The 70567-nt window shown below is 41.5% G+C and overlaps 5 protein-coding genes across 5 annotated transcripts; 2 read left to right on the top strand and 3 right to left on the bottom strand.

Annotated features, from left to right (window-relative positions):
• The first annotated feature begins 7687 nt into the window (after positions 1-7687).
• On the top strand, positions 7688-16453 carry LOC143859156 (transcription elongation factor SPT4 homolog 1-like). The gene is made up of 5 exons (XM_077369836.1): positions 7688-7868; positions 8125-8216; positions 8603-8658; positions 12136-12197; positions 16193-16453. Exons 1-5 carry the CDS (start codon positions 7782-7784, stop codon positions 16241-16243), a joined length of 348 nt encoding a protein of 115 aa, XP_077225951.1. The 5' UTR covers positions 7688-7781; the 3' UTR covers positions 16244-16453.
• An 8144-nt stretch (positions 16454-24597) lies between these two features.
• Positions 24598-29200, bottom strand: LOC143859297 (uncharacterized). The gene is made up of 4 exons (XM_077370019.1): positions 28897-29200; positions 27327-27430; positions 26720-26838; positions 24598-24843 (listed from the first exon to the last, which is right to left on the bottom strand). The coding sequence occupies exons 1-4, from the start codon at positions 29171-29173 to the stop codon at positions 24765-24767; spliced, it is 579 nt and encodes a 192-aa protein (XP_077226134.1). The 5' UTR covers positions 29174-29200; the 3' UTR covers positions 24598-24764.
• Positions 29201-34142: 4942 nt separating this feature from the next.
• On the top strand, positions 34143-48809 carry LOC143859398 (uncharacterized). Its single transcript, XM_077370115.1, has 5 exons — positions 34143-34325; positions 47067-47133; positions 47400-47605; positions 47682-47719; positions 48611-48809. Exons 1-5 carry the CDS (start codon positions 34143-34145, stop codon positions 48630-48632), a joined length of 516 nt encoding a protein of 171 aa, XP_077226230.1. The 3' UTR covers positions 48633-48809.
• A 188-nt stretch (positions 48810-48997) lies between these two features.
• Positions 48998-53807, bottom strand: LOC143859342 (uncharacterized). The gene is made up of 4 exons (XM_077370063.1): positions 53493-53807; positions 52035-52138; positions 51496-51614; positions 48998-49238 (listed from the first exon to the last, which is right to left on the bottom strand). The coding sequence occupies exons 1-4, from the start codon at positions 53767-53769 to the stop codon at positions 49160-49162; spliced, it is 579 nt and encodes a 192-aa protein (XP_077226178.1). The 5' UTR covers positions 53770-53807; the 3' UTR covers positions 48998-49159.
• A 5622-nt stretch (positions 53808-59429) lies between these two features.
• LOC143859269 (uncharacterized) lies at positions 59430-64231 on the bottom strand. The gene is made up of 4 exons (XM_077369978.1): positions 63925-64231; positions 62469-62572; positions 61930-62048; positions 59430-59675 (listed from the first exon to the last, which is right to left on the bottom strand). The coding sequence occupies exons 1-4, from the start codon at positions 64199-64201 to the stop codon at positions 59597-59599; spliced, it is 579 nt and encodes a 192-aa protein (XP_077226093.1). The 5' UTR covers positions 64202-64231; the 3' UTR covers positions 59430-59596.
• Between the last annotated feature and the right edge of the window lie 6336 nt (positions 64232-70567).

The following is a 70567-nucleotide window of genomic DNA, read 5'->3' on the forward strand; positions in this document are numbered from 1 at the left end:
ATTTTGGAGTCGGATCGATGATTAAATGGCACTGAAACGTTGCTTGTGTTCCCATGAATCCAACGCAACAAACGGTTCGTCGATCCGATGTCTGGATTGCGTTTGGCGGCGATTTAAAGATGAAAATTTTAACTTTTGGGGAAGTTTTGGACCTTGCCGGAAAACCGTATGCTGCCGGCGACCGGCTTGTCCGACCGGAGATTTTCTGGCGTGGTTGTGAAGTTCGTCGAGAGAAGAGTCCAACGGCGTATTGTGAGCCTCAATCGGACTTCAAACGAAGCCGCAATAATAAATCGAACTTTGAGTGTTTTTCAGATTTTGCTGGAATTTTCTCTATTTTAATGAAGAAGACGATGAATAGTGTCGGGCTTGGCGGGCCGAACCGGGCCGCGCGGGCCCATCAAGGATCCGCGACGGGCTTTTCAATTTAAAAGGGCCCAGTAGACCCTCTAAGCCCACCAGACCGCATGGCCCAACCTGACCTGAACCGGCCATAGGCCTAAACGGCCCAAATCTGTGTTTGACTCGGTTTGGCCCATTTTTGTGAGATTTTTGGCCATATTATAATGGTTCTGGAGGTTTTGTACCATTTTGAATCCATTTTTTGGGTCAGTTTTGGCATTTGGCATCTGTATCATATAGGTATAGTGTAAATTCAAAAACTTTTGATTTTTCAAGTTGGTTTTTGAGTCAAATATTTTAGGGTTTTAGCCCAAGTAAAACTGGTTCCGAACATTTTGCAACCCTTTGAAACCATTTTTGCTATCCATTTTGCCATTTGACCACTGTATAATACACTTATAGTGTATTTTTAACACTTTTGACTTTATAAATTTGGTTTTGAGTCAAAAGTTTTGGAGTTTTGGGCTCGGATTAGATTGGTTCCTAAGGTTACAGACCGTTCTGGACCTATTTTTGAGGTCATTTTTTGTATTTAAGCACTGTATGATATAGTTATAGTGTAAAATCAAGACTTTTGGTTTTGTAAGTTTGATTTTAAGTCAAATATTTTGGGGTTTTGGACTTGGGTTAGACCATTCCTATGGTTTTAGACCATTATGAACCCGTTTCCAAGGTCTGTTTTGGTGTTCGGAGTCTGGATTTTAAAATTCCAGTGTAATTTTATAACTTTTGGGTTTTTTAAAGTGGGCCTTGAGTTTAATTTTGATTTCAAACTCTTGAAGAATTAACTAAATGCCATGGAGACCCAGTTATGTAAAGTTTTGATGTTGTTTAATGATTAAAACTCAGTCAATGAACACCTTTGGTTTCTAATTCTTAACTTAAGCACCCCTATATGTTGTTTATATGCTTTATGTTTTGCATATAACTTAAGGGTTAAAATGATTAGTTGAAATCATATATGGGACTAAACTTTTAACTTGAATGCACATTAGTTCATGCCAGATATGCTTAAAACCCAAGCTTATGGTTATAATAAACTGATAGTGTGTATTTTCGAATCCTAAAACATTGAATTATGTTTGATCATGGAACTTGAAAGTTGGTTTTGTATACACAAGTTTATTACGTTTTTCATTATTTTTAGTTGAAATTGAACTATATCTTGTTATGATTGGTCACTAAATGAATGAACAAAGAACTTCGATTCCAACTGGGAAACGAAATCGCTTAAGGTTACGTGGTTAATTTTGAGAACAGTGTCGCATACAATGACACATTTATGGACTATGAACCACTTTCAATTGCGACTATTTGTCCAAGAGCAACACTTAGCCCAACGGATGACTGTTGTTTTGCACAAATAGGCGGTGTGAGAGGACTAGGCCTGGGTAACCTGGTTTGGGGTTATACTTCTGCCCAACGGTGATGTGCACCTCAAGTATAGGGTTATCAGGCCCTAGTTGGTCTCATGGGAGAGCCAATTGTGTGCTGTGGCACGGCCCAACGGACGGCCCACGGTGACACGCCTGGTGTCTCGCCAGAATCACAGTATTGTGATTTCCTGAATTGAAAATCGTTTGTGTGTTGTGGCACGGCCCAACGGATGACCCACAATGACACGTCTGATGTTTCGTCGGGGTCACATTTTTGTGTTTTTTTTGTGATTCTGGGCAATCTAACTAATTTTCCCTTAAGATAGATTGATTGAGTATTGTATGTGAGAACCAATTGTGTGCCGTGGCACGGCCCAACGGACGACCACGGTGATACACCGGTGTCTCTTCATAATCATGGTATTGTGTTTTCTAAACTAGAAACCAATTCTGCATCATGGCACGGTCCAATGGACGACCCACGATGGCACATATGGTATCTAATTAGAAGCACACTTATGTATCATCATGATTTTATACATTTTAGTCATTCTTTTCAGTTGGATTGATTAAAATCGTAGATTGAGTTAATTAAACTCCATTTCTGGACTGAATATGTGTTATAAGAAGTGAGCATGTTTGGAACTGCAAGTCTGTGTCTGTGACATTGAAGTTATTGGTATCTTAGTGTCTTTTCTAGATACCGATTATGTTGAGTACTTTAGTGGGTCAGAAACCTTAGCAAGTGATGGAATAGATCTGCATAATTCAAGACTACAAAAGGCTAGACTATGTCTCATTGAATGACAGGCTCACTAAACCCACATCTAAAAGATGCTTATGAATAGTGGGAGTTCAATGTTAGTATCACTCTAGTAGTAATGGTAGACCTCCATTTTTTATGCAATTCGAGATATTTTTAAGACTCGAAAATGCAAAGGAGTTCTTGAATGTAGTTAGTGAATATTTTAGAGGATCATTGGAAGCACTTGTAAATACCCTTATGATGTGTTTTGATAACCTTAAAGTATATTCACCAAAGTTGTAGTTTTGAGCACACTTTGAAAGGCTTTAGATTCAGAACCTTGGTTGTGCTCACTTTCGACACACCTCTTGGTTATTTTAAATGGTAGCATTAGAGTCATGAAGATATAGACTAGTCTTAGCATTATCAATTAAAGAGAGTGAACTTTGTATCAAGTGCCATTATCTTGAATAATAAATGACACATACTTAACGTATGGATCCCTTAAGTTTGATATGGCCTAGAATTAATACCATATCTTTGTATATTATGATTTCTATTTCGTAAGTACTCCGGAAAAAGATTTGTACATTTAGAATTCTATGTGAGGTCTTGGTGCGAGTTAGGTGCTTAGTAGAGGAGAGTATACCATTATATCGGGAAATAGAATAAAGGTGGCTGTTGAATCAATTATTACTCGCCACTCTTTTCTGAAATTTTGGTTTCATATGAACTAGAAATCTTATTCTAGAAAAACTTGATTCCTTTGGCTATGAATCAAGGTTTGGAAGTATAATGGATTCTCTCTAGTTTTCCATTTCCCATTTAGTAATTTTGGTTATCTTCAGGGCAATCCTTATTGACTTGGATTGCACTTCTCTCAAGGTCAGACTTGGCCTACCTTGCATTAGAATAAGATAATCAGTATTGTTAGAAATAAATGAAATCGCGTGAACAAGAATTTATCCAATCAGTAGGTTAAGTTTTTAACCACATATCTGAGGATAGTTGGGTAAAAGAAGAATTCTAGATTCACCTGATTTTATCGATTTAAACAATGATACGAGGTACATTGAAGGAGAAATATACAAAGATTAATCGGTTTAGGGTGTTACCAAGAGTATTGATCTACTAAAGGTCATTCACAATGACATCTTGGATCTTTGGACTCTGACAGTTGGTGGCGGAAGGTGTTACCCTTTTGGTTAAATTTTCTAGCCATATTTAAATGTGTCTCTCTAATCAGAAGTAGAGGCCCTATCTTTGTTTGTGATCTATAAGGTAAGAGTCGAGAATTAACTTGACATAAACGATCAAAATAATAAGGGTCATTTATGCAACTCTCTGTTGCCTAAGATTGTGGGTTAAAACTCTTAAAACACCCATGTATTTTGTGATCCAAGTAAGGCTGTGCCTAAGACCCTTTAAGATTTATAGGTCATAAGAAAGCTGAAATTGGGAAACATGCAACTTTGGGTTGTTTACATGAGGCAAAAGTTTATAACCCACGAATATAGTAATTAAGCTCTATGACCATAAGTTGCAATTTCATAGATTATCTTAAAATATTTAAGGGTTTTAGGTTCTGTTGATTGACCCATAGTACGTATATTGTCGGGATTAAATGTGCCAAGACTTCTAAAGGATGGTGACCTTAGTGGGAGTGTAGTGTCTTTAGTAAAATCACCTTTAAGGAGAACCAGATTGTAGTACCGGTACTGGTGATCCAAGATAAGGTGGTACCAATGCTCATTGGAACATTAAAAGACACATATAAGTTAACAACCCACATTATAGATGTTTTGGTGGTGACAACTACCGAACAATCCTTGAGGCTAAGGAAAGAGGCACATAGTCTGTAGACTTAGAGATTCTGCTTAAGGTTTAGAGCAGACTTCTCGACAATTGTACATAAAGTTTCACCAAATATTCTCTATGTTAAGTTTTAAGGAATTGTCACAGGATAATGGATATATCTTAAGGTCGGAGGAGTAATATTATTTTCCTCGTGTTATGTGTTGATGGTATACTACTTGCTAGTAGTACTTAGCCATGTTCAATGATATTCATACAAAAGAATTCAGGTGAAGCATCCTACATAATAGGAGTTTAGATTCACCTAGTTGGGACTCGAGGATTGCTGAGATTGCAGAAAGTCTATCTTGGTAAAGTCCTAAGTATTGAACATGGATAAATTACTCAATTTGTAGTGTTCCTATAGTTAAGGGTGATATATTCAGTCAGTTCCAAGGTCCCAGGATCGATTCATTATAGGAGTAGATAAAGAGGTTCCCTAATAGTTCCGCAATTGGGGTCTATTGAATATTTAAATCTGCACCTATCTGTGTATAACCTATATGGTGGGCAAATTTAGAAAGTACCAATGTTATTTATGTATGGATCATTGGAAATTTGCCAAAATGTTATATATTGTCTGTAAGGGACTAAAGGTTTAATGCTCACATAAAGTAAATGAGATAACCCTAGTGTGATTGGTTAATCTAATTCCGACTGTTGTCGGAACACCTAGAGTTCTGCTCTAATATATTTTGCAGAAAGTCCTAAATCGTGGAAGAATGTCAAATTGACACTCAGTTGCTTCCACCTTGGGTACGAAGTTTATTGTGTACTTCAAGGCCTTGTACTATGCCTTGAAGTCGCGGAATTTTATCTCAGGATTTTATCTTGTTGATAGTCGACAAGTTACTGGGAATGTATTGTGATAATTCCGCTGCGGTTTTACAATTCCAAGAACGACAAATCAAGTAATGTGGTCAATGTACTGACATATTGTCGTGAGGAAGTTCAGAATCAGTGTGTATCTGAAGATTACATAAGCACCGCACTTATGTTGGCAGATCCTTTGACTGAGGGCTTGTCACCAAAGCTCTTCAGAGAGCATGTAGCGTGCATAAGGTTGGTTGACACTTTTGATAGCCTATGACAGTGGGAGTCTGCATTAGGTATTGAGATACACTGTTGTGATCACATTTTATTTTATGATTCTGATATATATTATTTTCTACCGCTCCATTTTGTGCACATTACGTAAATGGATTGTGAGTAAGAGGTAGAATGTCTGTAGACTATTTTGGACCATGTTTACATCTTATGCATGTATGCTTTTACATTCATGTTAGTAAGAATTACTAATAATATAATCATGGGGTAGGCTATTGGGTAGAGTTGGTGACCCAATGGTTACATGGTTTATTGTTGGTAGTTTTTGCTAAACGGAATGTTGGGTTTATTATCTAACTAATTTAAAGTTATGATCCTTATGTTTGGCTCAAAGATCTTGCTAGCAAAGTGGGAGAATGTTAGGAAATAATTCTAACGGTGGATGTGGCTTTTGCAAGATCGACGGTCAAGATCATTTGGTTAGTTAATTACTTTTGTGAAAAGTCATTAATGAAAAGACTTTATGTGAAAAGGTATAAACGTAAAGAGACGTTTGGGGAGAGGGATCGGCGCGATGAGGAGTCACATCTCTTCCCACAAACGCTTATAAAAAGTACTCTTGGGTCCTATTTGCACACAACGAATTTGTTTCCAAACTTTGAGAATCCACGCTTGAAGAGAAAGGAAAACGATCCCCATCACCGACTATTGTGTAGCAAAGAGAAACCTTAAGAGAAAGAAAAATAAGATTCATGGCTTCCGGTATGTCTTTTTCTCATTTCAATTTTTTTCATATTGTTACATGTGATTTTTCTCAATGTTGAATTGCTAAGATCCGTTGCCGGTGTTCATATTGTATCGAACACTTACAGACTCGACCCAACCCGATCCGATATAGTTTCTCGGGTAGGGTGCGTGGGTTTATGGAAAGCCTGACCCGAGTTTGCAACCCCAATGAAAGGCTAGTTTTGCTATTTTAAGAAATAGCAATGCTAGTGTTTACTCCCATTTAAAATATGAATTCAGACGCAATGACATGATCACTGGATGATTACTTATTTAGAACAAGTCAAAAAGGGTTACTATTTGCACCTGCTTCTGAGTTTAACTAGTTGAGAGAGACCGAGTTACTAAATAATGACCCAGCTGGACTAAGTCAAAGGAGTGACACGTCATATGTCACTTGAGGGAAGGTGGGGTGACAACAACCCGGAAGAAAGGATTACATGCAAACAATGAAGCCTCTGATAGGCAATTACCAGAAGTTCTCCATTGAGAATGTGGGGTGATGGGAAGCGGTTAGCCAAATGAACCATGAAAGGAGACGCTTGTCTCCAAAGAAGAGGTTCCAACCCACAATCAAAATGCTATGGCATTTATCTTTTATTATTTACTTTCATGTGCCGTCTTTTACTTTTCATAGATGTAAAAACCCGATTAAGGAAGCAGTGAATTCGTCTTCCCAAGTGAGCCTTTCTCTTTAATTCCCTACCCGTTGCACTGGCATTCGCTTTCGTTGTTTTGTTGGTTAGCTAGATCGAACAGTCTGTCGACCCCTAAAAGTCATTTGCACAATGCAATCATCAGCGGCAACACTTTGTGTTCTGCGTGCATTGACATTTTACCCAATGAGTAGTTTATATTATACGGTGTTGACGTGTCTTCCTGTGTCGACTTCCCCACATCCGGCCATCCCTTCCCATCCGTGTAAAGGCAGAGAAGGCCAAGGAAGAAGTTTTCTTCTCCTTTTCTTCTTGATCACCTGCAATCCAATCTTAGGGGACAGAACGGTCGTCGCCCCCTCAAATTGAGTTTCTGATCTTGTCTCCAAATAGGCCGGCAAACCCGCGCATTCACCACACACTCACACACCCACACTGGGTGCACTTACCAACAACAAACCATTTTCGATCGAATAATTATGGATGCCAATTTTTCAACTGAAGAGGAAATCAAACAAATCAATTGTTGCCGCACCGGTTTTACTCTCGTTTACGGTTACCATATCATTTTCTACATGTTTTATGCTGGAGAGTGAACATAGAAGCCACACATTCATTTCCCCACGAGAGCTGCTAGTAAAACGTGATTCCGTTTTGTTAAAAAAGACGGGGATCAATTATTGATGCCACGTTAGCAAAAAACAATAAACAAAGCTCGAATCCCCACGAAACATAACTAATAGTAATGCAGGGTGAAAATGACTAGATCGACGGCCATTTCCACCGTTGTCTTTACTTTTTAGACGGGATTCCGTTTTCAAAGGGTTCCTTTTTCCCCCTTTATTTACCCCTCGTCGTCTCAAGGAGGTAAAAGCTCTTTTCCAAAAATCTAGGGTTTCTCAGAAAAAGAGAAAAATGGGTTCCGTGGCGCAGATTCCGACTAGCTTCGGTCACGAGCTGAGAGCTTGCCTTCGTTGCAGGCTCGTCAAAACCTATGACCAGGTCTTTCCCTTTCCACCTTTTTTTTTTCGAGGTTTTTAATCCTAAGGTTAGGGTTTTTGTAATTTTGGCTTCTTTCTTTCATTATCCAATGATTTTCAACTACTCATTCCTTTGTTACTAATTCAGTAGGTTTTAATTACGTACATTTACAGCCCGAATTGTGTTATGCTATCATCTTCCACTTGATTTTTTTTTTTTTTTTGAAAGTTATCTTCCACTTGAATCTTGATTATTTGTTTTTGTGGCCGAAGCTCAGTTTAGAGAATCGGGTTGCGAAAATTGCCCTTTTTTCAACATGGACAAAGATCACGAGCGTGTGGTGGATTGCACCACACCCAATTTTACTGGGTAGGTTTTATTGTCATTCCTCTCCCCCCTTACTGTAACCATAGCTATTGTTGTTCTTGCTGTTTTTTCAGTTAATGTTTTTGGGGGATAATCTCATATGAACCAATGGGTGGAATTTCTGTGTTTTCATCCTTAAAGAGTGAAAAGACTTTGGAAGGACAAAAAAGTTAAACCAAGTCATGGTTATTTTCTTTTTCTATCTCAATTGAGATTACTATGAGCAAATTCAGGTTGTCGAGGGTCTCTGCTGATTGTATCTTATATTTTGCTTATACTTCTTTTGGACTTGATTTGTTGGGGCATGATTGCCTTTACTTTCTCAAAGTTCCAGTGGAAAGGAGGATGTGATTGGAAATTTGAGACGATTTCTTGTTTTCATTCTACAGGATAATTTCAGTCATGGATCCAAGCAGAAGTTGGGCAGCTAGGTGGTTAAGAATTGGTATGTCTAACTTTTTGCATCACAGAAATGATAACTTTTAAAAAAAATAGAAATAAATTGTGATTCTTTATATGCTTTCTCATCTCCTTGCACTTCACACATTCATGATTTTAGTAGTGAATTTTCTTTATTTGATTTTCCTTTTCCGTTCTTTTTTGGGATTGCACTTCACATTATAGGTCTATAAGGTGTCTTATATCCCAAAATCCAAAATGATGTTGAGTGATTTAGAAATGTCACAACTAGGGGTATGTTTGATATTTCCACATAAACTGAGCAAAATTTCTATGTTAAGAGATAATTCTTATTATTCTTTCAGAGGAAACTTGTCCATTGCTTAAACAACACATAAAACGCAGGTCAGAACTCAGAGTTTTGGAGAGACTACCAAGAGGGACATTTCTCCACTTTGAGAACATGACTCATGGTGACAATACTCTGTTAAGTTTTAGATTTATTAGAGCTCAGTTAGTTGATGGTTCATGCTAAGATAACTAATGGATGTCAGTGTACAATATCTTTTGAATCTTACGAGCGAGAGGCTGCTCAAGTGTTCTTTATTGGCAATTTAGGGATTTGCCTTTTCTTGTGCGGTGTTGTTTGCATTTATTTAATAAATGTCTTAGAATCACTGGCAACTTACAAATTATGAATTTAAGCATTCAGCTATGCAATAATCATTAATTAAAAAAAGAGAGAAGTATTTAACAATTAACCTTTATAGTGCTAGAAATAAAATAAATAACCTTTATAGTGCTAGAAATCAAATAAATACCAAATTGTTTCTAGGGTAAAGTCAGTGCAAAATCAGTCTATCATTCATTGATGAATTGTGTATATAGGCCTGCATATCTCCATAATGCATTCAAAGTTCTTGCCTAAAACTGAAAGGTAAAAAACTAAAAGCCATTTTTTTGAATGGTGAAGATGATTTAATAAAAAGCGTAGTGAGACTGAGGAGGTCCCAACAATGCAAGAGCACAACAAGCACATAAAAGGCATGGAGAAAATAAGAAATACAATACTCAAGAAAAGTCAGGGAGGAAGAAAATCAAAGAGCTTCAAACTATCCATAAAGACTTCCTCTCTAGCTGATCTGTCCGCCGCATCATTAGCGGAATGTCTAATATTGTGAAAGGATATAGATGCAACCCCAATCCTATATTGGATTTCATCAGAAAAGGGGGCCATGGTATGGGATGTGAGCCTCTAAGACACCTAATGACATTGGGCAAATCACTTTCAACCATTATGGTATTTAAGTTTTCGTTGTCAAGCAACTTTATTCCTCGGTGTGTGGCTCGAACTTCTGCTTTAGTTGCATTTGCCGGACCAATAGGGCTCGCAGACTCCCATTTTACCGCACCATATTCATCCCTTGAGATACCTCCAATAACAGATGGACCAGGATCGCCCATGCTAGATCTGTCAAAATTAAATTTAAGGAAACCCTGGCGGGAGGCATCCAATTTTGAACTACATTGGGAGCACTACTAGATCCGTTACAACTCTCTTTCCAACCATGCCATAAATCATAAGCAGAGACAAATCTAAAGCATGGCAAAATTTTCACCCAAGAGATTGTAATGGTATCACGTTATTAAATAGGAATTGGGCTCCCTTTGTGAATCCATTAAATATCCTTGAATTTCGTTCTTTCCATAATACCCATATTGTAGCTAGGAAAGAGAGTTGCCAAAGTATTATACTGTTTTTCCTCGAAGGAGCCATTGCCCAACTTTCCAATAAGTCCAAGATTTTTGCTAGGAACACCCATGCAATCTCAAATCTAGCTAATAATTTGCCCCACACCTATCTAGCCACCTTACAATGTAAAAGAAGATGGTCCACAATTTTTCCATCCTCGATACATAGAGCACAATGATCCATGATCATAAATTTTCAATGTCTTAGAAAATCAGTAGTCCGAATTCTTTCCGAAACCGCCGCCCATCCAAACTCACAAACCCTTGTTGGAGCTTGAATGTTCCACACTCTGGCTACTTAAGATGTAACGGGGCAAGGTAGTAGATGATGATAGAACGATTTAACCGAGAAGTCCCCACCTTAGTTCCAGACCCATATTCTTTTGTCCTCCCCATCTAACTTAATGTAGCATCTTTCCAAAATCTGTAGAAGCCTTCTCACTATTTCCAGTTCCTGTCAAAATAGTTGCATGGATTCTTTGCCCCCTATGCCGAATCCATGTCGACACCTCTCCACACGCGAATCGGACATGGATTCACGTGGGACACATCCGGATTCTTGTCTTAGCCTTGTCCCACACGAATCCTATTTTTTTCGGGCGAATCCGACTCATTGTTCTCTCTTTTAAAATGCAAATCCTGTATATTTTCTCTTTAACGCGTTGTCTTCTTAACTTCTTTTTATACGGAAGCATAACCCTTACTCTTTTAATAAAAACTCCAGCGCCTTGATCGTCACCCCACCCACCCCCCCTCTTGCACTTTCCTCTTCGATTCTCTTAATAAAATCTCTGACCCCTCCACCCTCCACCCTCAAAATTTTCATGAATACACACACACATATTATATATATGAGAAAAGTGTTTCTAAGCACGTGATTAGAAATATATATATATAAATATATAAATTTTTATTTTTTAAAATTTATTTTATTAAAAATTACCGAATCCACGAATCCTACTTTTGGGGGTTTGCCGAATACGACACCTCGAATCTGTGTCGGGATCCGACACGCGAATCCGAATCCATGCAACACATTCCTTCTAAAGGATGGAGACCATACCGCCCTCTTCTCTGTCCGGCTGAAGCAGTCTTTTACGAACACCTCCTTTACTGTGGCTATGGCAAACAACTGAGGAAAAATCTCCTTAAGTGGGAGGGAGGTACACCATTTTTCACCTCAGATCTGACACGATCCCCCGCATATATTTTTAATCGTACCCCTCCATAAAATTTGCTTTAAAACTCAACACATCCCGTCGTATGGTTTTCCCCATCTTCCTAAATCCGTCCTCCGACTCCCAATGCGCTTTGCATGAACTGTACTTGGAGTCGATCACTTTGGCCCACAATTTTGACCCCTCCCCATATCCCCACAGCCGCTTACCTAGCATTTCTTGCTTATTGCATCTGAAATTCTGAATTTCTCTATGTTTGGATGTTTTCACAAATTGTCATTGTAGAGGGAGTTGACTTTCAAAAGCCATGTCTTTTGGTTCCTTTCCTCACATTTCATCTACTAAAGATTTCATTTTTTTTTTATCTTGTCTTGTCCATGGCTCTTTTAAATCCATATGCCTGACCATGTTGACTGTTTTGCTTGTTTTATGCTTCTTATGGGACTAACTTATCAATTTCAGCAAATATCACCCTAGCTTTGGCTTTCTGTTTCATTGGTTTAATCTGTTTCTTCTTAGTTTAAATCGGAACTTTAAGTTGATATTACTTGATCTGAAATGGTTATCATGGAAGTTTATGGCATCTTTTACAGGAAGATTTGTTCCTGGTTGTTATACACTTGCTGTCTCAGAGGCGCTTCCAGAAGAATATCAGGTTTGTTTTTACATACTTTCTTTAGTAAACCATCAGATTTTTTGGAACTGGATGAGTGTGTTTCAAGCATATCTTTTACATTTTTTCTTTCAACAAATGGTTGAATACAATATAATAGATCTCAGTTTATCAGAGGATCGATCAGAAGCAGGTTCGACAGATTCTTAATTTCGGGAGAATGGTTGGCAATAATTCCGGAGGTCTCTCAGAAAGTTCTAGCTCATTCAGTTTCTGATCACTGCCCTATTCTTTTAGATCCTAAAATGGAATCGTGGGGTCCGGCTCCTTTTAGATTTGAGTTAGCATGGTTGGAAGATTCCCTTATGGAGGCTCGATTAGTAAGATGGTGGTCTGATTGCGCCTTTGAAGGTCCAGCTGATGTAATCATTGGCAAAAAATTAAGATTCCTCAAGTCAAATTTAAAAAGTGGGCAAAGGAGAAAAAAGAGCTTGACCACGGCAGGAAGCGGATCCTGGAAGATAGAATGCTGGGGCTAAATGCCCTAGAAGAGTGTGGTCTGGCGTCGGAAGAAGACTATGAGGAACGAGGAAGGTTAAGCCAAGAGCATAAAGGGCTGCTGCTGCTCGAAGAAATATCTTGGCGTCAAAAATCCCGCGTCAAGTGGCTGTCTGAGGGCGATAAAAATACAGCCTACTTCCATGCCATGGCTAGCGTCCGCAGGAGAAGAAACATAATTGAATCTTTAGAAGTGGAGGGGGTATGTGTGTCGGACAAGGAGAAGATTATAGCGGAAATTATTGATTTTTACCGGTCTTTGTACACAGCTGATGGGATGCTTCGCCCTATTCCTCAAGAGATTCCGTTTGATAGTTTAAGTTTGGAGGAATCTGCTTGGCTGGAATCTCCTTTCTCTGAGGAGGAAATTAGGAAAGCTTTGTTCTCTCTAGCGAAAGATAAAGCTCCTGGTCCAAATGGTTTCTGTTTGGCCTTTTTCCAACTATGTTAGGAAGCTGTTAAATCTGACTTACTAAAATTCTTCCATGAATTCTTTGTGGGAGTAGTTCTTGACATAGGGACAGGTGCTACTTTTATTTCCCTAATTCCAAAGATAGAAGGGGCGTCAAAAGTTTCTGATTTTCGTCCGATTAGTTTGGTGGGTAGCCTGTACAAAGTTCTTGCCAAGGTTTTGGCGGATCGTCTCAAAGTGGTTTTACCATCAATTATTTCGGACTGTCAAATCGCCTTCATAAGCAAAAGACAAATTCTCGATTTCTCTTTGATAGCTAATGAAGCTATCGATTATTACAGAAGGACTGGGAAAGGAGGGATTCTATGCAAGATTGATATGGAGAAGGCCTATGACAGGGTGGACTGGGGAGCTTTAGATTATCTGTTGGGTCGAATGGGCTTTGGTGGCCGGTGAAGATGGTGGATCCGAAATTGCTTAGCGTTTGCTTGGTTCTCTGTTTTAATCAACGGATGCCAAAGGTTTCTTCAAATCGACTCGAGGTTTGAGGCAGGGGGACCCATTGTCTCCATTTCTTTTTGTGATAGTAGCAGAATCCCTATGCAGATTGATGAACAAAGGAAGTGAGTTGGGTCTCTTTGAAGGGTTTCTAATAGGCAACAATAGGGTAGAAGTATCGATTCTTCAATTTGCGGACGATACAATCCTGTTTTGCTCTCCGGTTGTCTCTTAGATTCTAAATCTTAAAGCAATCTTAAGGTGTTATGAGATGGTCTCGGGCCAAAGATCTAACTCTACGAAATCCAGGCTGTAGGCGATCAACGTTCCTGAAAGCGACGCTTCCTCCTTTGCAGGTATCTTGGGATGTGCCTTCGATTTTCTTCCAGCCTCTTATCTTGGCCTTCCGCTAGGAGTGGGAAGACCAAACAAAAATTTATGGCTCCCCATTATTCACAGAATTGAGCGGAGATTGGACACCTTGAAGCGTAACTTGGTATCCAAAGGTGGTAGGTTGGTTCTCATAAAGGCAGTTTTATCAAATATTTTGATCTATTTTCTCTCGCATTTTAAATGTCCTGCGAGTGTAGCTCAGAGAAGATTTTTGTGGGGAGGATCGGGCTCATCAAAAGGGATTCCTTTGATTAAATGGAGTGCGATTTGTCTCCCTATCAAAAATGGAGGATTGGGTCTTAGGAGGATTCAAGGTTTTAACAAGGCCCTATTGGGAAAGTGGCTTTGGAGGTTTGGCGAAGAACAGTCTTCTTTGTGGGTTAGAGTAATTGGAAGTAAGTATGGGTTATCGAAAGGAAACTGGTGCTCTGCTGACACTTATAAATTCAAAGGTGTCTCGGTCTGGAGGGATATTTTGAAGGTGGAGGTTCTTTTTTCGAAAGGCATTCGTTTCAAGGTCTACGTGGGGGATAGGATTCGTTTCTGGCTGGATCCTTGGTGTTCGGCTGTGCCTCTCAAAGAGCTCTTTCCTGAGTTATTTATGGTGTCGTCTCAGAAAGGGGTATGGGTTAAGGACTGCTTTGAAAGAGTGAATGCGAAAGTGGTTTGGACTCATAAGTTTAGAAGAGCTTTTTTTGATCGAGAATTAAACTATCTTCAAGGATTCCTATCTCTATTAGAAGCCTGTTACATCAAGAAAGCAGGTGCAGATAGACGAGTATGGATTTGGAGCTCTTGTGGCTTCTTTTCAGTTAAAACTTTTTATCAACACATGAATTTTAGTATAACGGAGCCTTTATCTTCCTCAATATGGAAGTTCTATTGTCCGCCGCGAGTTGCTTTCTTTGGGTGGTCAGTTTGCAGTGGTCGTATTCAGACAATGGATTTTTTGAGGAAGCGTGGCTTGTGGTTGGTAGATCATTGTCCTCTTTGCTTATCTGATAGCGAATCAATAGATCACCTTTTCATCCATTGCAAGGTAGCTAGAATCATTTGGGGTCTCATTTTCACTCGTTTTGGGGTCTGTTGGGTTCCATCTAAATCTATGGCTGACTTCATCAGGAGTTGAGAGTGGAATCCTTGGAAAAAGAAAGGCAGGATACTCTGGAAAATGTGCCTTCTAGCGACGTGGTGGTTCTTGTGGAAAGAGAGGAATGCGCGGGTCTTCGAAGGAGAGGCTAGGTCTCCCTATTGGATTTATATAAAGCTGATAGCTGCTGTCATCTCTTGGGCCCAGAGCCTCCCTTTGTTTCGTTTTGTTTCAGCTTTTGACCTTTGGGATGGATGGGCTCACATCTGTAAGGAAGGGGTCAGCAAAGTGAAAATCATCCAATCCTGGCATCCTCCTTCAGATGGGCTAATGAAGCTTAACTTCGATGGTTCGTCCCTTGGTAACCCTGGAGAAGCAGGAATTGGGGGTTTATGTAGAAATGAAAAAGGGGAAGTTCTTTGGGCTTACTCGGGTCCTATAGGAGTAGCAGATTCAAATGAAGCAGAGGTCATAGCTGTTCATAGCAGGATCAAGTATTTGGATAGATCGGCTTTAGACAAAATTATAGTGGAAGGGGATTCCCTAAATGTAATTCGCTGGCTTTCGGGTAAAAGGATTCCTCCTTGGAGATTTTTGCCCTTTTTCGAGGAAATTGAGGATCTAGTTCAGGGTTCTTCTATGGTGTTTGACCATGTTAGGAGATCAGCCAATGCTGAAGCAGATTCCCTAGCCAGGGGAGGTGTTTTTAGGGCAGGTTTAGAGTTTTTTGATTATCTTCCTTCTTGATTTATTGTAATTTTTCCTTTCTCTTTGTTTCTCTTCAGGACCATCTCGGTTCTGTTTTTAATAAAAACTGCCTTATTCAAAAAAAAAAAAAGATCTCAGTTTATCAGCAACATTCGATGTCTATAAAATAATAATTTTTATTTGCCAAAAAATAATAATTTATATTTGCCGATTTAGCCAGCGCAGATATCTATGCGACCATACAATATAAGTATTGGTCGATTCCAATGGCATTTCAATCCCAATTTTGTGATTTATTGCTGTACTAGCTGCAACTTTTGATAAGATTTCTCTCTTTACGATCATTGCCGAATGACACTTAATTTACTGTCTCTGCAGGCTCTTTGCGAAGATAACCGCGTGCAGTATGTGCCACCAAAACGTGTATGAATGTCCAAAATTTGTGCTAGATGAGTGTTGACTCATTCAGGTACATGACTCTTTGATAGCGTGTGCACTTGAATCTAGTCACTTTAACTGGCAGACAGTTGCAAAAAGCAGACTCAAAAGAATTTCCAATTTAAATGGAAGATGCAATCTTGTATATCCTGTGATGTTCTTGAAACCATGTTTATACTTAAATGGAACAATTTTTGTCCACTTTTTTGGCTCGAAATCCTCATACAAATCTTAGTGGCCATGGTGATGTTCCCACCAAAATACCATAATTCAATTTCTGAGAACAGTCATGCAGGCATCGAAGGAAAGGAAACTTCCAGGAAATTTATTATTACTTTCTGGTTTCATTTTTATATTTTAGTTGGTGCACAATGCTTTAGGTACTATATGAGAACAGATGTTTGATAGCTTCTGTATCACTTCATTTTTTTTTGGTAGATAACCAGTAACCATTTTTATTAAGAAAGCAAACTGAATTCAGAAAGCGGACAAGATGTCCCCCATGATAGTATGACACACCAGCTAACAGCCCTGCACAACAACACCATGAAATACATACAAAACCAAACATCTTCCTTTTCTAATCCTTCTTTTGCCAGCTCATTCACAATAGCATTTGCTGTTCGCTTCATATGATTGAAATTTGGTTGCACCATCCGGTAAAGATCGCAAGATTGTGAATCTCCATTATGATGCTGGCCAAGTTCCACTGACCAGGTGCCTTACATGCAGCCCATGCTAGAGCATTTGTTTATTTATTTTTAGTGGCCCCAAGTTACACGCTAGAGAGCCACAGAGGAAAGCTTTGGCCTCCGCCTCATTAGAATTGCACTCAAGAAGGGTTGAATTGTATTCCCCTTGTCACCCCAGAAGATTCCGCTGATTCCCGTCTTTACAAGTTTTCCTTTCGAAGCTGCCATCGAAGTTGAACTTCACCGAGCCCGGTGAAGGGGGTCAGTTAGGAGCAGAAATATTCTTCATCCCCTTCTCGGTTACAACAATCTAAATTCTGCCATTTAGTTACAACAATCTAGATTCTTCCTTGGATGATTCTAACATTTCATGGGCTTCTGCCATTTGGATGTTAAACACATGTCGTTCTTTTCTTTCTTTCTTTTTTCTTCTTTTTTGTGTGAAATGAAAACACATTGTTTTCTGTTCCAACTATCTATCCAGAGGCCTTTGATTGGGTTAGTTCCCACACAATCTATTTGCATGCACTATTTTCTCTGAAGGTAGTAGACAGGAAAACAATACCCACAATGTATGGACAATTCATGCAGATAAAATCCATGACAACTGCCACTAATAATTTAGAAAGATACACATACGTGACTGCACATGCACGATGTGAGAGTTGATTTGGTTGGCCACCACAAAGCCATTTAGGGTTTCTGGTGCCCACTTTGTAGTGCACTGCTCAAGTGGTTCAGCGTTGGTGATAGAAGTCTTACCCTTTGGTCCATCATCATCCCATTCAGGGTTATTTGGGGGTCTGGATTCAGAAGAAGCGAAGAATTGTCTTGGTGATAGAACTTTAATTTTTTTTAGAGGCGTGAGAGTCCTGAATGTCGGTCTGAGAGTTCTTTAACCGCTGGCATATAAACCCTCCGTTGGGATTGGATACCGTCACAAACCAATGTGTTTGTGGCTCCAGTCTTGACTGGGTGGCTCCAACCTTTTTACATTTGGTAGATAGTGGATATTCAGCTCAGGAAGCCTTCTTTTCGACTGGAGTTTTTAATAGTTGTTGCCGGAGATCCTTGATAGTGATAAGCCAAGGGGGAAGTAGAGACAGAACTCCATGGCATCCTCCCAGATCCTTCCCTCGATCGTTAGGAAGCCAAGAAGATCTGGATTTGTTGACAAGACGACTTGATTTCAGAAATGGCTATGCTCGAGGTAGTCGGCTTTTTCCAAACCAGAATGCGAGTGATTGGAGGTGTACAAAGTGCAGCTATAGTAATTTTGGCACACGACGTGTCTGTAGAAAATGTTTGGAGCCGCAGTATAACAAAAAGGTAGATGTTGGTAAAGTGTGGATTCCTAAGGTGCCCCCCAAAAAGATTCCTAGTGCAAATAGGGAAGGCAAAACCCCTGTGATTACCATCCCAAGTGAAGTGATTAGTGATAGGAAGAAGACTTTATAGAGTTGCTTGATTGGTAGCTTGAGAAATAGATCTGTGTTGGAAGAGATTTGGTCTTGGGCAAAGAGACCATGGGCCCTGCCACTGCTCAGCAAACCTTTTTGCTTAGTCCCTCAATGGTGCTTTTTTGCTTTGAATCTCAGAGTCAAGCCACCTCCATCCTTCGGCGCGAGGGGGGATGCTTTGGGTGGTTACCTTGTTTCCCTCCAGCCGTGGTCTCCTATTTTAAATACTGGTGCAAGAACTGTGAGACGTAGGTTTTCTAATATCCCTCTTCATGCCTGGTCCCTTTCTCAACTGTCGGGTAGTCACGAGCACTGCCTGGAATTTGCCTCAATTAAGGTATCAACTTCTCTATTTGCCATCCTTTATAAATATTATGGTAGATTCCATGGTTTATCCGATCGGAGTTAGGTTGGTGGATAAGCCATTAATGCCTTTTAAAGCTCCTTTGGTAAAGGGGGATCCTGCCCTATTGGTTCCGGGTGTAGATGTCTTTGTTGAGTCTCCACCGGTGGTTGACCCGCCTGCGGTTGGGCATTCTTTGGTGCCTTCTGGGGGTAAAACTGTCTTTTCCAAGGTGAAAGAGCCGTTGGACAAATCCATCCTGGATTTTGAATTATCCTCCACCTTGGGAATGGCTAATCAGGCAGATACTCCTAAATGTTTAGCGTCATCATTGAAAGGGAAAGTGGTCAGTCAGTCTTGGAAAAATATCTTGTCAGAAGCCTTTAAAAACCAAATCGAGTATTTCTGTTGGAAAAGCTTATAGGAGAGATAGCTCAGACTGTTGCCATCTTCAATTTTTGTCAGTCGAAAATGCAGTAAAGATAAAAAACCGATTTTTAGAAGCAAAAAGAACAAAGGAGTCTCGAAAAAAACCCTGAAGGATATCAACAGTCACATCAAAAGGTCTCATGCTATCCCATCCATTAAAGACTCTTGGCTCCGGAAAGAAAAAGCCGGTCAGAAGGGGCGGGGAACGAGTCTCGAGAAAAATTACTTATTAGCTACAAAGGGAGGTCTATCTCTATTTAAAAGAAACCTTTTGGGCTTTCGAAGGAAAGAGGAACCAAAGAACCCAAGCTTAGCATCTAAGTTTAGCCTTCTCCTTAAAGATTTTGATAAACCTTTCGAAGCCCTCTCATCTACCATGGCTTCCGATTCTACTTCTTCTTCCAAAAAAGAGAAAGATAGTCTTGTTCGAGGTTAATGATTTACAGTTCCTTCAAAATCTGGAATTTGACGAAAAAATGGCTGCCGAAGAATGTCCGACACCCAAGGAAATTACCATGAGTATTTTGAAGAGACAATGGAAACAGTTCAAACGGGAAGCGCTGGCCAATAAGGAAAGCTTTCTCAAGGTCTCGGGTAAGTTTGATCCGAAGGAGGCCTTTGTCAGAATTTACAAGTTGGATTTCTTCAAGAAGGCTCTGGAAGAGGAGCGTAGAGCCCATCACCAGCGTTGGGAGGAGGTTAAGGCTGCAGAGATTGAGCGTTTGGAGAATCTGATGGGTATCTCAGAATGCTTCCTAGGAGTCAAGGGATTCCCTAGACCGGGAAGTTAGTTTGGAGATTCGAAATCGGATGGGTGTGGTTGTGGATAGACAGGAAGCGGATTCAAGGTTGGTGGACTTGCTGGAATCAGAAGAAGATAAAGTCGTTCCTCTTGAGGAAATGGATGAACTGCTGGCAATAGGGGATGTCTTCGGAATAGGTTTCGATGATAATTTGGAAGCCACAAAAAATTTATTTCATTCTATGGCTCTCAAGGACCTGAAGGAGCGAAGAGAAGTTGGAAAGGATAATGGGGATAAGGGGGCCGAGGGTAGTAACCCTGTATGAAAGGCCTTCTTGCCTAAAAAAAAAAAAAGGAAGGGGGGGACAAGAAGAAGGAGATAGGAAAAGAGGAGGGAAAAGAAAAAAAAAAATTAGCTAGATAGAATGAGGAGGAAAAAAGAAAGGAAAAATAGAAAATAGAGGAAGAACAGAAAATGATCAGATATAGAAATGATGAAGATAGGAAAAAGAAAGCATTAAGAGAATTCAGGCTGGACTATGCTTCTTGGTGGTAGCTCATTTCGCTTCTAATTTGATGATTTTTGAAGCTTCAGATTTAGGGATCGTAGATCTTTGAAGGATGGATCCCTTTTGCATTACCCAGGAATCTATCGTCAAAATAGCATTATGAATGACCTGTTGTTATCCAGAAATTACTTTGTTATAGCCGTAGCTTGAGAGATTTGTTCTTTCACTTAGGCCTCTTGTCTGGATACTTTAGCTCTGCTATTCTTTCTAGGAGTGTCTTAGTTCTGAAGTGTTGGAGTTTAAGGAGGCAAATTTTAGTAGTTTTTGAGTTTTCAATCATCCTGAAAGTCCAAGAGGGTGCTGGTTTTGAGTCCCTAGGTTGCTGTTTAGGATTTAGTTGTAGTCTTAACAGGTATAGGTGATAGCTGCACATGCTTGTAAGAAAAGATGAAAAGAATGCAATCTACAAAATAGAGAATAGGAATGCTTACACTCTACTATAAATGTTGTTTTGGTTATCTTTGAATTGGTCCCGGGCATGCCCGCCCCAATTCATTTTAATATTTTGTATTGCAGCCAGGGACTCCTTGTCCCGATTGCTATCTGAATATTAATGAAATACGCCATTAAAAAAATCTAATTCTTTGGACCATCGAAGCCCAATTCACAAGTTATTAGGGAGGTATTCTTGAGGAGAAGACATGATCGGTAAGATATTAGGGGAGTTTAGATCCTTAGTTATCTATTGGCCCTTCAGAAGAAACTCTTTAGAAGAAAATAATTTTGGGGATTGCCTATACAAGACCAAAGATCGACTTGGCACAGGATGAGCCGGGAGGATGCAAGCAAATGAAGGGTGGTATTAGGGTCCGACTACCACCATAGAAGTTGGGAGAATTTTCTTGAGTTTTAGATGTTTGGGTAAGAAACTTGGATAAGCACAATGCCTAGAGCCTATTGGGATTCCTTATTTTCAACCAAGTTCTTTTAAAATAATCCTATTTACTCAAGTGACATTAATATTTCTTTGGAAGCCGTTAGCTATATCATTTCTAAATCTATTATAACTAATATTTGAAAACAGTATTTAAGTCAAAACCATTTACATAAAAGATTATATGCAAATATTTTTTAGACAAATCCAAAGAGGCCCTTAGCCCTTAGGCTTTGCGTTTCTCTTATTACTACCGAAGTATTCCATAGAAGGAATTTCTTTCAATTTTAAAAGGTAGGGTACTTTTTTTAATAAAAGTTTCATCCCAAAAGACGGTAGCGTTTGTGACATGGACGTGTCTTCCTATCATCTCTCTCTCCCTCTCTCTCTCTCTCACACACAGACACGTGTACGTCTAGAAACTCTACCCTTGCAGCAGCCATCTCTCGACGACGAGCCTCCTTCTCAGCTGCTTCAAACTCCTGGATCAAGCAAGATAGTCAATTCTTTCTCTTGGACACGCCATTCTGCTGTGGAGTATGTGCACACAACAGCTCCTGTTTGATTCCTATTTTTTCTTTTATTGTTGACTAGACGAAAGCAAGAAATAACCCCTCATGTACATGGATACAACTAGATAGATGGATCAGATAGACAAATAGATGCAGTCTGATTATGAATGGTGAATATATAGAGCCAGGGCAGTTGGGTATGGATGGGCACTACAACTTTTAAACCTACTGATTGAGATTTCTGTTCCGCTTTTAAGCCTACAGATAGATAGTTCTGTTCCATAAAGTAAGCTCTCAATAACTCCGTGTACATTAGTAGATCGGGGGGCTATCCATTAGTGCATGGGTCATGTTTAGTCCTCATTCGCAACTTTTGTTGATGTAGCTCTCCTAGCCAATTGGTATCAGGAGAATCCTGACGCTACGATTCCGCTTTCAATCTGAGCACTAATTAAGTTCTAGGATGTGTTCCTTTGCATTAGAGGGCCTACCTAAGAATTTCTTTTGATTAGTAGGGGTATTCATTTTATAAGGACTTATTCGATCCAATCGTATCATGTAATCCTTTAAAAGGTGTTCTGATTGAATTATTTCAGCTACATGGTTTCTTTCCTTTGAATCAAAATCAGGGCGGCCCAATACATGAGGCTCCCGTCATTGCGGGGTCTGGGGAGGGCTAGATGTATGCAGTCTTACCCCTGCTTTGCAGAGAGGCTGTTTCCATGACTCAAACCTGTGACCGTGACCAACAGGTCACAATGGAGCAACCTTACCCTTGCGCTAAGGCCCGCCCTCTCCTTTGAATCAAAATCAAAGTAATAAATTAGTTCATACTAGATCGAGTTGCATTTTATTGGAATTGAGAGAATAAGCCAAATGAATTTGACTTATACTTTTTATGCTCCCGAAGTAACTCTCGTCAACTGGCACTTATGATGTGAATCCTTAGCAGTAATTCATTGAAGTGGTTAGATACAAAATAATAACATCCCCTTTATAGGATCGCATTGACTTTCTATTTCAGATATACACATCTGCTGAACCTGACTGCTTATGCAACTACAACTAGCAAAAAACAAATGGTAGGAGATCGAATACCAAGCAATAAAAAGCTAGGGATGAGCTACTTACTATGAGCGACCACCATCAAAGTTTGGATTTGAAAAATGTAACCTATTTTTTGATTGTTTTCCAATCAATCAATAAAATAAAAAATAGTTCATTTGTTGAAATATTAGGTCTTTTCTACTTGGACCAATCTTTATCACGTTTTTTGTTTTCCAAGAATATAGATCATCACAAAACTTCGCTTGGATACTAACTCATTCATTTTTTTCCATTTCTATCTGGGCCTGTGACCAATGGATGGTCACACCGGTAGGAAGATACCTCATCAAATGATTGTATAAGATTGTAGATCATCACAAAACTTCGCTTGGATACTAACTCATTCATTTTTTTCCATTTCTATCTGGGCCTGTGACCAATGGATGGTCACACCGGTAGGAAGATACCTCATCAAATGATTGTATAAGATTGTAGATCATCACAAAACTTCGCTTGGATACTAACTCATTCATTTTTTTCCATTTCTATCTGGGCCTGTGACCAATGGATGGTCACACCGGTAGGAAGATACCTTATCAAATGATTGTATAAGATTGTAGATTATAAAAAAAATTAGTGAAAATAGGATAAATTCAATGTGATTCTTAATTGGATCAAGGATACCATTTTTTGATTCGGTAAGGAAAAAAGCTCTTTCTGCATATTTAGTTCTTCCACTTTTCTGGTTTTCTTATTTAATATTATCCAGCAGCTTATATTATACGACAGCATAAGTTGGTGCGAGGTCAATGTAATAAAACATTTTATTTATTTTTTTGGTAGGAAAAAAATAAAAAAACATTTTATATTTGTTGCACAATTCTATATTAATTAATCTCATCGAGACCCTAAATTATGATTCTTCAATTTTTTTTTTTTTTTAATATCACATGCGTACATGCACACACGTGTATGTGTGGAGGGAGGTAGAGTGTCTAATTATGTGGTTTAAATATCTTACACACATAAGGTCGACGCTCTGATAAATAATATTGCTGGTGACCATATTTTATATAAGATATTAAAGAGTATTAATTATCAAATAGGTGTCGTCCATCATTGCCCTCCTTATCCCTACGTCTTCCTTCGTCCGACAACTCCGTTCTTGCCCTGTCCACGTTTCTGGTCTGAGCAATATGTAAAACGATAAAATCCCAATAACTTTTGGGCCCAATATGTAACAGTGGTAATCCTAATATCCAATAAATATACTCTCTCCGATATTTTTAAAATATAGCAAATTTATCCAATACCTAATATGTATTTTGGTTGCTGGGCCACTGAGTAACAGTGGATCTGTCTCATTGTATTTACAATGAGATTGTGCCCTAGTGAAGCATTCCTCTTATGTATATATTTATTTATGTATAAAGAGAGGAAATGATATTCAAACTTATTAGATAATAGCACAACACTTTTTACATTTTTTTAATTAGCTTTTAAAGGTTGTTTCAATTCCCAAAATGCTCTCAAACAATTTTAAAAGTGCATATAGTAGAGTGCTATTATGGAAACAAGGGAGTGGGAATATCATTTCCCTATGCATGTGTGCGCGCGTGCGTGCGCCAGTCATTATTGCTAGTCCACTTTCTCTGCACGTTTCATCATCACTCGGCGTTGGATCAACTCAAGTACTGTATAATATTTAATCATCCTTATAGGAAAGGAACATCCAGTTGCTACAGTAATAGTACTCTCAACAGTTTCAGTTACATATGACTATTCTCCCATACAATATAAACTCTTAAAAGAGATATTTTTAATTAGTACTTCAGTGTGTCTCCTCACTTTCGTGGCTTTACAATGAGGATTGGGCAACTTGCATGATGTGCACAGTAATCACTAACACTGCCCAGAAATGCTCTGTAACAGCATGCACACTATTAGTAGCAGAAGAAGATGGCACCACAAAATTGAGGGTTAAAATCATGCTAGCAACTGAAAATCACAAACTATGAATACCCATCATTCAACATTCTATTGCTAGTTTTTTTGTCTTTTAATTTTCTGCAAAATGTTTTTATAGTAAGTGACTGGGTTTTTGTTGGGCACTGGGCACTGGATGTTTTGCTTGTTTTTCCTGTGTAGACTGTAGGCTAGTCCTTTTTTTTACACTCTGATGTGATGACTAAATTGTCAGTGTCTTAAGTTTGTGTTGGTTGATGCTAAAGAGCAAAGCAGAAACATGGGTCTTGATTGTGTTGGCTGATGCTAAAATTGTGTACTGTCCATTTTCCGAACAGTACGATAAGTTCATCAAAAAGTTCAATTTCTTGAATCTTCAAAGACAATAATAAGGGGGTGGGGACGGATCGCTATATATGGTATGGTGCTAAAATTCCATTAGTCTTGCATTTAATTATAGTATGATGCTAGAGTTCCATCAATCCAACTATTCAAAAAAAAGAAAAGAAAATATATATGGTATGGTGCTAAAATTCCATTAGTCTTGCATTTAATTATAGTATTTGCAGGAGTCGAAAAACACAAAAGCAAGATTGATAACCTAAATAAGAATATAAACAAGTTTGTTAATTCAATGCATCCAAGAATTTCAGACCTTGACACAGCAGCAAAATCATAAAAAGAGATTTCTACAACTGCTGACTAAGAAGATTCAATAAGATACTATTATCTATTGGGAAATTGGAAATTATAGAGTTGTAGACTAAGATTCTTTCGATATACATCGAAGAAAGTTTTCATAAGTATCACGGAATTGCAATGCTTCTATTTTGCTTCCGCACTGAATGATTTCTGGCAATGTAGCCATTTTGGTGGGATGCAAGCAGCCATTTTTAGCTTAGTAGCTGCATACTATGTAAGAAATTGGAAGTCTCGAGTAACTATTATCTACATTTTTTATTAAGTTGCTAGTGAGTAATTAAAATGGGGCCCATCATAATGGTTGTCCTAATGAAAACTGTTTTAATTTATTTTAAGTGATTAATATAAATACTTCATGGGAGTCATGGGGTGGGATTACAACCCTGAACTCTATGTTTCCTTTCTCTCCTCCTCTCTCTCATTCTCAACTAACATGCTTTTCGCTTTTCGGTGTTTTTCTTCATGCAATCTTCACTTTCTTTTCACTTTAGCATGGTATTAGAGCCGAGATCCATCATTCCTTGAAAGTTTGTCTTCGTATGGATTGTGCTGCCATTTATGAGAATTGTGCTATGTTCTTGTGGACTATGATGCGTTTGTGCGAACTGTGGTGCCTTCATGTGGACCGTGGTGCCTTCATGTGGTCTTTGTTACTTTGTTGCCCTATTTGCCAATCGATGGCTTAGGGTTGGTATAAATTAGTGTCTTCTCTGTTTGTGGATCTCCGCAATAATTGAAAATAAACCTAATGTTTCAAACATCATGGAGGAATGTATGTCATTTTTGTTAAGCAATATGCCTAATTACCTTGTATGGATTCAATATGTGAAGGTTTCCCTCAGTCACAGGGAAAACTCTGAAATATATCTGGTGTGTATAAGCTGTTTGTTTAATCCGTATGTCTCACACGTGACTCATCTGACTTGGAGTTTTAATAAAGGCAACGAGAACATTTTGAGGTTGCTAAGTCTCTCTTAAATTTTACACCATACAATGATTGTGTTTCCTCTGAAATTTTAATTCTGTTTTTCTACTTCTGCTGAAGTTATTGTAATGAGAAATTTGTTCCTACATATCAAACCTTGGGTGCGAGAAAACATCGAAATTGAAATTCAATTATGTTCAGAGTCACCTCTTGATCTTGCTGAGGCCGCGGCTTCCTACAACAACGAGATCAGCATGAATCCTTTCTGCAACCTCACAGATCATGTCCTTGGGTTCACCATCCACAATTACACTTTCAACTTTGATCTGCACAGTAATCAAGATCAGTTAACCGTGATCAATGAGCCTGAAGTTTAACTTTTAACTTGCTTGGCAAAAAAATCAATTTGAATCAGAGAGTTGTAGTAAAAAAGATAATCACCACATGCTACTTTGGCCCCTTTTGTTTTGGTTTTGAAGAACTGATTGCGAGTCCAAAAACTGATTATTGGACCCAAAATTACATCTAGGCCCTGTTCGTTTTGGATTTTGAGTCCAGGACAGATTGTTGGACTCAGAATTAAACTCAAACTCGAGTCCAATAATCAGTTTTTGACTCAAAATCATTTCTCAAAATCCAAAGTGAACATGGCCTTAATTTTGAGCCCAATAATCAGTTTTTCAACACAATCGCGTTCTCAAAATCCAAAACAAACAGGGCCTTAGAAATATGGATTATCAAGTATTAAGGTTCATTGTGAATCATATAGAAAAATGGAACTCAGAGCAACAAAAAGAAGGGTTTTGAAACTTACTGGTTTTCCCTTGCACATTTCTAGGGCACGAGAAAGTAGTAATGCAGAGTTCTGTTCTTGGCTTTTCCTTACAGAGTCCACAACGGCAGATGTTGCATATACAGCTGTAGGAGAAAAAAGAGGAAAGAACGAGGTTGGGTAAGCCATGCAAGGTTTGTAAGTTGTCTACATACAAAGCAGACATTAATATGAGTATGCATGCATGGGCAGACATGTTGAATCGTTTTCCTCATAGTATAGTTTTTGTGTTGAACTAGTTTTTGTTTTTGGCCCCATCATGTAAAATGGTGGGCCCCACCCTATGCAGGGCTTTGGTGAAGATCTTGGGACCCACTCTATCAAAACATGAAGTGAAATGGTGGGCCCCACCTTTTGCATGGTTTTGAGTGGAGTTGTTGGGACCCACCGTATCAAAGTATGGTGTAAACGTGCTCGGCTCCACCCTATACATGGATTTGGGTGGAGATGGTGGGCCCAATCATTGCTTTGAAATGGTGAGACTCTACAACATGCATGGGTTTGGGTAGAGATGGGTGGTCCTACTGTATCAAAACATGATGCGTAAAATGGTGGGCCCCACCATTAGTAATGGGTGGCTGTAAAATGATAAGCCTCATCTTTTGAAAAACACTTGTTGTAAAATAATGGCATTTCCTGGCCGACTGTTGCATGTGAGAGCAGCCACATAGGCTCACTTTTCAGCTGATTTTGTCTCATTCATTTTATTCATATGAGGTGGCTGCCCTCACGAAATGCCTCTCTACTATGGTCCCTAGCAAATTCCTAAATAACTCTCACCTTTACAAGAAAATACCACGTGCTATGCGCCAACATTATTTATATCATATATTTATTAAATAATCTTGGCGCATAGCTCGTGGTTTTTTCTTGTCAAGATAGAGTTAATTAAATATCTTATAAATACAAGTTTCTAAATAACTATTTATTGTAGTATGTAAATTTAAGTTTATTTTTTCATAGCTCCTAAACAACTTATTAGGAGGAGGAGGAGGAGGAGGAGGAGGACCCAAAATTTAAATTTATGGTAAAACTTAAAAAATAAAACAAATTAAAATTTAAGACCTGTTGACTTACCAACTTCTCCAATAGCTTGAGCTATTGGAGAAGTTGGTAAGTTAACATGGTATCAGAGCCAAAGGTTTCGAGTTCAAACCTTCCGGATAGCGAAAATCCACGTGCGACGGTCGCCCCCAAGTGAGACAACATGTGCAGCATGTTTCCCAAGCGGGCCACACGTGCGGGGGATGTTAAAGGATAAAAGATAAATAACACCTTTCTCTAACAACCTTTCTCTAACAGCTTAAGCTTTTGGAGAAGTTGGTAAGCTACAAGACCCGAAATAGTTTGGAAATCCAAACTTGGATTGGACTAGGTCAGTCATTTAGATGGAAGACTCGAATTGGTCACTTATCTAAGTACACTTTTCTATAGCTTTTACATGGGAATTGTAAGATCCTTAAACAGCTGAATAGGAAACACAAACTGAAATAAAATATAGGATTGCAGATATCAAAGGCAAAGGAGAATATATTTGAAGTATTTTTTTTACCAGGCCCAGCTGGGAACATATAGTGCTGAAAAGGCTGTTGAACATGAAGGATGGTGAGAGTCTTCTCAACACAAACTTGTTCTTCTTCTTCTTCCTTTGTTTTATAACCATAACAGAAGAGATTATCTAAGGCCCACCTGAGGGCGTAAAAGCTCCCTTCACTTTCATCTATGGCCACCATTATCCTCTTGTTTCTCTTCTCTCCACTTCTACCTTCTTCACTCCTCTCTTCTTTTCTCTCACCACTACTAGCCTCTTCACTCTTCTTTTTTTCCATCTTCTCTTCTTGTTTTTTTTTGCCTTTTTTGCATGCTCTGGGGTCCTCTTTTATAGGGGTTGAGAGACAGATTTGCCTTCCTAACAAATTGCCATTGACGGATTTACCAGTAGAAGAGGTGGTGAGGATAAGGACAGAACTATTAATGAAATGACAGAAATACCCTTATTAGTATTAGTGTCAGAAAACAGAAACCGCCGTATGTCGTCGTTTACTTGAAGCTGTGTGCCCTAAATAACTTTAATTGCGACACGTGTCATCCATGCAGAATGAAAAGATGAGAAAGAAAACTCTATTGCGTCACGTAAAAGGAAAGTGTTTGCTACTGCCACGAAAAAACATGTTTTTGCCACCCGTATCAGGCTTCTGTTTTGAGAAATGATATTTCCACCCTCTCTCACTCATCTTTTCCTGAAAGTAAGCCATGTTTGGCAGCCTTGAAAAAATATTCAATATAATTTTTATACGGCCAGCTGTCACTTGTGAGAGATGGTCTGGAGAGGAAAAAGTCGGAGTGAGAGTGGCATGAAAAGCTCATAAAAAACATGAAAACAAAAAGATAAATTGTATTCTCTTTCGGAAATGATATCAGCACAACCATATTTTGATATTTTCACAAATCATCTTTGTCTTTTAGTATTTAAAGAGGGGAAATGATATCCTCCCTAAATGGATAAAATCCCCCTTTCTGTGAGAATGGTTCACTGAATGAGCATAAATTCACCCCCTTTAACGTTTTTCTTTGCCTATAAAACTTAATGGATAATGTTAAAGGAGGGTATTTTATCCTTCAGAGCCGGGGGGGGGGGGGGGGGGGGAGGGGAGGGATATCATTCCTCTAAAGAGTTGTCAAAAGGTTATTACATTTCCTCAGGGCTGATTAAAGAAGAAAAGACACTTGGATTTGTGCAAATATCAAAATATGGTTGTGCCGATAACATTTCCATTTTCTTTTCACTCTTTTTAGGCCCCATTCGTTTACGCCCTGTTCATTTAAGATTATGCTGACTGATTGTGACTCCAAAACAAATTATTGTACTCGAATTTACGTTTAAGTTGGGGTCCAATAATTGGTTTTGGACTCGCAATCGGTTGGCATAACCTCAAATGAACAGGGTTAAGGCCCTGCTCGTTTAAGATTACGAAGACTAACTTTGTGTGCTAAATCTATTACTGGACTCAAATTTAAATGTAATTTTGAATCGAGTAATCGGTTTTGCACTCACAGTCGGTTGACATAATCTTAAACAAATAGGTCCTAAGAATTAACCACAATCACATTATTTACTTCTAAATTGTACAAAAAGGCTCCATTTTGTACCTCCACCCCCTTTGGAATGCCATGGATTGGTTTCACAGCAGAGTTAACAGCCTTGATGCGGCTGGTGTCCCTTTCCATGTTCAGCCCCAACCACTTAGCTTTCCCCTCAGATATGAAGTTGTGGGTTGCTCCTGTACGTATCAACTAGGGCCCTATCCTATCTACGTTAATTTCCATCCAATCCATTGTCGGAAATGGGAGAAGATCAGCGTTGAGGGAAGCCATACGGTAGTAACCTTCATCCGAGCACTCATACTGAACCGGCATTGTTCTAAGTTGCCACGATATTGTTCTATGGAAGCGGGCGGGCTGCTATTTAGAAGTCTGGCCCGGTTTTTTTTCATAGGGGAGGGATTGACCTTTCTAATGCATATTCTGTTGTACCGGCATGGCTCCACTGATTTGTTGTTGATCGATGCTTTACTTCTTTCCTAGTACCCCGGTGCAGCTGTCTTGTTCAAGCTATGTATCTTATATAGAGAAGGAGTGTGAAAGCTAGCTCTTGAAAGCAATGCGAGTTAGGCAGAACTATTGCTGCCTAACAGGAAAAAGGGGGAAGATAGTCATGAGGAAATTAGATTCTATAGTCAAGGCTAAGACAGACCCTATGTTTACTTTGCGGTAGTCTTAGCTTGACATTGTCAAGTCATACCATCTACCCAAATTTGGTTCCTGATTTGATGGGATGAGAGTCACAAGGCTTTAAATAAGCCCGAGGAACAAGGTTGAATGAGATTCACTTTCGCTTTTATGCTTTGACCTTAACCAAGTCTTGCAAGGCTATCAAACGGTCTTACTGTCGCAACGGTCTCGGGGGAAATCGCACAACCCCCCAATTGCTTTCTATACATACAATATGACTATGGGTTCTGCATTTGGTTCTCTCTTAATTGCTTGTTCCAATATTCATTTCTCATTCACGTCTCCTGCTTGCTTTGGTTTTCCATTTCCTTTGCCCCCTTACATGATGGGGGGCCCTTATTAGCGCCTTTAGTCGTTGTTGAATTGCTACGGCTACTAGTACTAGTCTTCGGTTAAAGCAAGGCAGGTGCTTTTAAATAATTACCTTATAGGGGAGTTTCATTCCAAGTTTCCTCATTTCCCCCTCTCTCTCTCCCTCGTATGTGTATGTGTAATGCACATGCCGCGAGCACACTTCACGGCTGGGCCCTGCCATCTAATAGGTGGGCTCCATTGTATATGGCGTCAAACCACTTACTTGTTGGGGCCCATCTATAAATTAAGATAGATAGGGTAATGATACATTCTCTCCCTTTTCTTTCCCCGTCCACCCCCTTCAATTCTAAAATGAATAGTCATAAAGGGAAATTATGTACTCCCCATCTATTACTTGGAACAACACCCCTAGGCTATATTTGTATGCAGGTAGTTACATTGTTGATTAGTGGTATAAGTAGTCATTAGGAAGGAGACCGACATTTGATTTACCTAGGTTTTGCCTTGTATAAATCAGTTTCTAAGCTGTTTCTTTCTATAAAAAATAGTTTCCGCTGTTGTGGAATGAGATATGGGTCTGCTTCTTTTTTGGTCTTGATTATTTTGGTTTCTCTATATGGTAGAAATGAGATGTAAACATGTGGAATGGATTTAGTTTGTAAACATGATATATTTGCAGTTTTTGTATGGGAAAAGTATTTCAGAGCGAGCTTCAAAAACTCATGAGGGCCCATATTTTTGGGGTGATCCAAAGCATTCATTCGAAAGGCCCTTACATAGATAGGGTTGTGTACTGTTAGACCTAAAATCGGTAACAGGTACAGCAATGACGTAAGAGCTGAGCTGGATGACTAGGGGAGCTGAGTCCTGGGGGACCGGAGTGAACGGGGAGTGAGGTGGTCGAGAACGAGTCCTGCTATGAGGGCTGAGTCCTGCACAAGGCAAGCGAGGTCAGAAGACCAGACCGGGTTTTACTCCGGACAGGCCCTTTGACACTCAAGTCAGTATGAGCAGGAGTGAAGGGGAGATGTCTAAGAGTTTTTAGGGAGAGAAGGGATTTTTCATTACCCATTGGTCTGAGCTTTGATCCTCTATTTATAGGGAAAATCTGGTGAGGTGTCCTGTCCAGGACAGGTGGCGGCCTGTGAGAGGCTGCAGCTCACCTACTCTGGGACAGGTGGCGGCCTGTGAGAGGCTGCAGCTCACCTACTCTGGGACAGGTGGCGGCCTGTGAGAGGCTGCAGCTCACCTACTCTGGGACAGGTGGCGGCCTGTGAGAGGCTGGTGTTTTCACACCCCATCAGTTGCCCCCCAGTTTTCCAAGTCATTAAGAGACTTGGGAAAGTGTGATTAATCGATTCTCTTAATGGGTAGGCATTGTCTGGGAGTGAGTCAGAAAATTAAGTTTAGAGATCCAGTCCGGAGTCCGGCTGGAAGTTGAGTCCGGAGATCCAGTCCGGAGTCCGGCTGGAAGTCGAGTCCGGAGATCCAGTCCGGAGTCTGGCTGGAAGTTAAGTCCGGAGATCCAGTCCGGAGTCTGGCTGGAAGTTGAGTCCGGAGATCCAGTCCGGAGTCCGGCTGGAAGTTGAGTCCGGAGATCCGGCTGGAAGTTGAGTCCGGAGATCCAGTCCGGAGTCCAGCCGGAAGTTGAGTGCGGAGATCCAATCCGGAGTCCGGCCGGAAGTTGAGTTCGGAGATCCAGTCCGGAGTCCGGCTGGAAGTTGAGTCCGGAGATCCAGTCCGGAGTCCGGCTGGAAGTTGAGTCCGGAGATCCAGTCCGGAGTTCGGCTGGAAGTTGAGTCCGGAGATCCAGTTCGGACCGGACTGCGTTTTGTCGTTTTGTTGAAACGCGTTATATCCAGTTCGGCTTTTGCCGGACTGATTTTTGTCGTCTTGCGGCCAGTCCGGTTTTTTGTCGTTTTGTTGAAACGCGTTATATCCAGTTCGGCTTTTGCTGGACTGATTTTTGTCGTCTTGCGACCAGTCCGGTTCGGACCGGACTGATTTTTGTCATTTTGTTGAAACGCGTTATATCCAGTTCGTCTTTTGCCGGACTGATTTTTGTCGTCTTGCGGCCAGTCCGGTTCGGACCGGACTGATTTTTGTCGTTTTGTTGAAACGCGTTATATCCAGTTCGGCTTTTGCCGGACAGATTTTTGTCGTCTTGCGGCCAGTCCGGTTCGGACCGGACTGATTTTTGTCGTTTTGTTGAAACGCGTTATATCCAGTTCGGCTTTAAAGATTCAGTACGGAGTGCGGAGCATGGAGTGCGGAGCATGGAGATGTGAATTTTCATGCACGTAGGAACACACGCGTGCTTGATCGTATTTTTGAGTGGGAGAATGTGTCCGTCATAAATATGGGACACGTGGCGCCATTCGAGTGTCCTCGAGATGCGTGCGTCGCATTTAATGCCCCACCGCCTCTGAAAAGCTATAAAAGGAGGTTTACCCCCTTTCATTTTTTACTTTTTACTTTTCATCTTTTCTTCTTTTTCTTGCTCTGGGAGCTCCGACTTCTCAGTTCGCAGTTCGCAGTTCGAGTTACGCAAGGACTTGACGAGCTCCATTCACCGGTATTCCTCTCAGCCCTTCTCTTTACTACATGTCTGATAGTAATTCGAGTTCCGAGTCCGGTACGGAGTCCTCCACTAGCAGTAGTTCAGAATTTAGGCCGCCGCAGGAGCCTGTAATGGCTAGGACGTCCGCTATGATAGATCTTGTAGATAGCGACGACGGAGGGGACAGGGACGAGGTGTTTTTAGACTTGAACGCCACTCCACTCCCCACTGGTAGTCTCTCCCGAGCAGAAGGGAGTGTTGAAAGTGACGTTGCTGAAGCGTCTACAACATTCCTTCCTGGTCAGGCGGTGGAGGTAGTCGCTAGAGCGCGGATGGATGCCAACCCAAAATACAACCTGCGAGCTCTAGTCGAAGAGAACTACCTCACCAGGTCCATGCTAGGCGACATTAGGGATAAGTACTGTGTGCCTCCAAGATTTGAACTGAAGGCAGCTATAGAGGGAGACAGAGCCTGTAACGAGAGTCGAGATCTCTGTATCTATGAGGAGTCGATGAGGGCGGGACTCCGATTTCCTTTGCACCCATTCTTCGCAGCGGTGCTTCGATACTACGGACTGGCCCCAGCTCAAGTAGCTCCGAACTCATGGAGACTACTGACTGGGTTCTTGTATCTTGTCCACGGCCGGTTAGAGAGGAGCGTGAGCTTGTCGCTATTCCGTGCTTGTGCACATCTGAAGAGGCATAAGGAAGGGGGCTGGATCTACATCAGCCAGCGCCCTGACCTAAAAATCATTACCGGCATCCCCTCGTCAATACATTCATGGAAGAATAGGTTCTTCTACGTCGAGGATAAGGAGGTCAGTGAGCCCTGGCCTGTCCCTCTAGTGTGGGACACTCCGGACACTTCCAAATTAAGTCGAAAGCCGCTCCTCGAGAGTGAGGACATAGAGACTTTCGCCTTGATGCGGAAGGAGATTGAGCAATCAAGCCTTATCCGCTGTGCAGAGTTCTCAGGAGAGGAGGTGCTAGTTGGACTGGGCGTGAGTGCCGCGACTCCAGAACGTATGTAGCTAGACTTGTCTTTAGAATATGTTTACTTTTATATGCTTGCTTCTGACTGCTCGCTTGTCTGGCAGAAATGAAGAAACAATCGACTGTCGAGAAGATAAGACAGGGAGCCCAGCCACGGGCACAGGAGGGTGCTGCACAGGCACAACAGGATCGCCAGAAGAGAAAGGCGACTGTACTGGCGAGTCCGGCCCCATCACAGGGCACTCCTCCACCCCCATCTCAGAGGGCCAAGACTACGGTGAAGCTAATAGGCCCCTTTGCCCAGGGTGGTGGCTCTTCTAAGTCCGGTGGTGCTTCTACTGGAACCGGTTCTGGAGCTCGTCCTCCTACGGGGCTTAGTGAGCACGTCTTTCGACCCAATTGGGCCGTTCTGAAGGATGACACTGCTCTAGGCGAGAGCCGAGTAGCAGCAGAGATCATGAGCAAGTGTCTGCTGCGGAAGGACAAGCAACAGGTCCTTCACGAGCCGCCAGCTACAGGAGAGGAGGCTGTGTTATCCTCAGCTTACCAGGTAAGGAAGAGGTGATCAGTTTGCTAACTTTCTGCCCATTTCTTCCTTTGACCATACTGATGCCTGTTTCTTTCTGCAGATCTTGCTCTACTACAATGACCTCAAGGAGAAGAGTAAGAAGTTCTCCGAAGCCATCACTGCATCTGAAGAGGTGAACAGAAAGTTGGCCACTGAGGTGCAGGAGCTTCAAACGAGCATCGGGCGAGTAGAGGAGGAGAAGAAGTTGTTGATGGAGGATTTGACCTCAGAGAAGAAGAAACTGGTCAAGGCTGCCGAAGCCATGGAGGCCCAAAGAGGAAGAGCCAAAGAGAGGCAGGAGACGGCAGTGAAGGAGGCCACAGAGGCGAAGGAGGCTGAACTTTTCAGCCTGTCGAGCGAGGCTTATAGTCTTGGATACTACGACTGCCTCCAGGAGCTCCAGGCCTGCAATCCAAACTTAGTGATGCAGAATATGACTCTCCCTGCCAGGCCGAAGATTACTGATGAGGAGCCAGATGCTCCTACTGATGCTCCTGCTGACATCACCTCTCTTCCAGATGCTTAGTATTTTTTTTTGTTTATTTTGACCTCATTTTGTAATGGTCCTTGAGACCCTACAGCTCTTAGCAGCCTCTTTAAAATGAATTTTGTAATGGCCCTCGAGGCCCCACATATTCTGATAAATGAAATCACATTTGTCCTTCTGTCTCTGATATTTCTCAACTGAGTGATTTGCTCGACTTGTCTTTTTAATTTTGATAACCTGGGACTGAGGCTGTTGATAGTCGAATTGTGACGAGCTGGTCTTCTAACAAGTACCCAAGTTTAGGAACAACAAGTACCCAAGTTTAAGAACTGGGTTTCCAGTAAGTACCCAAGTTTTGTGAACTGGGTTTCTAGTGAGTACCCAAGTTTTGTGAACTGGGTTTCCAATGAGTACCCAAGTTTTGCGAACAGGGTTTCCAATGAGTACCCGAGTTTTGTGAACTGGGTTTCCGATGAGTACCCAAGTTTTGTGAACTGGGTTTCCGATGAGTACCCGAGTTTTGTGAACTGGGTTTCCAATGAGTACCCAAGTTTTGTGAACTAGGTTTCCGATGAGTACCCGAGTTTTGTGAACTGGGTTTCCAATGAGTACCCAAGTTTTGTGAACTGGGTTTCCAGAGAGTAAGAGTGAAACAAAGTCTGCAAAAAAGATTATTTATTTATAACAACAAATTTACAAATTTACAAAGTCACCTTTTTACGCCGTACATTTTGTCTATTGATAATATCTCCTGAGATTTTTGGAGTTCCATGCGTGAGGTAATAAGTGCCTCCAGTGTCTCCAGCTTATAGCTTCCTGGCCGGATAACTTCTTTCACTCGATATGGCCCTTCCCAAGTCGGGGAGAGTTTCCCGACTTTCATCGGTTGGGAGACGGCTGCCTTTCTCAGGACCAAATCTCCTGTCCTGAATTCTCTGGGGCGAATCTTGGAGTTGTGATAATTTGATACCCTCTGCTTATAAGCGGCGACCCGGATTCGAGATTCTTCCCGGATTTCTTCTAGTAAGTCGAGATCGGCACGGAGCCCGTCGCCGTTAAGCTGCTCGTTGAAGCTCGTGATTCTGGGAGACGGAGCGCCTATATCGACTGGTATCACAGCCTCAGTACCAAAGGAGAGGTTGAATGACGATTCACCAGTCGTCGTGCGAGGAGTAGTGCGGTAAGCCCACAGAACGTGATAGAGCTCATCTGCCCATCGGCCAGCTTTTTCATCCAGCCTCTTCTTTATCCCCTGAAGCAGGATTCTATTAGTTACTTTCGTTTGCCCATTGGTCTGGGGGTGAGCAACCGAAGTGAATCTCTGTTCAATCTTTAGGTCCGAGCAGAACTTTCGAAAGTTCCGGCAGTCGAACTGTTTGCCGTTGTCTGTGATCAAGATACGGGGAATCCCAAATCTACAGACTACTGCCTTCCAGAAGAAGTTCTGCACATTCTGCTCAGTGATTTGGGCCAGAGGTTTTGGGCCAGAGGTTCTGCCTCCACCCACTTAGTGAAATAGTCGATCGCCACTACCACGAACATGCGCTTTCCAGAGGCCGGTGGGAAAGGGCCCAGGATGTCCATCCCCCATACTGCGAAGGGGAGCGGACTAATAATTGGAGCCATTGCTACGGCGGGCTGGTGGATGGTAGGAGAGAACTTCTGACACTTCTCACACCTTTTAACCAGATCCAGGGCATCCTGCCTGATAGTAGGTCAATACAGTCTGTGGGACATGATCCCGCGAGAGGGGTGGGGCGCGAGCCGCCACGCCTCTCTCTTGGTCTCTCGTTCCCACGCGATTGGCGTGTGCATTTTATTTGTTGATTTTAATTCATCTTTTATGTGAACTTAGGATCACTGAGGCAATCCGAATTCCACACAAAAGAGACTGACAGAGTCGCCACCTAGATGTGGGATCTAGGACCCGTAATTAACCAGAAATCTAGACTCGCTACCTGGTTACGAGAATGGAAGGTATGGGGAGTTATCCACCACATGCACCATTCCTGTCCGATAATCGGTCTTCGATTCCAAAAGTTAACTCTTTTGAATTTCTTTTAAATGGCTCATTCAACTCTATGTTAATGTGCGAACTAAGTGACATGCATCCTAGAATCTAATTTCAATGTGAATCCTAGATGTGTATCTTGATTTATTAATTTGTCTGGATTCATTCTACGTGAAAGTTCTCCTAGAATTCTAATTTCATGGAAAACCCTAACTGATTTGATTAAGTATTTACAAGAAAATTAATATACAAAACACCACAATTTGTTGTGGTGCCGACTCGCGGGTGGTATGCCGTCAGACATCCAAGCTGCCTACGTACCCAAGCCTCACTGGGATCAGAGTCGACGTAGTTCGGTGCACCTAAGCTAAGCTACACATGCCTAACTCAACTAGGACACCGACTTAGACGGATTTGACTGTTTCAACAGTTTTAAGAGGAATTATTTAATTCAAGTTGAGGATTTTATTATCTTAGGATTTCATCTAAGATGCTATATGATTCTTATCTGAATGCAAGTTGTCCCTTAGACTAATGCAGGTTTTGCCTACATCCTAGTTTACTAGGCTTGTCCTAGGGAAAGATCGGGTGACTAGTGTAACTAGACCTATGGTACGGTTGCTATTCATAGCAAGCGTCCGTGATGAGGCTGGACTCCTAACTCTAGGACTCCCTAAAACCTAGGACACGGCACGACACCAGTGTTCCTAAATTGGGCTCTAATGGTTCTTAGATTGGAAACCATAATCCAATGGTTCCGAAAGACACAAGATAAATCGATTTAAGTTCTCGAGGTTAATGAGTTTCAGATTTCGAAGATTTTCAGTTTCTAGACATTTAAGGATTACCAATGGTTCTAGGGTTCACCAATTTCGGCCTTGAATGGCATCCAAAGGAGGGAATCGTGCGCTCTTTCCTTGTGCAATTTAATACTTAGGTTATAGCATCTTATTGCCTGGCAGAATCTCAGGATTTCCGTGGACACTAACCTCGGAGCCAACAACATGCTATAACTTAAATATTCAAATTGTCAAAGATCAAGTTGCAATTGGGATACGATTATGGATGCACTGGCCATTTTTCCAGGAAAATCTAAAGATCCTAAAATTTCTGTTTCAATGGATTAAGGAGTGAACATGTGACAGAATTTTAAAGTTCTTTAGGAATTTTTTTATGATTTTCAATTAATTTCGAATTTTCCATGGATTTTATCAATTTTAAGCATATGAGCGGTTTTACAAGTGAAATTGTTGCAAATAAATTCAAAATGATTTGAAATTTCTACAGCAGCAAGATGAAAATATATGTAGCTTACAGGATGAGTTTTACATATTTTTACATTAAATTCACATTTAATCTTGATTAAACCATTAAATGTCCAGATTGCACAATTAACACATAAACTAGTAGAAATATAACTCTAAATTCTATGAAATTTCTACAGAAATACTATATGAATCCAAATAGCATGCAGTGAGATTTTCATGAATTTTAGAAATTATTTACTACCAATTTCGGATTTTACAATTTCCAGACCAGATTATAAATTAACACTACATCCCATATTAAAACAGATTCAAATCACACGAAAATTTTACAGTAACAAGTAATATGGAAGATAAGACTACTGTAAAACTTTTATGAATTTTAATGATGATCTGATGTTAGTAAAAATTCTCCTAAAATCTGATAAGTTTCAAAGAAAATATTAAATAATATACCAAATAAACTCCAAAAATCTTTAAAAATTCATGGTAAAATGAATCAGTAACATATTATTTTCCCACGAAATTTCATTAATTTTAGAATCTGTTTGGTATATAATTTAATTTTTCTTCATCAAAAGATGTTTTTTGAAGAGTTTTCCATTTTTAAAACACAATTTGCGGAAAAAATCAGAATAATTCGGAAAAATACGGAAATATTTCGAGAACAATGCACCTACCTGTAGTGAAGATCTTGCCGCCGCCGATCCGATCCGCCGTCTTTCGCTTTCTCTTAGAGGGAGGGATTGGGGAGTGATTTGAAAAGATTAATGGAAGAAGAATATCTTAGAGAAAATGATGGAGGGAGTGGTTGGAAGAGATAATGGAAGAGAAAGAGATAATGGAAGATAAATTTCTTTTTTTTTTCTCCCCTTTTCATGGATGGGAAGGGAGATATATATAGGGAGAGAAAGAGAGAGAGAGAGATATGTTGGTGGAGAGCTCATCATGTTGTCCCTCTTAGTGGAGAATCCATCATTATTGTTCTTAGTGGAGGGCCCATCATGTTTCTTAGTGGAGAGTCCATCATTATTGCTCTTAGTGGAGGGCCCATCATGTTTCTTAGTGGAGAGTCCATCATTATTGCTCTTAGTGGAGGGCCCATCATGTTTCTTAGTGGAGAGTCCATCATTATTGCTCTTAGTGGAGGGCCCATCATGTTTCTTAGTGGAGAGCTACCATCATTGCTCTTCATAAGAGGCCTCACAAGAGGCCCCACTGAGGCCCCACAACGCGGGCCCCACAATGTGGGCCCTCGGTTGATTCGATTTTAAACAAATGTTCAATGCGGGCCCACCAAACGAGTCCAAATTTAATCAAAATGCATCATGCGGCCCCACCAAATGGGTCCAACTTTCTCGATCCAAATTTAATCGAAGCACCCAATGCGGGCCCACCAAACGGGTCCCAATTCTCTCTGGTTTAGATTTTTCTGAATAATCCTTCTCAACATTTAGCGGGAAAATACGAAACACGACGGAAACGACCAAAAATATTTAGAAATGTAACAAACGGATGCGGGAAAGAAAGACATTGGAAAACCGACGGAAAACAAACCCTAATTTCTTTATCGATTAAGGTAGAGCAAAATGGGGTGTCTACACAGTCCTCTGAGCAGCACCTTTATCGCCAGAGCTTTGCCTCCCAGATGTTCTCCGCAAATTCCTTCATGAGTCTCTTGTAGTGCATACTCGGCGTCGCTCGGCCTCAGACACTTCAGATATGGGAGAGTATATGACCTTTTGTATAGATTGTCACCACTGAGGGAGAATCGGGCAGCTCTCTGTATCACCTTACGAGCTTCCTTCTTATCCTCCGGGAGTCTAGCATCGCGCAGATAACCCATGATCTCATCCATCCAACACGGCTCATCTTCCACCTGCATGACTTCCATGACTTTACTGTCGATGCTGGACCTTTGTAGAAACTCCATGTGTATGCTTCCGAGAGTGGTATATCCAGAGGCAGCCAGTTTTGACAGCACGTCAGCTTTGGCATTTTCTGTTCTTGGTACTCTGATGACCTCGAAACTTGCAAACCGGCTGGAAAGTTGGCGAACCTTGGCGAGGTATTTAATCATACGCTCGTCTCGGGCTTCGTAGACCCCTTGGATCTGGTTTGCTACCAGCTGCGAGTCGCAGTATGCTTTCAATTTTTGGGCGCCGGTCTGAATCGTTAGGCTCATTCCGGCAAGGAGGGCCTCATATTCCGCCTCATTATTTGATGCACGGAACCCGAATCTCAGGGCGTAATCCGCAGTGAACTCATCAGGCCCAGTGAGGATGAGGCCAGCTCCACAGCCGTTTTTATTTGAAGATCCGTCGACATATACTTCCCAAGTCGGTGTGCTGGTTATGGAGTCCTGTCCGGCTGACGGTGGCCTGATTTCCGTCCGAATTTCCTCTGTCATACGCTCTTCAGGGACTACTTTCTCTACAACTGGGAGCTGCAATGCTTCAGGGTCGGCGACCTGCTGGGGGATAGTGCACTCGGCTACAAAATCTGCCAGTACTTGGGCCTTGATAGCTGGCCTGGGTGCGTACTGAATATCGAACTCGCTTAGCTCTATAGCCCATTTCACAAGTCGCCCGGAGATATCTGGTCGATGGAGAACTTGTCGAAGTGGCTGATCAGTCAAGACCTTTACAGTGTGAGCTTGGAAGTACGGCCTTAACTTCCTGGCGGCCATTACCAGCGCGTAAGCCAATTTCTTGACCCGCTGGTACCTTGTTTCTGCGTCGTGAAGAACCTTGCTGACATAATAAATAGGTTTTTGCTGGCGGTGCTCTTCACGGACGAGGACAGCTGCCAGAGCCGTGGAGCTGATGGAGAGATACAAAAATAGCTCCTCGCCCGGCTCCGGCTTTGTTAATAATGGCGGAGAGGACAAATATCTTTTCAGCTCTTCGAATGCGATCTGGCATTCTTCCGTCCAGGGCGCAGTCTTGAGTCCCTTGACCGCGCTGAAAAAGGGGAGGCACCTTTCCGCTGATTTGGAGATAAAGCGACCCAACGCCGCTCTCATTCCCGTGAGCCGCTGGACTTCCTTGATGGTTTTTGGAGCAGTAAGCTCCATCACGGCTCTGATCTTTTCTGGGTTTGCTTCTATCCCTCGCTGGCTCACCATGAATCCTAAGAACTTCCCCGAGCTGACACCAAAGGTGCACTTGGTGGGGTTAAGCTTCATGTTGTGCTTCTTCAGGACCTGGAATGTTTCTCTGAGATCAGACGCATGATCCTGCGCACTCCGACTTTTGACCAGCATATCGTCTACATAGACTTCCATGTTACGGCCGATCTGGTTATGAAAAAGTCTGTTCACAAGCCTTTGGTAAGTAGCTCCGGCATTTTTGAGGCCGAAGGGCATAACTCGGTAGCAGTAAGTCCCTTGATCTGTGACGAAGGAGGTCTTTGGTATATCCGACTCGTACATCCTGATCTGATTATACCCGGAGAAGGCGTCCATGAAGCTCAACAGTTCATGACCCACTGTGGCGTTAATGAGTTGGTCGATCTTCGGGAGTGGATAGCTGTCCTTAGGACAAGCCTTATTCAGATCGGTGAAGTCGACGCAGGTCCTCCATTTCCCATTAGCCTTCTTGACTAGGACTACGTTTGCCAACCAGTCCGGGTATCGAATCTCGCGAATGAAGTCAGCCTTCAGAAGCCTCTCCACTTCTTCTTTTATTGCCTGCCGCCTTTCGAAGGCGAAATGTCGTCTCTTCTGCTTCACCGGTCTACAGGTTGAATCAACACCGAGCTTGTGTGTGCTGATCTCTGGATCAATGCCGGGCATATCGGCAGGAACCCATGCAAAGACATCTGCATTGTCCTGGAGAAAATTGGTGAGCTGGTGCTGAATGCTGCTGCTGAGGGAGGAACCGATCAGAGCTACTTTCTCACTGTCCTCTGGGCACAGTGGGATGGAGAGGAGGTCTTCAGCAGGTTGAGTCCCTCTGAGCTCGTCCCTTACATCGAGCAGTTCAATTGGCAGTGATTCCACTGCATTTTTGCCTTTGAGTGCCATTGCGTAGCACTCTCTGGATTGAGGCTGATCTCCTCGAACTTCCCCCACACCATTGGGGGTTATGAACTTCATTTTTTGGTGGTAGGCCGAGGCTACTGCACGGATGAGGTTCTGGCCAAGCCGTCCCAAGATAGCATTATAGACCGAAGTGGCCCTTACTACCAGAAAGTTGACCATGGCGAAAGCTTGACAAGGTGGATCTCCGACAAGAACAGGGAGCTCGATCTGCCCCACCACTTTTACGACCTCTCCGGAGAAGCCAAATAAATCTGAGTTCGCCGGCTTCAGACGGTCGTCGCCTATCATCATTTTCTCAAAGGCGTGGTAGTATAGAATGTCCGCCGAACTCCCATTGTCTACGAGGATTTTCTTCACCTCCCAGTTGGCAACGATCATGGTTAAAACCAGTGCATCGTCGTGGGGCAGGATAAGATTATCCAGATCTGCATCTGAGAAGGAGATCTCATTCTCCGTTTTCGTCTTTTTGCTGGTTGTGTGCACGGCGTTAACTCGCCGTGCATATGCTTTGCGAGCGGTAGAGGAGGTGCCCCCAGCCGCAGGCCCACCCATAATTGTACCGATGACCCCCCTTGGCTGAGACTGGGGTGCCTCAGGCTGCGCATTGGCCAGCTGAGGGGTTTTGTCCTGAGCAGGGGGCTGCTGTGATCTTCGAGGGCTGCGGCCCTGGGGGCTCTTTCCTCTGCGCTCTTGGTTGCGGCGGTCAGTTCGGATATACTTTTTCAAATAGCCCCGGCTGATGAGTTGCTCAATTTCCTGCTTGAGTTGCCAACAATCATCTGTGTCGTGGCCGTGGTCCTTGTGGAACCGACAGTACTTTGAAGGATCTCTCCTGTTTCCCTTGGAGATCATTCTAGCAGGCCACTTCACGAACTCTTCTTCGCTGATCGCCGCCAGTATGTGCTTTCTGGAGGTGTTGAGAGGCGTGAAGTTTTCTTCTCTTCTCTGAGGAGGCGGAGACTTCTCTCTCCTGGGAGGTTTATCCTCCGTGCGCTGCTTAGGGAGATTCTTCTCTTCAGAGGTTATCCTCCGATTTGAATTAAGAGCTGCCAGTGCTTCTTCCACCGTTATGTACTCTTCTGCCCCGGTCATAAGATCCGCTAGTGAGTGCGGATTTTGTCGAGCCACCGCTCGACGGAATTCATTAGACCTGGCGCCTGCGAGGAGCGCATTCATTGCTGCTGAGGGATCTAGATTTGGCACTTAAAGTGCCTCCCTGTTGAATCGGCGGACGAACACCTTCAGAGGCTCGTTGTCGTCCTGTCGCAAGGCCATCAGGGAAGCTGTTGTTTTCCTTGGCCTGCGGCTGCTCATGAAGTGGCGGACAAGATCCTCTCCAAAATCATCAAAATTGTTGATGGAGTTCGGTTTGATCCTGGAATACCAGTCTCTTGCCGCGCCAGTTAGCGTCGTTGGAAACGCTCTGCAAAGAAAGCCGCCGGAAGCTCCGTGGAGGAGCATAATTGTTCTGAACGTCTCCAAGTGGTCCACGGGGTCTGTAGTGCCGTCATACTGAGGGACGGCGGGCATTTTAAACCCTCTGGGTACTGGGGCACCCAGAACATCATCAGTGAATGGCGTCCTGCTTGAGAACGCCCTGGAGATGGGCCGGCTCTGGTCCTTCGCCAGTTCCTCTATCCGATGATCCATCTCCTCCATTCTCTGTAGCAGCGGATCCGTCCTGTGGTCCAAGGACCTGATCCTTTCCACAGACTGGCTCGCCGCGGAGTCGGATTGGCTCTCCCGACTCATACGACGAGGTCGGCGTTTCGCTAGTGGCGCACGATCTTCATGAGCTCGGCGCCTCTGTGCGGAGGGGGAACGCGACTTTTCACGGTGATGAGGCTCTGTTTGGGCATGCCTCGTCGTGGGGTGAGGGACTTGTCTGGTGGAATGATGAGTTCGGCCAACACCATGGTGTGATGACTCTCCCCTGTGGACGTCTGGCCTTCCTTGGACAGATCGCGGAGCCTCTGGGGGAGGTTGAGGGGGCACTTGAAGTAGTTGCTGGTACTGCCCAACGAGGGCTGTCATCTGCTGAAATAGAGCTTGAACTTGCTCCGGGGTGGGCAAGGGATTTAGGTGTTCTGAGCGAGCCGGGCTCTGCTCTGCTGTAGCAGAAGCTGCTACTACTAGTGATGCAATTCGCTCGCTCCGGGTCCTGCGGGGTAGCGCGGTTTGGGTAGTCCGCGCCCGCGCAGTAGGCATACGTGTACTCTTGCGTCCTGCCATTTTTGTGAGTGGGATGTGTAAGGACAGCTTTTAGTTCTGCGGTCCCACGGATGGCGCCAATCTGTTAGACCTAAAATCGGTAACAGGTACAGCAGTGACGTAAGAGCTGAGCTGGATGACTAGGGGAGCTGAGTCCTGGGGGACCGGAGTGAACGGGGAGTGAGGTGGTCGAGAACGAGTCCTGCTATGAGGGCTAAGTCCTGCACAAGGCAAGCGAGGTCAGAAGACCAGACCGGGTTTTACTCCGGACAGGCCCTTCGACACTCAAGTCAGTATGAGCAGGAGTGAAGGGGAGATGTCTAAGAGTTTTTAGGGAGAGAAGGGATTTTTCATTACCCATTGGTCTGAGCTTTGATCCTCTATTTATAGGGAAAATCTGGTGAGGTGTCCTGGACAGGTGTCCAGGACAGGTGGCGGCCTGTGAGAGGCTGCAGCTCACCTACTCTGGGACAGGTGGCGGCCTGTGAGAGGCTGCAGCTCAAATACTCTGGGACAGGTGGCGGCCTGTGAGAGGTTGGTATTTTCACACCCCATCATGTACCAAAAATCAGGTCCATAGGATCATCCTAATCCACCCAAAAGTGGAGGGTAAAATGGACGGATACTGTTTCTCCACAAATATGCCCATTTCCCTCCACAAATGGAAAGGTTAGGATGATCCTAACCACCTGATTTTTTTGTAAATACCCTATCTATGTAAGGGCCTTTTGAATGAATGCTTTGGATCACCCAAAAAATGTAGGCCCACACTGTTTTGGAGCTCGAGCTCAGATAAGCTTATATGAGCTCGAGCTCAAAAACAGTTTTTCCCTTTCCTATTACCATTCTTTATTTGCAACGTGATAGTATGTTTAGATGGACACATGTGGGCTCCACATGTTGCATTGAGTTCACCATGACACTGACATTTCCAACATCTAAGGGTACTTAATTTTATGTGTGTGTGTTTTTAGATGTACAGCCAAATTGTAACTTGGGTAATTTTACATTGCAGTTTATATGTAAGTTGGAATCTGAAGGGTCCAAATGGGTCTTTCTGAAGTGCAATTTTATGTTTAAATTGCAATCTGAAATGACCCAATTGAAACCAAATTGCAATTAGTGCAATTTTCACAAAATTTCAGCCATCTAGTTAAATGTCACATGGCTAATCTGTTTCTAATCTACTCTATTACTTTTATTGTTGAGTTTGGACTCACATCCAAATTGCAATTTGGGCTGTTTAAGATGATTTTTCCCCTCCCTGTAGGATTATGCGCCCCACTTTTAATGTGAATTGTGGGCAAACTTTAACGCTTTTTGACGTCAAAATCACGTTAAAAGGAGGGCACATAATCCTACATGGGGGCGAAAAAATCATCGCCCTTAAACAGTAATGTGTTGTTTTACAACTGTTTGTTTGGGGAACTCTTTGAAACATAATTTTTGTTTCATATAGATTCTTTTGATTACAGGCAGATTCCATGGCTCCTGATTTGGATGTTTTTGATGTTATTCTTCTTCAGCCTACCAATAATACAGGTCTGGCTCTACACCATTATGGTTTATTTTTTCTTTTGGCTATTGATATTGGCACTGCCATGTTTTAATAATTGCACAAACTCAGCTTATCTTTTCTGTTTTAACCGTCTTCGCAGAGCTTTTTGTCAAACTGTTTAAACAGTAAAAGGCAGGAGAATTTAGTGCAATTAGTAAAACATTGTAGTGCCATTATCAGTAACCTTTCTTTTTTACTCACTTTGTTATTTTCTGGCCGAACTGAATGGTTTATGTTATATCAATGGCAGTTCGGGTGGCGGGTAAATTCAAACCAAAGGCCAAATCCCGACCCAAAAATGAACAGTCTGTCACGACACATTCTGTTCCCTCTGATGCTGCAAAATTTGAATTCTCGTCCCGTAATTCCTCTTCCACAATGCCATGTACTACTGCTGCCACACACACTTCACATTCGGATTTGCAGAAAGATCTTGGTGGAAAATCAGGAACAGATGTAATTATTTGATATTTTCTGTACGTTGTTGCTGTTTTGTTTGAGGTCTTTTAATAACTACATTGTTTGTTTTCAGGTAGACATGGTTTCTTTTTCAGGACTCTGCCATCAAGTGTCAGTAATAAGTCTCTAGTTAACTGGGCTTTTTTCTTTTTCTTTTTTTCCCGCTTATGTTTACTGCTTTTGAGTTTCCAATGTGGGTTGTTAAGTCGAGGGAATCGGTGAATTCCAGCACAAGTTCAGTGCACCCATTAGGAATATGAAACACTAATTTAATCATTTGACCACTTGATGCGAGATAATCCAGCCATGTGTACTATTCTCACTTAGGCCCTGTTTGTTTTGGATTTTGAGAACTAATTGTTAGTCCAAAACTGATTATTGACTCAAAATTAGACATAAACCTGAGTCCAACAATCAATTTTGTGATAGATTTTCTCAAAGAGAAGGAGAAGATGATTTTGAAAGGGGGCTACGCTCAGCTGCTTGTGGGAGTTATTCTTAGAGATGGATGTCTTGGGTTGGCTTTGTGTATCTATTTCTAGATCACAAAGCCAACCACCATATTAAATCTCAGCATGTTGCTACGCCCCCTCCTTATATGCCGTCCATACCACGGCTCAACTCCCGGAAGGGATAAGGCCATGTGGACGTACACATCCCAACATTTTGGACCCACAACTGGTTCTCAAAATCCAAATCAATTTTTTTAGGCCCTCTTGGAATATCAGACGTCGAAGTTTGTGGCACAATTCTGTTTTTTTTTTCCAATGGCGCAATTCTGTTTTTACTCTGCTCTTATCTTGCCTATGCATCTGTCCACTACACTTTGGCATGAACTCATAAGGATGCACATGGAATTGCATTATGATATTATTTATTTTTATCCTTCGAAAGTTATTGTTGGTGATGTTATTTTGCGATTGTTCTATCCGTTCCTGACTTTAATTTTGTAATCAATTCTTCATGATGCTTCAGATTCTTCAATTCTTCATGATGCTACAGTGTCTGTTTCAGCTCCACTTGATCCTCACACCCTTTCTTCTCAAAATGAAGGATTGGACACGCAATCAACTCATTCTGCCTTTCCACCCATTGCTTCTTTCGAGTCCTCAAACATCGGGACTTGCAACTTTTCACCAATGGACCCTTCTGTTCAATTTGTGACTCAAGAGTCTGTGGACCCCATAGATGCTTCACATTCAGAACCGGTTATCTTTTACAACAATGGAAATTCCCACATTGACGAAGGAAGATCAAGAATGGAGGTAAATACTCATAACTTCCAAGACCAATTTCCCTATGCATGTGTGTGTGTGTGCGAGCGTGCGTGCGCCAGTCATTATTGCTAGTCCACTTTCTCTGCACGTTTCATCATCACTCGGCGTTGGATCAACTCAAGTACTGTATAATATTTAATCATCCTTGTAGGAAAGGAACATCCAGTTGCTACAGTAATAGTACTCCCAACAGTTTTTAGTTAAATATGACTATTCTCCCATACAATATAAATTCTTAAAGAGATATTTTTATTTAGTACTTCAGTGTGTCTCCTCACTTTCGTGGCTTTACAATGAGGATTGGGCAACTTGCATGATGTGCACAGTAATCACTAACACTGCCCAGAAATGCTCTGTAACAAGCATGCACACTATTAGTAGCAGAAGAAGATGGCACCACAAAATTGAGGGTTAAAATCATGCTAGCAACTGAAAATCACAAACTATGAATACCCATCATTCAACATTCTATTGCTAGTTTTTTTGTCTTTTAATTTTCCGCAAAATGTTTTTATAGTAAGTGACTGTGTTTTTGTTGGGCACTGGGCACTGGATGTTTTGCTTGTTTTTCCTGTGTAGACTGTAGGCCAGTCCTTTTTTTAACACTCTGATGTGATGACTAAATTGTCAGTGTCTTAAGTTTGTGTTGGTTGATGCTAAAGAGCAAAGCAGAAACATGGGTCTTGATTGTGTTGGCTGATGCTAAAATTGTGTACTGTCCATTTTCCGAACAGTACGATAAGTTCATCAAAAAGTTCAATTTCTTGAATCTTCAAAGACAATAAGGGGGTGGGGATGGATCGCTATATATGGTATGGTGCTAAAATTCCATTAGTCTTGCATTTAATTATAGTATGATGCTAGAGTTCCATCAATCCAACTATTCAAAAAAAAAAGAAGAAAAATCCATCAGATCCGTGTTGGTATTTGCAGGAGTCGAAAAACACAAAAGCAAGATTGATAACCTAAATAAGAATATAAGCAAGTTTGTTAATTCAATCCATCCAAGAATTTCAGATCTTGACACAGCAGCAAAATCATAAAAAGAGATTTCTACAACTGCTGACTGAGAATATTCAATAAGATATACTATTATCTATTGGGAAATTGGAAATTATAGAGTTGTAGACTAAGATTCTTTCGATATCCATCGACCAAAGTTTTCATAAGTATCACGGAATTGCAATGCTTCTATTTTGCTTCCGCACTGAATGATTTCTGGCAATGTAGATGCAAGCAGCCATTTTTAGCTTAGTAGCTTCATACTATGTAAGAAATTGGAAGTCTCGAGTAGGGCTGCAACTCGAGCCGGGTTTTACCTGACCCGCATCGACCCGACCCGAAAATAACCTGGGTCGGGTTCAGGTTTCATGGGTTTCGGGTCGAGCCGGGTTGAGCATTCAAAAGCCCGCATGAATCTCGAGTCGAGCCGGGTTTGAAGGGGCCCGACCCGACCCGAGTTACATAAGTTATAGTATGTACATTTTTTTCTATTGTTAGTTACAAGTTAATAGTGAAAACCCACGCACCCACTGTTATTGTATGTGAGTGTAATTTCTGCTTCTATGAGTTGAGTTGATTCAAGCGTTTGATTCAGCATTGTTTGATTGTAATTACAACATTGTTTGATTACGGCATTGTTTGATTCAAGTCTAATGTGAGTGTAATTACATCATTGTTTGATTCAAGTGTAATGTGAGTGTAATTTCTACTTCTATGAGTTGAGTTGCCTTGCCAAACAAGAATTTTCCTTAAAAAATTGCGTCAACGTGAAAAAACACGACCCGACCCGACCCGAGATTTATCATGGGTAGGGCCGGGTTTGGGAATCGTGGGTTTTCCGAAAAAAAACCCGACCCGACCCGAGATATTTCTCGGGTAGGGTTGGGTTCTCCAAAACCCGACCCGCCCGACCCGAGTTGCAGCCCTACTCTCGAGTAACTATTATCTACATTTTTTATTAAGTTGCTAGTGAGTAATTAAAATGGGGCCCAAAAAAAATGGTTGTCCTAATGAAAACTGTTTTAATTTATTTTAAGTGATTAATATAAATACTTCATGGGAGTCATGGGGTGGGATTACAACCCTGAACTCTATGTTTCCTTTCTCTCCTCCTCTCTCTCATTCTCAACTAACATGCTTTTCGCTTTTGGGTGTTTTCCTTCATGCAATCTTCACTTTCTTTTCACTTTAGCATGGTATTAGAGCCGAGATCCATCATTCCTTGAAAGTTTGTCTTCGTATGGATTGTGCTGCCTTTTATGAGAATTGTGCTATGTTCTTGTGGACTATGATGCGTTTGTGTGAATCGTGGTGCCTTCATGTGGACCGTGCTGCCTTCATGTGGTCTTTGTTACTTTGTTGCCCTATTTGCCAATCGACGGCTTAGGGTTGGTATAAATTAGTGTCTTCTCTGTTTGTGGATCTCCACAATAATTGAAAATAAACCTAATGTTTCAAACATCATGGAGGAATGTATGTCATTTTTGTTAAGCAATATGCCTAATTACCTTGTATGGATTCAATATGTAATGAGAAATTTGTTCCTACATATCAAACCTTGGGTGCGAGAAAACATCGAAATTGAAATTCAATTATGTTCAGAGTCACCTCTTGATCTTGCTGAGGCCCCGGCTTCCTACAACAACGAGATCAGCATGAATCCTTTCTGCAACCTCACAGATCATGTCCTTGGGTTCACCATCCACAATTACACTTTCAACTTTGATCTGCACAGTAATCAAGATCAGTTAACCGTGATCAATGAGCCTGAAGTTTAACTTTTAATTTGCTTGGCAAAAAAATCAGTTTGAATCATAGAGTTGTAGTAAAAAAGATAATCACCACATGCTACTTTGGCCCTTTTTGTTTTGGTTTTGGAGAACTGATTGCGAGTCCAAAAACTGATTATTGGACTCAAAATTACATCTATCCCCTGTCCGTTTTGGATTTTGAGTCCAAGACAGATTGTTGGACTCAGAATTAAACTCAAATTCGAGTCCAATAATCAGTTTTTGACTCAAAATCATTTCTCAAAATCCAAAACAAACAGGGCCTCAGAAATATGGATTATCAAGTATTAAGGTTCATTGTGAATCATATAGAAAAATGGAACTCAGAGCAACAAAAAGAAGGGTTTTGAAACTTACTGGTTTTCCCTTGCACATTTCTAGCGCACGAGAAAGTAGTAATGCAGAGTTCTGTTCCTGGCTTTTCCTTACAGAGTTCACAACGGCAGATGTTGCATATACAGCTGTAGGAGAAAAAAGAGGAAAGAACAAGGTTAGGTAATCCATGCAAGGTTTGTAAGTTGTCTACATACAAAGCAGACATTAATATGAGTATGCATGCATGGGCAAAACATGTTGAATTGTTTTCCTCATTGGATAGTATTTGTGTTGAACTAGTTTTTGTTTTTCGCCCCATCATGTAAAATGGTGGGCCCCACCCTATGCAGGGCTTTGGTGAAGATCTTGGGACCCACTCTATCAAAACATGAAGTGAAATGGTGGGCCCCACCTTATGCATGGTTTTGAGTGGAGTTGTTGGGACCCACCGTATCAAAGTATGGTGTAAACGTGCTCGGCTCCACCCTATGCATGGATTTGGGTGGAGATGGTGGGCCCAATCATTGCTTTGAAATGGTGAGACTCCACAACATGCATGGGTTTGGGTAGAGATGGGTGGTCCTACTGTATCAAAACATGATGCGTAAAATGGGGCCGACTGTTGCATGTGAGAGCAGCCACATAGGCTCACTTTTCAGCTGATTTTGTCTTATTCATATGAGGTGGCTGCCCTCACATGCAGAAGTCGGCCTCGAAATGCCTCTCTACTATGGTCCCTAGCAAATTCCTAAATAACTCTCACCTTTAGAAGAAAATACCACGTGCTATGCGCCAACATTATTTATATCATATATTTATTAAATAATCTTGGCGTATAGCTCGTGGTGTTTTCTTGTAAAGATAGAGTTAATTAAATATCTTATAAATACAAGTTTCTAAATAACTATTTATTGTAGTATGTAAATTTAAGTTTATTTTTTCATAGCTCCTAAACAATTTATTAGGAGGAGGAGGAAGAAGACCCAAAATTTAAATTTATGGTAAAACTTAAAAAATAAAACAAATTAAAATTTAAGACCTGTTGACTTACCAACTTAAGCTATGGGAGAAGTTGGTAAGTTAACATGGTATCATAGCCAAATGTCTCGAGTTCAAACCTGTGAACTCTTCCGGATAGCAAAAATCCACATGCGATGGTCGGCCCAAAGTGAGACCACATGTGCCGCATGTTTCCCAAGTGAGCCACACGTGCGGGGAAATGTTAAAAGGATAAAAGATAAATAACGCCTTTGTAACAGCTTAAGCTTTTGGAGAAGTTGGTAAGTTACAAGACCCAAAATAGTTTGGAAATCCGAACTCGGATTGGACTAGGTCAGTCATTTAGATCGAATTGGTCACTTATCTAAGTACACTTTTCTATAGCTTTTACATGGGAATTGTAAGAGCCTTCAACAGCTGAATAGGAAACACAAACTGAAATAAAATATAGGATTGCAGATATCAAAGGCAAAGGAGAATATATTTGAAGTATTTTTTTACCAGGCCCAGCTGGGAACATAAAGTGCTGAAAAGGCTGTTGAACATGAAGGATGGTGAGAGTCTTCTCAACACAAACTTGTTCTTCTTCTTCTTCCTTTGTTTTATAACCATAACAGAAGAGATTATCTAAGGCCCACCTGAGGGCGTAAAAGCTCCCTTCACTTTCATCTATGGCCACCGTTATCCTCTTGTTTCTCTTCTCTCCACTTCTACCTTCTTCACTCCTCTCTTCTTTTCTCTCACCACCACTAGCCTCTTCACTCTTCTGTTTTTCCATCTTCTCTTCTTTTTTTTTTTGGCCTTTTTTGCATGCTCTGGGGTCCTCTTTTATAGGGGTTGAGAGACGGATTTGCCTTCCTAATTGCCATTGACGGATTTACCAGTAGAAGAGTTGGCGAGGATAAGGACAGAACTATTAATGAAATGACAGAAATACCCTTATTAGTATTAGTGTCAGAAAACAGAAACCGCCGTATGTCGTCGTTTACTTGAAGCTGTGTGCCCTAAATAACTTTAATTGCGACACGTGTCATCCATGCAGAATGAAAAGATGAGAAAGAAAACTCTATTACGTCACGTAAAAGGAAAGTGTTTGCTACTGCCACGAAAAAACATGTTTTTGCCACCAGTATCAGGCTTCTGTTTTGAGAAATGATATTTCCACCCTCTCTCACTCATCTTTTCCTGAAAGTAAGCCATGTTTGGCAGCCTTGAAAAAATATTCAATATAATTTTATACGGCCGGCTGTCACTTGTGAGAGATGGTCTGGAGAGGAAAAAACTTGGGTGATATCAGCACACCCATATTTTGATATTTTCACAAATCATCTTTTGTCTTTTAGTATTTAAAGAGGGGAAATGATATCCCCACCCCCCCTCCCCCTAAACGGATAAAATCCCCCTTTAACTGTTTCTGTGAGAATGGTTCACTGATTGAGGATAAATTCACCCCCTTTAACGTTTTTCTTTGCCTATAAAACTTAATGGATAATGTTAAAGGGGGGTATTTTATCCTTCAGCGGGGGGAAATATCATTCCCCTTAAAGAGTTGTCAAAAGGTTATTACATTTCCTCAGGGCTGATTAAAGAAGAAAAGACAGTTGGATTTGTGCAAATATCAAAATATGGTTGTGCTGATAACATTTCCATTTTCTTTTCACTCTTTTTAGGCCCTTGTGACTCCAAAACAAATTATTGGATTCGACTTTACGTTTAAGTTGGGGTCCAATAATTGGTTTTGGACTCACAATCGGTTGGCATAACCTCAAATGAACAGGGTTAAGACCCTGCTCGTTTAAGATTACGAAGACCAACTTTGAGTGCTAAATCTATTATTGGACTCAAATTTAAATGTAATTTTGAATCGAGTAATCGGTTTTGCACTCACAGTCGGTTGACATAATCTTAAACAAATAGGTCCTAAGATTGTGACAACGGTTTGTGAGTGTCAATTCTATCTCTCCCCCTCTATCTCAGCCCCTCTCGCACAGTTGGGCCCCAATGTTCCATGGAAATATTTTTCATGGTTGTCAAACATGGCCTTAAACGCCTTTCTTTTCCTTGAATACAAGAAGATGGCATGCACAAATTATCATCATTAAGAATCTAGCCCATTTCTGCTCGTTTCTTTTATTTGAAAATAAAAACATTTCGAAGTCACACACAATTGTTCTAAGTTGCCACGATATTGTTCTATGGAAGCGGGCGGGCTGCTATTTAGAAGTCTGGCCCGGTTCATAGGGGAGGGATTGACCTTTCTAATGCATCTTCTGTTGTACCGGCATGGCCCAACTGATTTGTTGTTGATCGACGCTTTACTTCTTTCCTAGTATCCTGGTGCAGCTGTCTTGTTCAAGCTATGTATCTTATATAGAGAAGGAGTGTGAAAGCTAGCTCTTGAAAGCAATGCGAGTTAGGCAGAAATATTGCTTCCTATCAGGAAAAAGGGGGAAGATAGTCTTGAGGAAATTAGATTCTACCCTATGTTTACTTCGCGGTAGTCTTAGCTTGACATTGTCAAGTCATACTATCTACCCAAATTTGGTTCCTGATTTGATCGGATGAGAGTCACAAGGCTTTAAATAAGCCCGAGGAACAAGGTTGAATGACAATTCACTTTCGTTTTTATGCTTTGACCTTAACCAAGTCTTGCAAGGCTATCAAACGGTCTTACTGTCGCAACGGTCTCGGTGGAAATCGCACAACCCCCCAATTGCTTTCTATACATACAATATGACTATGGGTTCTGCAATTGGTTCTCTCTTAATTGCTTGTTCCAATATTCATTTCTCATTCACGTTTCCTGCTTGCTTTGGTTTTCCATTTCCTTTGCCCCCTTACATGACGGGGGGGGGCCCTTATTAGCGCCTTTAGTCGTTGTTGAATTACTACGGCTACTAGTACTAGTCTTCGGTTAAAGCAATAGGCAGGTGCTTTTAAATAATTACCTTATAGGGGAGTTTCATTCCAAGTTTCCTCATTTCCCCCTCTCTCTCCCCTCCCCCCTCTCTCTCTCCCTCGTATGAGTGTGTAATGAACATGCCGCGAGCACACTTCACGTGCTGGGCCCTGCCATCTAATAGGTGGGCTCCATTGTATATGGCGTCAAACCACTTACTTGTTGGGGCCCATCTATAAATTAAGATAGATAGGGTAACCCTTTTCTTTCCCCGTTCACCCCCTTCAATTCTAAAATGAATAGTCATAAAGGGAAATTATATATCCCCCATCTATTACTTGGAACAACACCCCTAGGCTATATTTGTATGCAGGTAGTTACATTGTTGATTAGTGGCATAAGTAGTCATTAGGAAGGAGACCGACATTTGATTAAACTAGGTTTTGCCTTGTATAAATCAGTTTCTAAGCTGTTTCTTTCTATAAAAAATAGTTTCCGCTGTTGTGGAATGAGATATGGGTCTGCTTCTTTTTTGGTCTTGATTATTTTGGTTTCTCTATATGGTAGAAATGAGATGTAAACATGTGGAATGGATTTAGTTTGTAAACATGATATATTTGCAGTTTTTGTATGGGAAAAGTATTTCTGAGCGAGCTTCAAAAACTCATGAGGGCCCATATTTTTGGGGTGATCCAAAGCATTCATTCGAAAGGCCTCTTACATAGATAGGGTTGTGTACCAAAAATCAGGTCCATAGGATCATCCTAATCCACCCAAAAGTGGAGGGTAAAATAGACAGATACTGTTTCTCCACAAATTTGCCCATTTCCCTCCACAAATGGAAAGGTTAGGATGATCCTAACCACCTGATTTTTTTGTAAATACCCTATCTATGTAAGGGCCTTTTGAATGAATGCTTTGGATCATCCAAAAAATGTAGGCCCACACTGTTTTGGAGCTCGAGCTCAGATAAGCTTATATGAGCTCGAGCTCAAAAACAGTTTTTCCCTTTCCTATTACCATTCTTTATTTGCAACGTGATAGTATGTTTAGATGGACACATGTGGGCTCCACATGTTGCATTGAGTTCACCATGACACTGACATTTCCAACATCTAAGGGTACTTAATTTTATGTGTGTGTTTTTAGATGTACAGCCAAATTGTAACTTGGGTAATTTTACATTGCAGTTTATATGTAAGTTGGAATCTGAAGGGTCCAAATGGGTCTTTCTGAAGTGCAATTTTATGTTTAAATTGCAATCTGAAATGACCCAATTGAAACCAAATTGCAATTTTGCTGTACATCCAAATGGTCTATGATTTGATAAATTTTACAACCACTAGTGCAATTTACACAAAATTTCAGCCATCTAGTTAAATGTCACATGGGTAAACTGTTTCTAATGTGAATTGTGGGCAAACTTTAACGCTTTTTGACGTCAGAATCACGTTAAAAGGAGGGCACATAATCCTACATGGGGGCGAAAAAATCTTCGCCCTTAAACAGTAATGTGTTGTTTTACAACTGTTTGTTTGGGGAACTCTTTGAAACATAATTTTTGTTTCATATAGATTCTTTTGATTACAGGCAGATTCCATGGCTTCTGATTTGGATGTTTTTGATGTTATTCTTCTTCAGCCTACCAATAATACAGGTCTGGCTCTACACCATTAGGGTTTATTTTTTCTTTTGGCTATTGATATTGGCACTGCCATGTTTTAATAATTGCACAAACTCAGCTTGTCTTTTCTGTTTTAACCGGCTTCGCAGAGCTTTTTGTCAAACTGTTTAAACAGTAAAAAACAGGAGAATTTAGTGCAATTATTAAAACATTGTAGTGCCATTATCAGTAACCTTTCTTTTTTACTCACTTTGTTATTTTCTGGCCGAACTGAATGGCTTATATTATATCAATGGCAGTTCGGGTGGCGGGTAAATTCAAACCAAAGGCCAAATCCCGACCCAAAAATGAACAGTCTGTCACAACACATTCTGTTCCCTCTGATGCTGCAAAATTTGAATTCTCGTCGTGTGATTCCTCTTCCACAATGCCATGTACTACTGCTCCCACACACACTTCACATTCGGATTTGGAGAAAGATCTTGGTGGAAAATCAGGAACAGATGTAATTATTTGATATTTTCTGTACCCTGTTGCTGTTTTGTTTGAGGTCTTTTAATAACTACATTGTTTGTTTTCAGGTAGACATGGTTTCTTCTTGCTTCGAATCACTCAATGACTTTCTTTTTCAGGACTCTGCCATCACAGGTCAGTAATAAGTCTCTAGTTAACTGGGTTTTTTTCTTTTTCTTTTTTTCCCCACTTATGTTTACTGCTTTTGAGTTTCCAATGTGGGTTGTTAAGTCGAGGGAATCGGTGAATTCCAGCACAAGTTCAGTGCGCCCATTAGGAAAATGAAACACTAATTTAATCATTTGACCACTTGATGCGAGATAATCCAGCCATGTGTACTGTTCTCACTTAGGCCCTGTTTGTTTTGGATTTTGAGAACTAATTGTTAGTCTAAAGCTGATTATTGACTCAAAATTAGACATAAATCAGAGTCCAACAATCAATTTTGTGATAGATTTTCTCAAAGAGGAGGAGAAGATGATTTTGGAAGGGGGCTACGCTCAGCTGCTTGTGAGAGTTATTCTTAGAGATGGATGTCTTGGGTTGGCTTTGTGTAACTATTTCTAGATCACAAAGCCAACCACCATATTAAATCTCAGCATGTTGCTACGCCCCCTCCTTATATGCTGTCCATACCACGGCTTAACTCCCGGAAGGGATAAGGCCATGTGGCCACACTCATCCAACATTTTGGACCCACAACTGGTTCTCAAAATCCAAATCAATTTTTTTAGGTCCTCTTGGAATATCAGATGTGGGAGTGTGTGACACAATTCTGTTTTTTTTTTCAATGGCTCATTTCTGTTTTTACTCTACTCTTATCTTGCCTATGCATCTGTCCACTACACTTTGGCATGAACTCATAAGGATGCACATGGAATTGCATTATGATATTATTTATTTTTATCCTTCGAAAGTTATTGTTGGTGATGTTATTTTGCGATTGTTCTATCTGTTCCTGACTTTAATTTTGTAATCAATTCTTCATGATGCTTCAGATTCTTCAATTCTTCATGATGCTACAGTCTGTTTCAGCTCCACTTGATCCTCACACCCTTTCTCTTTCAAAATGAAGGATTGGACACGCAATCAACTCATTCTGCCTTTCCACCCATTGCTTCTTTCGAGTCCTCAAACATCGGGACTTGCAACTTTTCACCAATGGACCCTTCTGTTCAATTTGTGACTCAAGAGTCTGTGGACCCCATAGATGCTCCACATTCAGAACCGGTTATCTTTGACAACAATGGAAATTCCCACATTGACGAAGGAAGATCAAGAATGGAGGTAAATACTAATAACTTCCAAGACCAATTTCCCTATGCATGTGTGTGCGCGAGCGTGCGTGCGCCAGTCATTATTGCTAGTCCACTTTCTCTGCACGTTTCATCAGCACTCGGAGTTGGATCAACTCAAGTACTGTATAATATTTAATCATTCTTGTAGGAAAGGAACATCCAGTTGCTACAGTAAGAGTACTCCCAACAGTTTTTAGTTACATATGGCTATTCTCCCATACAATATAAACTCTTAAAGAGCTATTTTTAATTAGTACTTCAGTGTGTCTCCTCACTTTCGTGGCTTTACAATGAGGATTGGGCAACTTGCATGATGTGCACAGTAATCACTAACACTGCCCAGAAATGCTCTGTAACAAGCATGCACACTATTAGTAGCAGAAGAAGATGGCACCACAAAATTGAGGGTTAAAATCATGCTAGCAACTGAAAATCACAAACTGTGAATACCCATCATTCAACATTCTATTGCTAGTTTTTTTGTCTTTTAATTTTCCGCAAAATGTTTTTATAGTAAGTGACTGGGTTTTTGTTGGGCACTGGGCACTGGATGTTTTGCTTGTTTTTCCTGTGTAGACTGTAGGCTAGTCCTTTTTTTTACACTCTGATGTGATGACTAAATTGTCAGTGTCTTAAGTTTGTGTTGGTTGATGCTAAAGAGCAAAGCAGAAACATGGGTCTTGATTGTGTTGGCTGATGCTAAAATTGTGTACTGTCCATTTTCCGAACAGTACGATAAGTTCATCAAAAAGTTTAATTTCTTGAATCTTCAAAGACAATAGGGGGGTGGGGTTGGATCGCTATATATGGTATGGTGCTAAAATTCCATAAGTCTTGCATTTTATTATAGTATGATGCTAGAGTTCCATCAATCCAACTATTCAAAAAAAAGAAATGAAAAATCCATCAGATCCGTGTTGGTATTTGCAGAAGTCGAAAAACACAAAAGCAAGATTGATAACCTAAAATTTAAACAAGTTTGTTAATTCAATGCATCCAAGAATTTCAGACCTTGACACAGCAGCAAAATCATAAAAAGAGATTTCTACAACTGCTGACTGAGAATATTCAATAAGATATACTATTATCTATTGGGAAATTGGAAATTATAGAGTTGTAGACTAAGATTCTTTCGATATCCAAAGTTTTCATAAGTATCACGGAATTGCAATGCTTCTATTTTGCTTCCGCACTGAATGATTTCTGGCAATGTAGATGCAAGCAGCCATTTTTAGCTTAGTAGCTTCATACTATGTAAGAAATTGGAAGTCTCGAGTAGGGCTGCAACTCGAGCCGGGTTTTACCCAACCCGCATCGACCCGACCCGAAAATAACCTGGGTCGGGTTCAGGTTTCATGGGTTTCGGGTCGAGCCGGGTTGAGCATTCAAAAGCCCGCATGAATCTCGAGTCGAGCCGGGTTTGAAGGGGCCCGACCCGACCCGACCCGACCCGAGTTACATAAGCTATAGTATGTACATTTTTTTCTATTGTTAGTTACAAGTTAAAAGTGAAAACTCACGCACCCACTGTTATTGTATGTGAGTGTAATTTCTGCTTCTATGAGTTGAGTTGATTCAAGGGTTTGATTCAGCATTGTTTGATTGTAATTACAACATTGTTTGATTACGGCATTATTTGATTCAAGTGTAATGTGAGTGTAATTACATCATTGTTTGATTCAAGTGTAATGTGAGTGTAATTTCTACTTCTATGAGTTGAGTTGCCTTGCCAAACAAGAATTTTCCTTAAAAAATTGCATCAACGTGAAAAAACCCGACCCGACCCGAGATTTATCATGGGTAGGGCCGGGTTTGGGAATCGTGGGTTTTCCGAAAAACAACCCGACCCGACCCGACCTGAGATATTTCTCGGGTAGGGTTGGGTTCTCCAAAACCCGACCCGCCCGACCCGAGTTGCAGCCCTAGTCTCGACTAACTATTATCTACATTTTTTATTAAGTTGCTAGTGAGTAATTAAAATGGGGCCCGTCATAATGGTTGTCCTAATGAAAACTGTTTTAATTTATTTTAAGTGATTAATATAAATACTTCATGGGAGTCATGGGGTGGGATTACAACCCTGAACTCTATGTTTCCTTTCTCTCCTCCTCTCTCTCATTCTCAACTAACATGCTTTTCGCTTTTGGGTGTTTTTCTTCATGCAATCTTCACTTTCTTTTCACTTTAGCATGGTATTAGAGCCGAGATCCATCATTCCTTGAAAGTTTGTCTTCGTATGGATTGTGCTGCCTTTTATGAGAATTGTGCTATGTTCTTGTGGACTATGATGCGTTTGTGTGAATCGTGGTGCCTTCATGTGGACCGTGCTGCCTTCATGTGGTCTTTGTTACTTTGTTGCCCTATTTGCCAATCGACGGCTTAGGGTTGGTATAAATTAGTGTCTTCTCTGTTTGTGGATCTCCACAATAATTGAAAATAAACCTAATGTTTCAAACATCATGGAGGAATGTATGTCATTTTTGTTAAGCAATATGCCTAATTACCTTGTATGGATTCAATATGTAATGAGAAATTTGTTCCTACATATCAAACCTTGGGTGCGAGAAAACATCGAAATTGAAATTCTATTAAGTTCAGAGTCACCTCTTGATCTTGCTGAGGCCGCGGCTTCCTACAACAACGAGATCAGCATGAATCCTTTCTGCAACCTCACAGATCATGTCCTTGGGTTCACCATCCACAATTACACTTTCAACTTTGATCTGCACAGTAATCAAGATCAGTTAACCGTGATCAATGAGCCTGAAGTTTAACTTTTAATTTGCTTGGCAAAAAAATCAGTTTGAATCATAGAGTTGTAGTAAAAAAGATAATCACCACATGCTACTTTGGCCCTTTTTGTTTTGGTTTTGGAGAACTGATTGCGAGTCCAAAAACTGATTATTGGACTCAAAATTACATCTATCCCCTGTCCGTTTTGGATTTTGAGTCCAAGACAGATTGTTGGACTCAGAATTAAACTCAACTTCGAGTCCAATAATCAGTTTTTGACTCAAAATCATTTCTCAAAATCCAAAACAAACAGGGCCTCAGAAATATGGATTATCAAGTATTAAGGTTCATTGTGAATCATATAGAAAAATGGAACTCAGAGCAACAAAAAGAAGGGTTTTGAAACTTACTGGTTTTCCCTTGCACATTTCTAGCGCACGAGAAAGTAGTAATGCAGAGTTCTGTTCCTGGCTTTTCCTTACAGAGTTCACAACGGCAGATGTTGCATATACAGCTGTAGGAGAAAAAAGAGGAAAGAACAAGGTTAGGTAATCCATGCAATTTGTAAGTTGTCTACATACAAAGCAGACATTAATATGAGTATGCATGCATGGGCAAAACATGTTGAATTGTTTTCCTCATTGGATAGTATTTGTGTTGAACTAGTTTTTGTTTTTCGCCCCATCATGTAAAATGGTGGGCCCCACCCTATGCAGGGCTTTGGTGAAGATCTTGGGACCCACTCTATCAAAACATGAAGTGAAATGGTGGGCCCCACCTTATGCATGGTTTTGAGTGGAGTTGTTGGGACCCACCGTATCAAAGTATGGTGTAAACGTGCTCGGCTCCACCCTATGCATGGATTTGGGTGGAGATGGTGGGCCCAATCATTGCTTTGAAATGGTGAGACTCCACAACATGCATGGGTTTGGGTAGAGATGGGTGGTCCTACTGTATCAAAACATGATGCGTAAAATGGGGCCGACTGTTGCATGTGAGAGCAGCCACATAGGCTCACTTTTCAGCTGATTTTGTCTTATTCATATGAGGTGGCTGCCCTCACATGCAGAAGTCGGCCTCGAAATGCCTCTCTACTATGGTCCCTAGCAAATTCCTAAATAACTCTCACCTTTAGAAGAAAATACCACGTGCTATGCGCCAACATTATTTATATCATATATTTATTAAATAATCTTGGCGTATAGCTCGTGGTGTTTTCTTGTAAAGATAGAGTTAATTAAATATCTTATAAATACAAGTTTCTAAATAACTATTTATTGTAGTATGTAAATTTAAGTTTATTTTTTCATAGCTCCTAAACAACTTATTAGGAGGAGGAGGAAGAAGACCCAAAATTTAAATTTATGGTAAAACTTAAAAAATAAAACAAATTAAAATTTAAGACCTGTTGACTTACCAAGTTAAGCTATTGGAGAAGTTGGTAAGTTAACATGATATCATAGCCAAATGTTTCGAGTTCAAACCTGTGAACTCTTCCGGATAGCAAAAATTCACATGCGATGGTCGGCCCAAAGTGAGACCACATGTGCCGCATGTTTCCCAAGTGAGCCACACGTGCGGGGAAATGTTAAAGGATAAAAGATAAATAACCCCTTTGTAACAGCTTAAGCTTTTGGAGAAGTTGGTAAGTTACAAGACCCAAAATAGTTTGGAAATCCGAACTCGGATTGGACCAGGTCAGTCATTTAGATCGACTTGGTCACTTATCTAAGTACACTTTTCTATAGCTTTTACATGGGAATTGTAAGAGCCTTCAACAGCTGAATAGGAAACACAAACTGAAATAAAATATAGGATTGCAGATATCAAAGGCAAAGGAGAATATATTTGAAGTATTTTTTTTACCAGGCCCAGCTGGGAACATAACGGGCTGAAAAGGCTGTTGAACATGAAGGATGGTGAGAGTCTTCTCAACACAAACTTCTTCTTCTTCTTCTTCCTTTGTTTTATAACCATAACAGAAGAGATTATCTAAGGCCCACCTGAGGGCGTAAAAGCTCCCTTCATTTTCATCTATGGCCACCATTATCCTCTTGTTTCTCTTCTCTCCACTTCTACCTTCTTCACTCCTCTCTTCTTTTCTCTCACCACTACTAGCCTCTTCACTCTTCTTTTTTTCCATCTTCTCTTCTTGTTTTTTTTTTGCCTTTTTTGCATGCTCTGGGGTCCTCTTTTATAGGGGTTGAGAGACGGATTTGCCTTCCTAATTGCCATTGACGGATTTACAGGTACAAGAGTAGGTGAGGATAAGGACAGAACTATTAATGAAATGACAGAAATACCCTTATTAGTATTAGTGTCAGAAATCAGAACCGCCGTATGTCGTCGTTTACTTGAAGCTGTGTGCCCTAAATAACTTTAATTGCGACACGTGTCATACATGCAGAATGAAAAGATGAGAAAGAAAACTCTATTGCGTCACGTAAAAGGAAAGTGTTTGCTACTGCCACGAAAAAACATGTTTTTGCCACCAGTATCAGGCTTCTGTTTTGAGAAATGATATTTCCACCCTCTCTCACTCATCTTTTCCTGAAAGTAAGCCATGTTTGGCAGCCTTGAAAAAATATTCAATATAATTTTTATACGGCCAACTGTCACTTGTGAGAGATGGTCTGGAGAGGAAAAAGTCGGAGTGAGAGTGGCAAGAAAAGCTCATAAAAAAACATGAAAACAAAAAGATCAATTGTATTCTCTTTCGGAAATGATATCAGCACAACCATATTTTGATATTTTCACAAATCATCTTTGTCTTTTAGTATTTAAAGAGGGGAAATGATATCCCCCCCTAAATATATAAAATCCCCCTTTCTGTGAGAATGGTTCACTGATTGAGGAGAAATTCACCCCCTTTAACGTTTTTCTCTGCCTATAAAACTTAATGGATAATGTTAAAGGGGGGTATTTTATCCTTCAGAGCGCCCGGGGGGGGGGGGGGGGGGGGGGATATCATTCCCCTAAAGAGTTGTCAAAAGGTTATTACATTTCCTCAGAGCTGATTAAAGAAGAAAAGACAGTTGGATTTGTGCATGTGCTGATAACATTTCCATTTTCTTTTCACTCTTTTTAGGCCCCATTCGTTTACGCCCTGTTCATTTAAGATTTTGCTGACTGATTGTGACTCCAAAACAAATTATTGGACTCGAATTTACGTTTAAGTTGGGGTCCAATAATTGGTTTTGGACTCACAATCAGTTGGCATAACCTCAAATGAACAGGGTTAAGGCCCTGCTCGTTTAAGATTACGAAGACCAACTTTGAGTGCTTAATCTATTATTGGACTCAAATTTAAATGTAATTCTGAATCGAGTAATCGGTTTTGCACTCACAGTCGGTTGACATAATCTTAAACAAATAGGTCCGAAGATTGTGACAACGGTTTGTGAGTGCTAGCCCACTTCTGCTCGTTTCTTTTATTTGAAAGTAAAAACATTTCAAAGTCACACACAATTGCTTCTACTTCAAGAGCCTAATTCTCAATTTGGTGGGTCCTTGTGAGACAACCTTATTGATGCTGGCTTGGTACATATGTTTGGCCAATCTTTAAGCCCATCCACAATAAAAATCAGCCATTTAGGTTGCTCCTGTACGTATCAACTGGGGCCCTATCCTATCTATGTTAATTTCGATCCAACCTGTTAGGCCTAAAATCGGTAACAGATATGACAGTGACGTAAGAGACGTAAGAGCCGAGCTGGACGGCCCGAGAAACCGAGGTGAGGGAGCTGAGTAGCTGAGCCTTGCGCAAGGAGCAAACGAGGTGAGAAGACCAACCCGGAGTGTTACTCCGGACATGCCCTTCGACACTCAAGTCAGTATGAGCAGGAGTGCAGAGCGAGTTTAAGAGTGGTGGGTGAGAAGTTATTACCCTTTTTATGAGCTTTGGAAGCCCTTTTATAGAGGGAAAACTGGGGTAGTTGGGGAGTTATTACTCCAGGACAGGTGTCGGCCAGCTATAGGTTCAAGCTCACCTACTCTGCTATAATCACCAAACTACTCTTGCTGACGCGGGATCTGCGGTGGGCCATCCTCGGGCCAAGTGTCCCGTCGCGGCGTTAGGAGACATTCATTGGTGATTCCGCAGAAGACCCCACAGGCCATACGGTAACGGCTCTTATGCCTTGCCAGCAGAAATCAATCAACCCAGAGACCGTCTTCCCTATCGCCCGCCCAATGCTTACTATCTAGATTGGTTATAGCTAATAGGCTGCTGTTTTTATACCCCATCAGTTGCCCCCCAGTTCTCCAAGTCATTATGGTGACTTGGGGAAGTGTGGTGAGTTACATCTCTGATCGGTGGGAGTCTGTTCGGCCTGGGAATCAGTCCGGAAATTGTCAGTCCGGCCTGGGAATCAGTCCGGAAATTTGTCATTCCGGCCTGTGAGTCAGTCCGGAAATTTGTCAGTCCGGCCTGGGAATCAGTCCGACCTGTGAGTCAATCCGAAAATTTGTCAGTCCGGCCTGGGAATCAGTCCGGAAATTTGTCAGTCCGGACTGGGAATCAGTTCGGCCTGTGAGTCAGTCCGAAAATTTGTCAGTCCGGCCTGTGAGTCAGTTCGGAAATTTGTCAGTCCGGCCTGGGAATCAGTCCGGAAATTTGTCAGTCCGGCCTGTGAGTCAGTCCAGCTTGGGCCGGACTGATTTTTGTCGTGTAGCGAGACGCGTCATATCCAGTCCGGCTTGGGCAGGATTGATTTTTGTCGTGTAGCGAGATGCGTCATATCCAGTCCGGCTTGGGCCGGACTGATTTTTGTAGTGTAGCAAGACGCGTCGTATCCAGTCCGGCTTGAAAAATCAGTGCGGCCAAGCCGTCAGTCCGGCCTGGAAAATCAGTGCGGCCAAGCCGTCAGTGCGGCCTGGAAAAGCAGTTCGGCCAAGCCGTCAGTTCGGCCTGGAAAAGCAGTGTGTGGACCCCGATCCGAGAGAGGCCGGGGGACGTGCCCCAACGCAAGTCTCAGGATCATCCACGTGAAGGAGAGCTCCGCCAAGGAACTCTCGAAAGAGTGCCCCTCACAGCATGAGCGGCGATGTAAAGTGAGATACCTCTCGATTCGGAGACCAGCCCGGATTCGAGACGCACCTTAAACAAAGAAAGAGTCGCCATCCAAGGAAGTAGGCCCTGGATCCCATGCTGTGCTCTGTCGCAACAGATAACCAGAGATATAAAAAGGTCCGTGCCTGATGACGAATGGAGAAGGGGTTAGGCGCCCCCAATTCGCCCAAGTGCAGGCACCTGGTCTCTTATGCCATTTATTATTAACTTTGAAGAGTTTTGGGTGAAAATCATGCGGAATGGGAACGAATATCCCCGAGATAACGTCTAGCTAATCATGCATGTCTCGGAGATGAATAAGAAGCACACACAAAAAGAAAACGAAAGACATGACACCTAAGAATAGCTAGGTTATAAGTGTCATGCCTAATTGGTGTCTATGTTCTGGTGGACAAACGCAGGCATGCTACAGCTAAAGGTATAGGATCTGTACAGGAAAGTAGAAAACACAGCAAAACATACAATATGACAAACCCTAGACTCTAATTCGATAATTGGCTCGGACCAAGATGGCCATCCATCCTAGCTGCACTACGTATCCCGGCCTCGGGAAGAATCAGAGCCAACGTAGTTCGGCGACCTATGCTAAACTACCATGCCTAACCCTCTAGGACCGCTATCCTAGACTCGATCAACTAGACCTGACTAGTTTTTAAAGCTTCTTGCGCCATTACTTAAGTTTAAGTGGATTGTGATTTTAGGACTCCCTATATGCCCTAACTAATGCAAGTGGACCCTACACCCTATGTGTGACTAGGTTGTATGTCCTAAGGAAAACCATGGACTCTCTAAGCGCGTCCTAATCTAGCCATCGGCTCGACTAAGTGTGTATCCGACCACGACTCGAGGCCTCCTAACTCTAGGGACACTCACACGACCAGACACGGCAAAGCAACACAAACAGGACAGACTCCTAACTCTAAGACACCCCAAACGCCTAGGACAGACTCCTAACTCTATGGGAAGATCTTTTTGAAAATTGCTGGTGAGGTTATTTTGAAGAATTTTGTAGTTTGGGAAGATTTGAAAGGTTTTGAGGCTTATGGAAGTTTTGGAAATTGTGAAGTTATGAAAGTTGTGAAAGATATTTGCAAAAATGGTGACTGAACTCAGGATGCCAGCAGCACGCCTGAGCTGCCTACGTACCCCTCAGCTAGGGATCAAGCCATCCGTAGTTCGGACCCGATTACTCCTAATGACTCGAGATTTTGAGATTTTTGATTTTTAGATGTTTTTGAATTTTCAAATGTTTTTGAAATATTTTTGGAATTTTTGACATAAGAGGACAGAACCCTATCATCGAAAAGGTACGATTGACTCCTGATATCCCGCAAAGGTTGGACAGCATCCTATGCTTTGCGGGGGGAAACGAACAGAATAACAACTCTGCAAGGGTTGGACAGCATCCTATACCTTGCAGGAGCGGATAAAAAATCACATGATTTGATGAGGGGATGGACAGAATCCTAACCCCAACGATGATAGGACAGACTCCTGAAAGACTGAATGACTGACTCCTATGCTGAAGACTGACTCTGAAAGATGGAAGGACGGAATCCTAAATTTTATGAAGGGATAAGACAGAATCCTAAACTCTACAGGGGTAGGACAGACACCTAAACCCTAGGATGGTAAGACTGACTCCTAAACTCTCTAGGACTGACTCTAAAGAGGAAGAAATCCCTTACCCTGCGAAGACTCTAAGGCAGGGAGGGAAAGGGTTGGCTCAAGATACATTCCGTCATAGCCTCCACCGGGGAAGTTTTTTCGAAAATCGACGAAGGTATCGAATGCTAACGACAATCTCGAACTCCACCGAAGACTCCCAAACAAAAGGAAACTCTAGAAAACGAAACCCAAGCATCAACACAAACTCCAAAAGAAGGAGTGAAAAAGGAAGGGCAGGCTCCGAGATTCCTACGATTCAATTAGAAGTACACAAGGAAAGCCCAATTAGCATGGAGAAGAAAAATGGTTTGAGGGTGTCACCACACAACTGGCTAGTCAAACAAAATGACCAAGAATTACCGATGCCCTGAGTGAATATATCAACTAAATTCAATTTGTAAGCACAGAGGTATCCAACAACAAGTTAGAATTGCAGAGTGCATTAAAAAACCAAGATCAACTTGTGAGGACCGAGCAGTTCCAAATTAGTTTGTAATCAAAGTATATTACAACTGAAGTTTATTTGCAAACCCCAATCATAGCCCAATCTATCTGCAAATTCAGGACATTCAAATATATATATCAAAGCCACAACTAAAGAGGACCGACGATCACAACATTACCCAATGCTCAGGGCCAAAAGAGATCCTCCTATTGAAACCAAATCATGCAATAGACACCATTCAATCGAAAGAAACGAAGCAAGGATAAACATCTAGTGCGATCAGCATTAGAAATAAATGGAAATGTTACCTGAGCTGTCAGAAGAGGAGAAATGACATACCTGAAGATTGCTACAAACTCAGTTCTGATGGCGGGATGCCAGAATGGGATGATCGGTGGAAATGGGTGTGATTGGCGGATGGGCAGAGGCCGACTGGAGGAGACGAAGTTGGGGGACGAGCTCCCCCCTCTCTCTTTTCTAATAAAAAAAAGAAACCCCAAACCTAAGTTGAACAGAGATGGCTGATTTGGGCAAACCCAGATTTGGGTAAAAATGGGTTTGGAGAGCTCCCTCTATCTCTCTCTCTCTCTCTCTCTCTCTCTCTCTCTCTTTCCTTTTCTCTCTCTCTTTTTTTTCCTTTTCTCTTGCGATAAATATTGCAAAATCTGAGAAGGAGCTGCGGTGGTGGCTTGGAAAAAGGGGGTTTGGACAGGTGATCGGAGATGGAGGAGGCTGGCGGTGGGTGGCTGCGAAGTGGGTTTTAATGGGGTGCGGTTGCGGCTTGGAGGTGGGTGGCGGTGGGTGGCTGCGAAGTGGGTTTTAATGGGGTGCGGTTGCGGCTTGGAGGTGGGTGGCTGCGAAGTGGGTTTTAATGGGGTTGGATACGGGTTTTAATGGGGGTTTGGGTCGGATTCAAGGTGGGAATGGAGGTGGCGTTAATGGTGGGGTCGGCCGGAGCTGGTTCGGATTTCGGTGGGCTGCCAGCCGGAGAAGGAGAGGTGGAGCTACTTCTTCTTCTTCTTCTTCTTCTTTTTCTCTCCTCTGTTTTCTCGATCCCCTTTTTTTTTGGGTTTTGGGTAAAAGAGGGGGTGGCGGTGGAGAAGCTTGGTGGCGGTGGTGGTTTAATGGAAGTTGGGGATGGCAGGTTTCGAGATGGAGATGGGTTTTGGGGTTTCGGGTTTGAGGTTGAGGATGGTGGAGGTTGCTGATGGAGGAGATGATGGTGGTTGGGAAGAGGGTTTAATGGAGGTGGTGGCTCGGTGGAGGAGGAAATGGTGGAGGTTGTGGATGGGGAGATGGGTTTGGTAGGTGGTGGCTGAGGTGGC

Source organism: Tasmannia lanceolata, unplaced genomic scaffold (genome assembly GCF_043159265.1).
Source record: "Tasmannia lanceolata isolate RefF3 unplaced genomic scaffold, GAP_Taslan_0.1 ptg000029l, whole genome shotgun sequence".
NCBI lineage: Eukaryota > Viridiplantae > Streptophyta > Magnoliopsida > Canellales > Winteraceae > Tasmannia > Tasmannia lanceolata.

Bases quoted from the DNA above. Each gene is read 5' to 3' on its own strand.
- LOC143859156 (XM_077369836.1), top strand. From the start codon at position 7,782: ATGGGTTCCGTGGCGCAGATTCCGACTAGCTTCGGTCACGAGCTGAGA. The intron at 8,217-8,602 runs GTAGGTTTTATT...TTCATTCTACAG, and splicing joins ACCACACCCAATTTTACTGG to GATAATTTCAGTCATGGATC. The intron at 12,198-16,192 runs GTTTGTTTTTAC...CTGTCTCTGCAG, and splicing joins CGCTTCCAGAAGAATATCAG to GCTCTTTGCGAAGATAACCG.
- LOC143859297 (XM_077370019.1), bottom strand. From the start codon at position 29,173: ATGGAAAAAAAGAAGAGTGAAGAGGCTAGTAGTGGTGAGAGAAAAGAA. The intron at 27,431-28,896 runs GTAAAAAAAATA...TTTCTCCTACAG, and splicing joins TATGTTCCCAGCTGGGCCTG to CTGTATATGCAACATCTGCC. The intron at 24,844-26,719 runs GTGACTCTGAAC...ATGCTGTTACAG, and splicing joins GGCCTCAGCAAGATCAAGAG to AGCATTTCTGGGCAGTGTTA.
- LOC143859398 (XM_077370115.1), top strand. From the start codon at position 34,143: ATGGCTAGGACGTCCGCTATGATAGATCTTGTAGATAGCGACGACGGA. The intron at 47,134-47,399 runs GTCTGGCTCTAC...TATCAATGGCAG, and splicing joins TCAGCCTACCAATAATACAG to TTCGGGTGGCGGGTAAATTC. The intron at 47,606-47,681 runs GTAATTATTTGA...GTTTGTTTTCAG, and splicing joins GTGGAAAATCAGGAACAGAT to GTAGACATGGTTTCTTTTTC.
- LOC143859342 (XM_077370063.1), bottom strand. From the start codon at position 53,769: ATGGAAAAACAGAAGAGTGAAGAGGCTAGTGGTGGTGAGAGAAAAGAA. The intron at 51,615-52,034 runs GTAAGTTTCAAA...ATTACTGTGCAG, and splicing joins AAATGTGCAAGGGAAAACCA to ATCAAAGTTGAAAGTGTAAT. The intron at 49,239-51,495 runs GTGACTCTGAAC...TGCTTGTTACAG, and splicing joins GGCCTCAGCAAGATCAAGAG to AGCATTTCTGGGCAGTGTTA.
- LOC143859269 (XM_077369978.1), bottom strand. From the start codon at position 64,201: ATGGAAAAAAAGAAGAGTGAAGAGGCTAGTAGTGGTGAGAGAAAAGAA. The intron at 62,573-63,924 runs GTAAAAAAAATA...TTTCTCCTACAG, and splicing joins TATGTTCCCAGCTGGGCCTG to CTGTATATGCAACATCTGCC. The intron at 59,676-61,929 runs GTGACTCTGAAC...TGCTTGTTACAG, and splicing joins GGCCTCAGCAAGATCAAGAG to AGCATTTCTGGGCAGTGTTA.